At 40.8% G+C, this 64,598-nt stretch overlaps 4 protein-coding genes across 7 annotated transcripts; all 4 read right to left on the minus strand.

The window, feature by feature from the left end:
• Positions 1-241: 241 nt before the first annotated feature.
• Positions 242-12,853, minus strand: clk2a (CDC-like kinase 2a). Of its 3 annotated transcripts, XM_049601692.1 has the most exons (15): positions 12,676-12,853; positions 11,272-11,477; positions 10,822-11,107; positions 9,571-9,661; positions 8,602-8,668; positions 7,754-7,870; positions 7,272-7,438; positions 6,524-6,618; positions 6,139-6,268; positions 5,067-5,149; positions 4,644-4,723; positions 4,435-4,525; positions 2,163-4,286; positions 571-747; positions 242-376 (listed from the first exon to the last, which is right to left on the minus strand). In XM_049601692.1, exons 2-13 carry the CDS (start codon positions 11,475-11,477, stop codon positions 4,098-4,100), a joined length of 1,602 nt encoding a protein of 533 aa, XP_049457649.1. In that variant the 5' UTR covers positions 12,676-12,853; the 3' UTR covers positions 242-376; positions 571-747; positions 2,163-4,097. The 3 variants fall into 3 exon arrangements, with proteins under 3 accessions (XP_049457649.1, XP_049457648.1, XP_049457650.1); XM_049601691.1 differs by having other exon boundaries at positions 571-4,286; XM_049601693.1 differs by lacking the exons at positions 9,571-9,661; positions 11,272-11,477; positions 12,676-12,853 and having other exon boundaries at positions 571-4,286; positions 10,822-10,960.
• A 1,185-nt stretch (positions 12,854-14,038) lies between these two features.
• setdb1a (SET domain bifurcated histone lysine methyltransferase 1a) lies at positions 14,039-23,761 on the minus strand. The gene is made up of 10 exons (XM_049603212.1): positions 23,671-23,761; positions 23,256-23,430; positions 21,799-21,902; positions 21,024-21,671; positions 20,380-20,544; positions 18,063-18,264; positions 17,878-17,951; positions 14,902-15,092; positions 14,661-14,784; positions 14,039-14,566 (listed from the first exon to the last, which is right to left on the minus strand). The coding sequence occupies exons 2-10, from the start codon at positions 23,423-23,425 to the stop codon at positions 14,544-14,546; spliced, it is 1,701 nt and encodes a 566-aa protein (XP_049459169.1). The 5' UTR covers positions 23,426-23,430; positions 23,671-23,761; the 3' UTR covers positions 14,039-14,543.
• Positions 23,762-26,078: 2,317 nt separating this feature from the next.
• On the minus strand, positions 26,079-34,053 carry LOC125905151 (histone-lysine N-methyltransferase SETDB1-B-like). 2 transcript variants are annotated; one of them, XM_049603039.1, is made up of 9 exons: positions 33,704-34,053; positions 32,671-32,781; positions 30,705-30,901; positions 30,563-30,620; positions 30,185-30,352; positions 28,865-29,066; positions 28,658-28,731; positions 27,623-27,813; positions 26,079-27,527 (listed from the first exon to the last, which is right to left on the minus strand). In XM_049603039.1, exons 2-9 carry the CDS (start codon positions 32,774-32,776, stop codon positions 27,423-27,425), a joined length of 1,101 nt encoding a protein of 366 aa, XP_049458996.1. In that variant the 5' UTR covers positions 32,777-32,781; positions 33,704-34,053; the 3' UTR covers positions 26,079-27,422. The 2 variants fall into 2 exon arrangements, with proteins under 2 accessions (XP_049458996.1, XP_049458995.1); XM_049603038.1 differs by having other exon boundaries at positions 30,563-30,901; positions 33,704-34,052.
• Positions 34,054-42,128: 8,075 nt separating this feature from the next.
• On the minus strand, positions 42,129-58,018 carry cers2a (ceramide synthase 2a). Its single transcript, XM_049602248.1, has 11 exons — positions 57,617-58,018; positions 50,596-50,768; positions 50,340-50,457; positions 50,022-50,140; positions 48,885-48,942; positions 48,647-48,697; positions 46,489-46,581; positions 45,497-45,625; positions 45,134-45,240; positions 44,025-44,178; positions 42,129-43,935 (listed from the first exon to the last, which is right to left on the minus strand). The coding sequence occupies exons 2-11, from the start codon at positions 50,766-50,768 to the stop codon at positions 43,795-43,797; spliced, it is 1,143 nt and encodes a 380-aa protein (XP_049458205.1). The 5' UTR covers positions 57,617-58,018; the 3' UTR covers positions 42,129-43,794.
• Positions 58,019-64,598: the final 6,580 nt, after the last annotated feature.

Consider the following 64,598-nt stretch of genomic DNA (forward strand, 5'->3'; position numbering starts at 1 on the left):
ATGTGTTGTGTGAACTCTACCTTTCTCTCTTCAGCTCAGCCTGGTACATCCTGAGCCAGGAGTCCGGGACCTTCTGGCTGCTACAGGGAAGGCTTCTCCTCCTACTGACGCTCTTCCTGCGGCTGAAGCTGCTCCTGCGGACAGGCTGGCTCTCCTTGGCCCCTCTCTTGGCGGGGGGTTTCTTCCCTGACACACAGCTGGTGAACTGCTTCAGAGGAGCGCCAAGTGACATTAGGGAATCCATTTTTTAAGAGCTGTCTTCTGCTGATGTCGTTTGTGCGGTGTAGCAAGTGCCGTTTTCAAGGCTCTTTCAAAGTCCAGGACAAGTCGGCGTTGTTGCTCTTCGTTACTTTTGAACCAGAATTCAGGCTTTTATCTGCAAATAGAAAGAATAACAATTAAACCAACCAATAACAGCTTGTATCACTTTTTTAAAAAAAATGTCAATAAAGAAAAACCACCTGAGTATCATCTACCTAAATTTCCAATAAAGCATCTTAAGTCAACTTGCAGCTCATGTGCATCAGTGCAGATGAATACAATGTGCTTTAATGTCAAAATGGGACTCACCTGCAAGTAGTGTCAATCAGCTGTTGGTATCATTTGTCAAAGCTGTTGAGTGTAGGGTCCATCCGTTGCATCGCCTCCACTACTTTAGTGTGTGCACATGTATACACCTCTGCTCTGTCCCAGTCTGCTCTTATGGGGATTTGACCGATGATCCCGCTGGTCCTCAAACAGGTTTAGCTGAAGACGTAAGAGTTTATCTCATTAACAACAAAGCAATGCCAAACAAACCTGCACAGGGAAACAGCTGCTTCGTTCACATTTGTCCTCTGACATAGCTCAAAAAAACTTGTGTTTACAGTTTGGGGTTGGACTTCAAATGTCTAAAGTCTTTAATTAAAAGTTACATTCTTAATTTCAGCAAAAGAACATCTGCATAGTTTGTGTTTAGGTAACAGCTGATGAGTCAGTTGGTGATACTGTTTGTCAGGGAGGCTGCCAGACGGAGCATGGACAGACTTAAGAGGTGGGGGGTGATGCCTCTATGACGCAGAGAGGATGCCTACCTTGTCCCCTGAGACATGACGCTGCTTCATTGACTGCAAACATTAAGAACCTGAGTCAGAGTTGAATGACTCATTTCATTCATTGATTCATTCACTCACTCGGTGTACTCAGAGATGAATCCAGGTCGAGAGAGAGAGAACTCCCAGTCCATTCACTTACATAAATCACTGGGTTTTGATTGTTAAAATATTTTTGTTGTTGTCTTTTCTCCTCTTCACTGTATTGTTTCCCACGTATTTCTTTTGTTAATTGGATTGTATTACTGACTTTGCACATTTCTAATTTACAACAAAGATGTGAAGTCAAACAATCTTGTATCATTATATCTGCTCATAAATCATTTTCTCTTTTGAGGGTGTCTACAGGTATCATACACTTAAATTTGATGATTCTTTATGCTTTTTCAAGATCATTTTTAACTGAATTTAAGACTGATGTACTGAAACAAATCATCATTTTCTTCTTCTAGCAATGCAGGTCGGTAGTATGTTTAATGTCCCATGCAGATATAGGTTTATGTAGGTATACGGTTGTCAGAGTGAGTTAGGCTAAGCTACATTTTGCCAACAGCTTGGAACAAGTATAAAGTTCAAAGACAGTATTAGGCTCAGTGGAAGGTCTCAAGATTTGTAACATCAGAAATGTGCACTTTCACACAGAGGGCCTTGATTCATTCTGACAAAAATAAATGTAAAAAAGGATAAATTAGATAAAATGCTGATGGCGACTGAGATTTCACAAATTCAAATGACTTTAAGGCCTAGTATTTATAAGACATTTTTAGTATTAAATAACTAACCAACCAGAGTGAGGGGCTGACCCAAATGACCATAAACCTCCAGGGTCCCAAAGGGTCCTGGCATGTCTCTGTGTCCAAGCACAATTTTAACTAAGTGGTCCGAGTCTGTTATTTTTAGTCTTGAGTCTTGCTGTGTAGCAGTGTCCTTTGCTGATCCATGGCCGTAGCCTCACACCCCAGTCTTATTTTTTGTAGAACCCCCAGCTCATTAATCCATTCATTCACAGGATAAAAGAGGAGAGAGAGAATGAGGACAGTGAGAGAGGTCAATAAAGCAACGGTACATTACCGACAGATGGGCAGGCTTACGAGACGTATACACCTGTTGCAGCAGATCATCCAAGTTTCCCCTCATTTCCTGTCTTGAAAGGGTGACAGCTGAGTTTAGGTTTTGGAAGGAAATCAAAGAGAGATTAGTTTACAACACGACTAAACTAACAGGAAATGGATGGTAATAGAAAGCATGCGATACCTGTACATGTTGGCTGCCAAGAGGACTTACCAACAAAATCAAAAGTAGTTTCACGATTAAAATTAATATTTAAATATCCTTCCAGCGGTACAAAATAAAAGACACATTCTGGAAACAAAATTAACACGTCCAAGCTACTTTCTAGTAAAAGAATGTAGTGAGAAACTACAACTTCTTATCCATCCAAGTTGACCAATATGGTTATTTCTGCAGTATGGTTATTCACTCTCAAGATGAAAAGATGAGTTCACTTGAGCACAGACACCATGTTTAACCTTCACCAGCACCTGTCAAACACCCTTCTGATGTTCTTGCACATGATCCGGAAGTGGCATTAGAGAGATAAGAGATGGACTCAGACACAGTGCTGGTATTTAAAGACAGAACGCCTCCCTTTAGCTACCAGAGGCCCAGACCGATACTGAGAGCACCATAAGCCTTTGGTAAGGAGGACTTAACTTTAATTCTACACAATCATACATATATACAGTTTTATACGCTTTAATTTCATACAAAAAAAACACAAGTCATGTACAGGTGGGGGGGTGGGGGACTATGACCTATTGGAGCCCAAAAATAAATACTGGCGAAAGGTGTGTGTGACTCATTGGCTACCACCAGGAGCTGTGTGCTTAACCTCAATGGAGAGACTTCCGGTCTGACCAAATCACACATGGAAAAAGGCAGTTTGTTCTTTTGTGTTTAAAATGTTCCCATGACTACCGCTGAGCTACTAAGAAGTCACTGATCAAAACGTTAATATGAACGTGTCACCCACACCACCCACCCCTACACACACATGCACGCACACACACATCCTCACACCCAGAAAGCATTGCATAACATAACAAACATTTATCTATCAATAAGACAGACCACAGAGGCCCATGTTTGTGTGTGGAGTGTCCATCACCATTATCATCTCATTGGCGAATAATAACAGGCCTGTAGGCCCGAGATTAAGGGCACAAGTCTCCATATAAGGGATAATCCTTTCAGACGTAAAAAAAAAAAAAAAAAGAAACAAGGAAAATGATATGCAATGCAAGTGCTCACTTAACAAAAACGTAAACAAAAACCTAGAGACGCTTTTCTCTGCTGGGAATATCGGTAATTCCCAAAGAAATATGATATTTACTTTGAATGATTTGATGTCAGCATAATAAAATATCTTGCATGTCTCCATGTTCAGAATTATGTGAGTGAGGACTTGCGCTGCATATACAGCTCTATCTCCTTTTCACCCTCTCCTTAGACTTCAGAATCCGAGGACATTTCTTCTCCGTAGCTGAGCTGTTGTGTAACTGGTCTTTTGTAGTGCTCATTACCTTATAAAAAGGTGAATTATTTTCTTTACATGCTGATGAAAATAACAGACGGATGGACGGAAGAGAGGAAGGTAGTTCAGAGGTGGAAGGAAGACAGGAGCTGCATAGAGGGCTACTTTGGGTACAATCCTCCATTTAAGATTTTTCATCCTCTATTGAGGCTGTGGTGGCCAGAAAAGATTCATTCTTTCCAACTCTTTTCCAGTCTTTTGTGGGTTTGTTTTGGTCTCTCTGCTGCAAAAACATGCCTATTGTGGCTGCAGAGGCGGACTTCAGAGGGGCAGGGTGGAGGAGCAGGAAGTTAAGGTGTCCATGCGTTAATGACAAACGACAGAAAACATCTGAAGCCCCATTTAATTTAACAGTTCACCTGCTCCACATATAAAAGACTTCCTCTGTCATTCAGTCTTTGGAGGCTCATGGGTCACCGGCTGATGTCCCGGTTACCTTCCCAGTTCTTGCCACTCCCTGACTCCCCAGTCCCCCCGTTCTCAAAGAAAGGGTGTTTGAGGGAGTCTGCCAACACTAGCCTCTTGGAGGGCTCATACTCCAGCATGCTTTCAATGAGGTCAAACAGCTGGTGGTGCTCTTCTGCCTCCGACAGCAAGTATCGCTGAAAGGGTAAGGGAAACAAGAAAGAGAGTCAGAGGACTGCTGAGTCTGTCAAGTAAAGAACTGCAAAACGCAACAATGCACTGTTATGTCCTTTTAGTCCTGCTAATCATCATATTTCTTGCTTTTCAATTTCCAAACATTCTTACCCGCAAAGGTTTGCAGTTTTCTCTGACATATTTCCCTGCTGAGGAGCTCTCGTCCCAGTCCAGACGACCTCTATAGAAATACTTCTGCTTCCTGTGAGGTTACAGAGATCAGTGTGAGCATGTGTGCATGTTGTTTGCTATATAAAATGGTTGCATTTGTGTCTGTTACAGGAACTTTCTCACTTTAGTATGTTTGCATGTTCTCTCACCTAGTTTTACGAATCATCCTTGAGGGCACCGGACCCAGGATTCTCTCCATCATGGCTAAATGCTCCCTATTGTCATGAGTCTGAAAGAAATATAGGTAAAAAAAACTGACTGATTCAGCAGGGAGGAGAAACAGAGGGTGAAAGACTTATCAGAAGATAATCAGGGTTAAACTACTACTGCTGCTACATATAGTGTCAAAGACACAGTCAGAGCTTACAAATGACACCAAGGGTTAATTCCGACCAGATTAACACATGCCATGGACACGTGTTAATCTGTTATGTTTCACTGTTTGGTGAGATACAAGCCAAATCATCAATTCATCAATATCAAAACAAAAAAGTCATACAGCAGTCCTGGCTGGCCTAAAATTCTCATTTAAATGAGGCCCAGGTCTTTGCTGCAGTGGGATGCCATAGTACCTGAAACAACGTGAAGCCCAGGTAGAACTCAAAGAGGATACAGCCGATGCTCCACACGTCACACGGATGGCTCCAGCCCAGCTCTGAAGGTTGAAAACATGTATTGAATAAATGACCTACTCTAGGCTGGAGTTGATGCTTGCTGACACCACACAAAATTATTCTAATGACTCAGTTTATACGCCACATAGGGTGATTCAGTTTATGGCATGAATACCATGTGCTTCAAAGAAAAGGTTAGAACTTAAAGAGCAATACTTTATAGTTTAAAACTGGTGTGTGAATTTGTAATCCTTACATTAAGTGGCCAAAAATGATCTCGACACCTACTACTGTTGCTGTTGTTAATATGTGAATATATAGCCCCTTTCACACATGTGCTTTATGTGAGACTACAAATATCCAAATCATTTGGATTGGAAGAAAACGAACATCCAAAAGTCATTTACACACAGATGATAATGGCATAATTAGAGAGATGACCAGATTCAGGAACTTCTGTCAGTAAAGCCAGCGCTGAATCATCAAGAGATATTCAATGGCCGAATAATGAACCAGCTACGCAACTGCAGTGTAATCCACATGATGCCCCTAGCCTAAACCAAACAGAGTATTCCTAGTAGGTGAGAACGCTACCGGCACAGAAGATCTGCTGTGTGCTACATGTGTGAAAGGGAAACTGACAATGTCCAGACAATGAGGAGGTCATATGAGAAAACAGCTAAAGATTAATATGAACTGACTGAGACAAAGAGATGCATCACCTTATCTTCTGCAGAACAAGGCACTTTAAAATACATTTCAACAGAGGAATGCTGAGCTGCGCTTGTTTCAACTGGTAGAACGCAGCCTGTTTCTACAAGAACATGCCCGCAAATATTTGATCGACAGAGCAATGTAGGAACAACAACTGACACGTGCCGACTGAAACAGACACAGGTGTTCGTCTCCAAGCTGATTTCCCTGTTAAATCTCTGAAACCTTAGTTTAACTGGAACTCTGGTAGGCTGAAATAATGTATTTTATCCTTTCTGAGAAGGAGTGTTTTCAGTACATGTATGGCCATCCTCACCGAGTATGACCTCAGGGGCACGGTAATGCCGTGTGGACACAATGGTGCTGTGGTGCTCGTGGTCAAAAGTGGCACTGCCAAAGTCCACCACACGTACTGCCGTGCTCTTAACCGTCCGCTCTTCTCGCTTCTGCAAGACACAAAACAGTGTTTCTTGAGCTTTGATCTACTTTCCTACAAAGTATTATGCAGACTGTGTCTCTAAGTCATGCTGTTTTATGGAAATTTCAGTCGAGCAGTTTCAAACTGCAGCTGTGGGTTTTACATATTTATTCACGAGACTGCTAAGCAACATCTACTGGCAACATTTCAACACGAGATCAACCATGTTCACTATCACAATTAAAGTGGTACAGGCCTACCACAAGAGTCTACTGCATCTTACCTTCTCTACATTGAAGGACATTGTGAAGTCTGAGTTGACAAAAAGGATGTTCTCAGGCTTTAGGTCTGTGTGCGTCAACTTATTGTCATGGAGAACTACGGAGACAAAACACGAGTACATTGGTCATTTAGTCTTCACTTTTGACACTTAATGAACCTGCAGTTACTTTACACAATCCATCTTCTAATCATGCAGTGTGCTGATGTTAATTCATTTAAGATGAGATAAAACAATGAACAGTAATGATCATAATATAGACAGGGTGAAATTAATAAAAAGAGCATGGACAAAAAAATGTGAATAGTAATAAATCCACAGAATACATGTAGGTATTGACATTTGAGTTTGTAAATTGAACAACTAAAAAGATGTAGCCAGGAAGTCTTCATTACAGTATAGTTTTCCTAATCAGAAGCTTAATAAGTTAACAGAGACACTATAATGCCCTCATGTGGCTACAGGCTGTCTACCAACAACAAAACGCTGTCAGTCCAGCCACTCAATTTGTGGCAACTGATGAAGACACATTATTAGGCGAACACTTATTTTAGAGACAACAGCACAACAACTTAATTAGTTTAAGTAAGGAGAGTCTCTACACTGAACATGCCCAATTGGTTGCTGATACTTGTTCACAATATGTTGAGCTATACAGTATATTTGGTGCATTAAACCCATTCTTAACTGACTAACATGAGTTTCTTTTGTACTAAACCCAAATACAGGACATCATTAAAAAAAAACTTACACTTCACTGCAAGACAGATTTGGTAGGCCATGTGTCTGACCTGACCAATTGAGTAGGGCAGGTAGTTGTTTTCCTTCAGAAAGTCAAAGGTACTGAGAGCTAACAGCTCAAAGGAGAGACACATGTGACCGTGGTAGTCAAACCAGTCATACATCTGTACACACAAGCTGCAAGATAAACAGGATACAGGAAGTTTGATTTATATAGTGGATCATTTAAATGCAAACACTACTTTACTTGTACAACAGCTAAAATAAATACTTCCATAGAGACTAATCTAGCGTACCATATCTTGGTAACTGTTGAAAGCTTCCAGGAAGGTGAGGCTTTTATCAAACAAGCAAAACTGAGTTGGTGACACTAAATGTCAGAACTGATAGATTTTAGGTTTATTGCTTAGCTCTATTAAGGAAAATGGATTTAATTCAGGCACTGTTACTCAAGGTTAAGAACTTCATTTAATTGAAGCAATCAGAACTCACAATTTGTTATCAGGGTCCTTTTCATTGATCTTCTCTAGTACATTTATCTCCAAGCGAGCGGCTTCCTTGTACTTCTCCACATTTTTGATAATTTTCAGAGCAACATTGGCTCCTCCCCTGTAAGACATAAGATAGTATGACGTCAAAAACAGAGGACATAAAACACAAAACCTGCTTTACCTTTGTATGCCAACCTCCTTCTGGGGAGCAGATGCCCCAGAAAAGGGTGTGACTGAATTGCTGACACAAAAGTGTCATGATTTAAGTTTTAGATAAAAACACACTTACTAAGATGGATATGACAACAAAATCTCTGATATTGATATTAGTTATATGGTGGGAATATGAGAAGCCCCTTCTTACAATAAGCATCTTCTTAATGCAGCTTCAGTTGGTCACAGACATGAATAGATAATCCATACGTCTCTTTCCTAAGGCCCTGACCATAAAACCTTGAACTTGAAATTGTTAGATGTGCATTTCTGGGATTATCACAAGACAACACATCTTCCATTATGACTCTATCAGGGAGAAGGCACATAGTCAAATGAGGCTAAGATGCAGCAGAGCTAATTTGCCTGCAAGACACTGCACCAGATTATCAAAGGCAGCAGGAAAAAAACAGAAAGCGATGAACAATCTGATGAAGGGGTTGTTAAATTCAAAACAGTCCCGGGAAGAAACAGTAGTAATCAATAGTTAAGAAGGATGTTAAATACTCTTATCCTGATCTAATCTGGCTCAAGTCTACCCCCTTAGGTATGAGATTAACACTCTTTTTTCCCCTGTAACTCAAACACAGCGAGCAGGTGACGACCGTTGTTTTCCCAGTGTCAATTGATACACACCTGCGATGGTCTATGCACTGCATCACCCTCCCAAAGGTGCCTTCTCCCAAAGTGCTGACAATCTCATCTGCAACACAACACAGAGAGAGAAGGAGGAGAGAGGGAGGGCAGGGAAAGAAAGAACAGGAGCATTAGACATGTGGACTTAAGCAGGAATACATAATGCAAAAGTGTAGACAGGCGGCGTATCAATTCTAGCGCCCATCCCCTTTTCAAATGGCTGCCTATTCAAACTGGCAGGCTTGAAACACTTTGAGATAATCTATGATGATTAAAATCATAGCGCTATAATACATTTAAAGGAAATAAGGGAGCAAATGTAAAATGCTCCCTTCCTTTTTTTATGACCAATTTGCAGCCATCAAAAATAAAGGCACATCCTTTCGAGATGTGGCTGTCTTTGCCCAAAAGGACACAGGAATATTGTGTAAAACTGAAAAATGATTAGTATTTCTACTAAACATTGCATGATACCAAAAATGGCAAATATTTTTAAGATAAATTTACAGTCTAAATGTGCTCTGGTTGTGCTAGGAAAATACTAAATAAGTGATGTGCATGTCAGATGTCTGCTAAAAAAAAATAAAATAAAATCCCTGAAACCCTACTAGTGGGAAATAGCTATCTTAAGCTACAGACTTAGAACTGTAACTGAGGTTTAATCTGAAAGGCAACAGAGACAAACAGCTGCAAATGGGATTCTACGTTTAGGAAAGTCAAGTAACCTGTGAAACAGAAAATGCTCCACAGCTTAAAATCCTAGAACAAAAAGGAGAAGGTATCTAAAGTCCCTCTCAAAATCTTCAACATTCCTGCAATCCACCCTGCCATTTCAGCTAGAGCGAAGAGCATTCTAGCAAGGCATCATCATCATCATCATCATCATCAGGCACTCCCATGTCATGTAAATGCTCTATGCTTTAATACTCATATGGAGAAGGGTTACGATAGAGTAGTGGCAGTGAGTACATCTCTCTTGCAGGACGTCCCCACTCCGACAGATCAGGTGCCCTTCCTCGTCGTCCCTCACACTCAGTGCCCGCGTCCGGCTGTCACTCCGCTGTTTTCACACCCAAACCGCCATCAGCAGGTCACGACACGACCGGAGGGAACAGGGGGTTTTCAGGGGCAGCCGCAGACATGGCGTCAGGCCGCACAGGTAGACGAGGAGGGAAGAGGAGGGTGGTGTTGGTGGTAGTTGTGGTTGTAGGTGGGTTTGGTGGTCATGGGGCGATTCACGCATGACACCACGTGAAGGAAATATATAACGATAGGGATATAGTGCAAGGGAACAAGTCAAAGATTACATGCTGTCCTCTGTTCCTCTCCCCCCTCTACCTTTTAACCACAGCTGCTTACAAACAAGGAAGCAACTGGCATATCCATTCATCAACGCAAAAACCATTCAAAACAGTAATATAACTAATACAAAACTTATCAGGTTGACTTTTTAGATTAAACAAAAACAAAAATAAAATAAGAGGACCATATGTAATCAAACAGGAAATATTAAAAGATAATCCCAGCATATATGCTACATAAATTTCAACCCCTTTCTCCCTTAAATAAATACTACTTATACATGTGTGGCTAAAAGTGACCCACACAAAAAATACATTTTAACAAAGCTAAAACATTTTAAATGTCAGTAAATTCTAACAAAAACCTGCACTGTATTTAAATCTTAATCTTACAAAGTGTTTGGTAGAACATTTTCACTTTTTTCAGCCTATCTGCACTAAAGTTCACAAGTGGCCAACCAAATGCTACCACAGAATTTAAGCTTTTACTAAAGAACCAACAACATACCAAATAAAATTTTATGTAAAGGTAGGGCCACAGACATAGAATAGTTGGACCAAGTACTAGGCTTTCAAAAGTAAAAGTTAGGAAAGCTGTGATGAGCGTGTATCTAAAGAGCATTAAGAATTAGTGGATGATTACTGATGAACTACTGAAAAAATATTTGCATAAAAATGAAAATGCTCTGCCAAAAAGAAATGCCAATTTAAGCAAAACCCACTAAAACAAAAATTAAAATCCCCTCTGACGGAACAAAAACAAAATCATAAAGATTGTACTACTTACCAATTCCAGGAGCTGCGGAGAATAAATGGTTAGAGAAAGACAGAGACAGAGAGAGCTGAGTGGAAGGGACAGAGATGGAAGGAGAGAGGATGAGGAGAGTTAAAACACAATCTCAAGACTGGCTGTACTCACCGAGGAAGATGGGCTATAGGACCTGGTTCTACGCCGCCTTCGTTTGTGCTTACGCCTGCTGCCTTTCCGCCGGTATGACTCGTCCCGTTCCCGATCCCTTTCGCGGCCACGTCGGTAATCATATACATTTGGGGAGAAGTCGCGTGGATAGTAACTTTCAGCTGCTCCATGTGGCTCCCTTTCTCTGTCGCGGTCTTGATCTCGGCTCTGATCCAAGCGTCTGTATCCCTCGCAGTATCTTCTGTCAAATGGCCGGTGCTCCGTAGAGCGATTGTCATAGCTACGACTGAATCAGAGGACAAAGGAAAACACTGAAACCTCAAGATTGGAAACCAACAAACCCTCAAAAAAGCTCTACAAAGTTGGTACTTGTGATTGAACATACTGAAATGTATAGGTAAAATTGCAACACAGCACACCAAATAAACCACACCATACACACAAACATACCTCCTTGAGCGTACAAAGCTTCCTTCCTGTCTGTGTCCCCGTCCTCTTCTGTCTCGGTCTCTATCTCTGTCACTGCTGGAGGAGTAAGAAGGCGATCTTCTGTGTCGATGTCTTCGCCCTCTGTCTCTGTCTCTGTCTCTGTAACGGTCTTGGTAGCTGCTTCGACTGTCTCTGTCCGAAGATGAGTAACGTCTAGTGTGAGGCATCTAGTGGATTATTAGAAGAACAAACAAAACAGCATTAAGAACTTTAATAAAGTCCCCTTGAAAGTTAATGAATTGCTTGTTGAACTGAAAACTACAGTAGACAATAGTGGGAGATCCCTTTTTACATTGAGTCCTGTAAAAGTTTTTCTCCTTGTCAAATATTCCTATCAGTGGAACAGCTGTCCACCGCCAAAGTCAAACTGAGATGTGGGAGTCAGTGGGAGGAGTTGTGAGAGACAAGCAACCTGAGACAGGAATTTTTGACCTACACATTCTCTTGTATGTGAAAATGCAAACGTTAGCCTCACTGTTTAATAAAGCTGCCCTTGGAGAAAGCCCAATTGGCTCCTTAAAGTCAGATCAAATGGGCTGATTGAGGACAGCAACTTAGTAAACAAACACTGTATAAAAAAGTATAAATAAAATAACAACGTAGATGTGTAGGTGGCCTACAGCTGAATACACCAACCACAGAAACACACAGGTCAACACTTAAACTTTAAAAGCATCCTGATGAAACATGCAGCCTATAAATCTGTGCAAAAATAGCTGTAGCTAGAAAGACAACTGATGAAGCAGGCTTTTAAGTATGTGAGGAGAGACGAGTGATCAAATGCAGGGTTGCATTTTAATAACCCTGTTGCATGATCCTGTTTAACTATTACCAACCCACCGCAGGTTAGCGTAAATGCAGCGTTGCTTCCAGCGACTGTAAACAATAAACACTTATGCTATAAGTACACGACTGATATAACGTTTAGCCTTTATTAGATAAGCTTTAACTAAGCTAGATGATAACAAAACAACGTTCCCAGATAACAACACGGTTGCAGCTGTCGCTAACGTTAAAGCTTGTTTCCTACCATGTAAGACGATGAGTTAGTGCCGTTACTGCCGTTAACGCTGCTATTTCAGTAAGCAGGTGGGATCCAGTATTTTTTCAGTTTTCACATACCGATATATCAACAGCTAACATAACTTAAAACTGCTTAACCAGCTACTAACTGACCAACAAGCGACGACCTGGCTGTTAGCATGCTCTGCTAGCAATGTTAGCTAATGTAAATACTTTGACCGCCATCTTAGCTTAGCTACGTTCGACAGCTAGCATAACATACTTTCGCTAGCCGCCGTACTAACCGTTGGGTCGGAATGTGGCTTACTTTTGGGCACGGGATAGCTCGTATGCGATATTTACCGTTTTAGCAGCGAGCCCTGTACGTTTGTCCCACAAGAAATCCGTGTTGGCGTTCCAGTTTTGTCTATTTATCTTTTCGTAGCCCGACGTCCAAAGCTCTGTTGCTAGCTGGCAGCCAGCTTTTTTTCCTTCCTTCGCTTTCTGTACAGCTAGTTCTGGTTCAGACTGGCGGTTCTAACGCCTCCCTGTGCCGAGACTCTAATTCAGTCCTGCATGTTCACGTTAGCGTAGTACTCTGCAACGGTCGCAACTAAATCATATTTGTAAGAATCAAACTGGCATGTTAGACAAGTTTTGAATTAATATAAGAAGTGACTGATGATGTTGAACATTTTCTCTACAATTAAGATGTAATACAGAATTTTGAGCACTAAGGCAGACTTGTTCATTTTGCCTTATCTGAGAAATTAAAATTACAAGCCCATATTTTTCTTCAATTGTGACTTACAATGCCATTAATTTGACTTCTTACCATTTTTATAATTTTGACTTGCAATTAGTGAATTTATTTTCATCATATCCAACTTTTTATCTATTTGTTTTGTTTTTTCCTTAAGAAAATGCACAGAGGTGTGGACTAAAGCCACATGACTTGGGCTCAAGTAAGCACTGATTCACAAATTTGATAACTTAAGACAAAACAAACAAATAAGACATGCTACTTGACCTGTACTCAACACCAATGACTCATGACTTCACTTGGTGGGTGTACTACTAAGTAGATGGGTAGATTTGTGACCTTGGTGCATCGTGTAGCCTTGACACAAATAGAGACTTGACTTTGGACATCAGCATACATGTTACACAGCAATCACTGCATATCTGATAAAAAATATCAAAGGAATTAAGAAGTGAATCATTTAATTGAAAAAAAAAAAACATGACATAGAGATGTCTGCCTTTTTGAGGATATATCAAGTGATCATCACAATAATCATCCCTCTTTGAGCACAGATATGTGTTCAAAGTGACAATCTGAATCACTTACAAGAGCCTGCTCTCTCTGCAGGCCCCTTCACCCCGCAGGCCCCAGTGCAACTGCACTGCCTGCACTCTATGTTTACGCCCCTGGGTAGGTTACTGAGGAGGAATTAGGTATACTCTCCTATATATCACAATGGAGTTTTGTCTGATAGGTGGGTATACTGTAAACAACCAGAAAAAGAGGTGGTGATACCCTGCATACCTACACAGACCCTCCACTACATCAGTGGACTTTTGGCCATTTGACTTTAAAATACTTGATACCTTCCCCCCAAGTCCAAAGACTAATAAGCATGTTATTTAATGTGTGCCACAAATCATAAATTTCCCTTTATTTTCTGAATCAACTAATATTAAGTTCAAATAAGCTTAGAACATCTTAAGACAATAAGACATTTTTATTCAAGAACACAAAAAATATGATACAGATACACTTGTAAAACAAAAATGCATTATCTTACTGTTTCGAGACAGTTTAATAGTTTTCAGTCACTCCACGGAGATAAAAATCTTAAGCAGAACATACTATAACTACACTGAACTGTGAGGTCATTTTTGGCTTCATGGCCACAGTCAAATGCTCCACAGTTACAGGATCTGATGCCTGTCACTAATATCAAGCATGTCTGATCTGAAGGGATTTCCTCCAAAGGTGAATGTGTTGCTCAGGAACAGCAGCAGTAGTGACCACAGGAAGAAGTAATGAGCCAGTGATTCTTGCTCCCCCTCTGGAACTTGTAAAAACAGCCATATTGGCTATTAGTAAAAGTGAAAAAAATTGAATTTCCCCTCAGGGGGATTCGTAAAGTATATTAAAAGAAAAAAAGAAATAAAAAATTATAAGAGCAACCAGCACCAGTTCTCGTTACACATTCACGGTCCCATCAGCATGCCGATTTGGATGATTCTGAAGTATACAACATAGGGAAATACACAAGAGATAAATTTGATGTTCTGAATGACCCAAAAGATGATTTTATTAGTTTAAGAATTTAATTTACCTTTGACTGTGAGAGATTTATTCTTCTGCTTCTCCCCCTTTTTCACCTCCAAAATCTTGTTCATATTAAATATGTGTTGCAAGCATGTGGATCCTCGGTAGATCCACTCCTTACGTTGATCTGCCTAAGATTGATAAAGCACAAACTACTATGAGTCCTGGAATCTAAATAAACATAACAGGGAAAAATACACCAAGAACCAGCTAGAATAGTTCAAAGAATGATGTTCACAGATACTGACCGCAACAAGAATCTCCATCAAGCTGCAGTCGACTACCAGCACCTCACACCTCTGTAGGACTCCATCGAGCTCTGCATTGACTGTCTGTCCAACCCTGTACTGGGTCAGAGGTGGGTAAGGCCAAGCCTCCATATACCGCCTCATGAAATCCTTGTGGTTGCCATCTGGAATATCATCCAAAGGGTCCTCCACTGTCACAGGGGGGGAAAAAAAACAGAGCTGGTCATTCTGCTTACTGGCGGGAGAGTAGAAGGTGGACAACTGTTTGACAGGTGCAACAAATTGTAGCTCTGACTCCATTCAGCGCCATCTGCCATTTCTATCATAGGCTAGTCAAACAATAATATTAATGATGGCTGAATTCCATTTAGCAGCTTCAGCTTCGCGGTCCTGGTATTATATTACATGCCGACTCATCGTCAAACTGTCACAACCTACTGGGACACTTCAAAGGAGTTGAGCCACACTGCTTTTCTAGACCTGAGCCAGAATGTGTGATCAGAGTGGAGCGGCAAGAATTTCACCCCTCACTCAAGGGACTGTTGGTTCCCTCCACTCCTCTGTAAAGACTGTTAAAACCTATCCCAATAGCAAACCTTGGGTGAGCAGACACCTTAAAGTGTTACTAAATAAAAATAAACAGGCTTTTTTAAACAGGATAATTTAAGTGAAGTTTTGTATGTACAAAAGGAAATCAGACGGGAAATTAGGAGAGCTAAATTATCTTATAAACTAAAACTTGAAGATAAGCTTAGCAATAATAATCTGGGCTCAGCATGAGACAGTATTAGGTCTATGGTTGGTCTGACTGACAATGTGAAGAAAAGGGTCTCATTAGATGGGTTCACCTCTGATCTGGCTCTGGCACAAGAGCTAAACAAATTCTACTCCAGATTTGATGTGCATGATTTTATTAATGAAATAATGATGCTGAAAAACACTACACTAGAACCAAATCAACAAGCTTCCCCTCCTTTCACATTCTGTTGTTAAAACTTTTAAACACTGTAAAAGAAGAACAAGTGTTGGTCCTGATAATATTAGTAGTCGACTACTCTCTAACTCTGCTGAACAACTAGGCCCCATTTTTAATTACATTTTTGATTTATCCTGGTCTCAGCAGAAGGTTCCTAATCTGTGGAAACAGTCGACTATAGTTCCTGCTGCCAAGTCTAAACATCCCAAATCTTTAAATGACTTCAGGCCCATAGCCCTGACCTCATTAGTTATGAAGTCATCTAAAAAACTGATCAAAGCTGAACTGCTGAAAATTACTGAACACTTGATTGACCCATTGCAGTTTGCGTACAGGTCCAAGAGAGGGGTCCAGGACGCCACCATAACTTTGTTAAATCACATCTACAAGCACCATGAGAGCTCTAACAATCATGTTAGACTGATGTTTGTTGACTTGCAGAACACAAAGAGTCAGAGTTAATGGTCAACTCTCTGATCTATCTGTATCATCTACTGGCTCACCTCAAGGATGCGTCCTCTCTCCTCTGCTGTACATACTGTACACAAATGACTGTTGTAGCACCTTTGAAAACCACCATATATTGAAGTTCGCGGACGACATGGTCATAGTGAGCCTGCTGAATAACTTATTTCTTAAAATGGTATCAGGAATCTTTTTTTATCTTTGAATGTTTTGAAGACAAAGGACATGTGTGTTGACTTTAGACGTGTGCAGCCCTCATCTCCTGACTTCACAGTGATTGATGGTCAGGCAGTTGAAATTGTAGAGTCCTATAAGTACTTAGGCACTATTCTTAACAAGCTGACATTCGAGAAAAATACGGACTCGATTTATAAAAAAAAGGTCAGCAGCGTCTTTTTTGTCTTAGAAAATTTGCTAAATTCCAGGTTGACTCTACCCTGATGACTATGTTTTATCGTTCTTTTATTGAGTCTGTTATCACGTTTTCTTTTATCTGTTGGTTTCAATCCTTGAGGGTAAAAGAGAGAAATCTACCAAACAAGGTTGTTAGTGTTTGTAGTAAAATCACCGGGTCTGCACAAGAAACTTTACAGGACCTTTACAACATACAGTTGATTAAGAAAGCAAACTCCATCTTGTCTGACTGCTCTCATCCTCTACACCAACAGTTTCAGTTTTTACCATCAGGTTCACTGCTCAGACACCCACTTGCTAAAACGAACAGATACAAGCACTCCTTTGTTCCTTCCGCTGTCTCTCTTCTAAACTCCAGGAGGAAAAGGTAGCTTATTCATTAGTGTGGAATATCTTAATCTTTTTTAACTTGAGTAGGAGTGAGTATTTATTAGGCTTGTCCACAATGTGTTTATTATGCTGTGTGTATTTGTGTATTTTTGTACTTTGTGCTGCTCCCACTTGCTGTGAAACTAATTGCCCCACTGGGGACAAATAAAGCAATTGATTGATTGATCTGTTTAATGTCGCTCTGCTCAATCTGCTTTCCACTTGATCAATTTCCTTTTGAAAGTACTTTGTAAACTCCCTTTTGGAGATCACAGCAGGCAATTTTTTTACAGAAAATAGTGTGGGTGCACGCGCAATACACTGATGTATTCTGGGTCAAGCATGCTTTGAACTCATTATGTGAGCGGTACCACAGCAAAATTAGAGTTGGCTGGAGCGGGAGATTAGGGGACCCTCCACCTTTTTTAAGAAACTGCTCTGCGCTCCAGCAAAATCCTTCTGCACACCCATGCTCCCCTCACATGCTATCTGACATAATAAAATAATAATAATAGTATAAAATAATGGACATAGCTACTGTGACATCACCCATTGGTTTGCGGACTCCTGTTAAGTCTTGAGTTTTTCTGCTGTCGCCATCTTGTTTTTTTGGAGCCAGAAATGACCATATTTTAACGAGAGGGTGGAGCTGTGGAGGAGTGGGGCTGAATCTGATTCATAGACTGTGATGATAACTCTTTGCAGACACTCTAATAAGTCTTGAAAACATGAATGAAAACACCAAAACTTACGTGGTCTGCTCACAAGGCGAAGTAGAGGTAAGCCAACATAGAGCGGTTTGTGATCATCAGTAAAGACCAGGAACCTGGAAAATGAAAACATGTTTTCTTATCAAACCATACATGGGCTAAAGCATCTGACATTTAACAACATTTAAATCTGACTTTATCTTAAAATGTATCCATTACACACAAACCTCATACGGTTTTTTCTACTGGGGAGCTCTGCCATGATACCAGGGCTGAAGTGGCGCTCTTCAACTTTACGCTTGACCACCACACGAGCGCCGACAAACAGCTGATCCACATTTGGCATGTAGTCAAAGGCAATGTGGTGACCAGAGACTCGGCTCTTCCCCTTCTCCTCAAAATTGATCTTGTATTTCAACCTACCATCTTCTGCAAAAAAGAAAAAAACACTTCTAATAATTAAGGTCTTCTTTAAACAAACTTAATATCTTGGCATCAGTCATTTGTGGTAGCCACATTTCATGAACTAACTCCTCATCCTTGCTGTTGTGCTGAAACCCTCTGCAAAAGAAAAATGATGATGCACAAACTTGGTCGACACTCAAGAATTTTGAGAAAGTTAGTAATTCAGGTGATGAAAGGGCCAGACATCATGGGCCTTCAACTAAATCCTAGGAGAATAATGTTAACATCTTGTGTTTTACTAGCCTGGTAAGACCATCCTGTGAGCTCAACATTTTGTTTCACTCTCTGTATCAGTCTGGCCCTGCTGCCGCCCCAAACACTTTCCAGAAATTAAAACCAATTCGGGGCCAATCAGGGATCCGTACCGAAGTCAACAATGTAAGCAGTCAATCAGGGCCTGCGTTGTAGTCAGTGACATAAAATGCAGGCTGCAGCTTGCAGAACAGTAATGGCGACTCCTGAGGAAACAAGTGCTAACTCTAATGTAAGTAAACACAACAATAAGTAAAGTTATTGCAGAAATACAGTCAATAACAACAATTAAACAAGAACAAGAGTATGCACTTGACGATTTTCTCGGAGGAAAATGCGTTCTCACTGTTCTTCCAGCTGGATTTGGCAAAAGCTTGATTCATCAACTGGCTCTGTTAGTAATGAAGATGTTTCCCAAAGATTTGTTACACTGACTGGCTGAAGGAGTTTGCCTGTCAAGGTGAGTATTCTTGCCCACTTCAAGTGTTTGGGGCTGCAGCAAGTCCAGACTGATCCAGAGAGCAAAACAGAGTGTTGAGCTCACATTATCAGGATGCTCTTACTAGGCTCATGTTTTACATCTATACTGGGAGCCTTAAATCATTTTCCACAGGTTTGCTGTCTACAGTGTTCCCATGTTCATAAGCAGATTGACTGGCTCGGTACAGGGGCAAAGCTTGCCCATTTAATGACACTGTCACTGACCACAGTCCGTTTGCTCTGCTAGAGTCCTAGTTACCCAATGAGCCAGTTACCAGAAACATTATTTTGCAGTATTTTAGTTAATACATACACATGTGGATATCCACTAAACATGGGACTGGATAATTCAAGCTCGTATGACACCGCTCTTGGAGTTTTTACACATCTTACTGTATATTATTTCACTGTTGTTTTGTCATGTGTGTGATCAGTTTCATTCTACCAGAAATCCTTGACGTTTGTTCTCAGTGAAAAGTTCTTAGTTATGGTATGAAGTGTTTTTAATTGATACTACATACAAACACTTAACATAAACACTCTTGACTACTTTGACAAACCTATGTTCTTACTAACTGGGGGACAACTGGATAATAAAAGCCTCTTAAAGCCACAGCTGGTAACTGTCATGACAATAACTTTGTCATATTTGCTGAAACTGTCTCTATATTCTGAAAGAAGTACACGAGACAGATAATCTGCAAAAAAAAAAAATCATGCACCCCCTCGTCTTCCTACTGCCTTTAATGGCAATCACTAGAAATGACTGCAGCGCACCAAAAACAACCAATCAGAGGCGAGGAGTCTCTGACACAGCTGTCAAACATATTTTAGTGTACTGTTTAGATGTAAAATGAGTTTGTAAAAGGTCTGCCACATGGCAGCCATGTTGAAAACAGTTGAGCGAAAAGCAAAGCGCCGCTCACCAGCGTGCCCACTTCCTCATTTTTACAGCTAAACAGTACACTAAAATATGTTCTGAAAACATTTGAGGCGAGGAATAGGCAATGCAGTGACAGAATTTTGATTCATATTTGATCAGCGCTGCCTAGTGTGACAGTTTGACGGCAGTTCACAAGCAGTGATTGACATGCTCTGATTGGTTGTTGTTGTTCACATACGGTAAGGCCATTAGAAGCGCTACAAGGCAATAGAAAAAGGCTGAGGAATAAGATTTTTATCACAGATTATCTGTCTCATTCAGGGCTGTGTGAATATTGTGACAGCTTCAGCAAAGTTTGTTTTTATAAAAGTCACCAACTACAGCTACAGACTAATACCTGTAAAGTGGAAGATGAATTTGTTGCATTGTATTCTGTTTTGTGTTGACAGAGCTTTTTTTCTTACCCATTGTTATTATTTCCATGATTTTCCCTGGCCTCCAGCTCATAGGGCTCTTTCTGGCCATAACATTCATGTTCACAACGAGCTCTCCTAGTGGCCCTTTGGGAGGGGTCTTGGTATCTTCACCAGAGGACTGGCGAAGAGTAGATACTATGACAGGGTATACTTCTGTCAGTGGAAAAGGAATACAGTGTGTTAACATCAAAACCGATGAAGTGATGTTTCAATATCCACCAAGCCAGACACATTTAACACAAAGAAACTGTCATGGTGTGCCTTGTTAATTAATTTCATCGTAACTGGTCCAATAGGATGGAACTGTCTCCCAGTTCAGGTTACAAAACATGGAATAGCAAAATGTTCATTGTTGAAGTGTTCCTATATCTTATTCACTAAATACTGTAATTTATTTGGTAGGAAAATATCAATGTCCTCCCAAAGTCATGCAAAAGCACTTTGCGTCAGTTGAAAGACATGTAAATGACCACATAAACTTTAAGCTATGTTACAAAATTACATTTCTTTCTCATATTTTGCATATCAAGAGTGATATGAAAGCAATGAGATGTAAATTTTAGGACCAGAAATAAGAGAATTCATGCAACAAAACAGTTTGGTTGGGGTGTTTTGTATTTTGTAGCCATTACCTTTGCTGTTTGCTGGTGGTGTTGAGGTTTTTGTTACACTGACATTAGCATTTGTACTGGCACTTGCTTGGGGTGGAGATGTTTTCTTCACGTTGACCTTAGCATCAGTACTGGCACTTGCTGGGGGTGGAGATGTTTTCTTCACGTTGACCTTAGCATCAGTACTGGCACTTGCTTGGTGTGCTGATGTTTTCGTTTTGTTGCTCTTAGCATTGCTATTTGTACTGGCTTCAGGTGATGCATGAGTCTTGACAAGTTTTTTATTCTTTTGATCCATTTTTCTTCTCTTTCTTGGCCGGCTGATAGTACTTGAGATGGAATAATCAGAATCACTCGAGTCATCTCCTGGTTCCCACTGCATATCAGAATCCGATTTGTGTAAGGATTCATCTTCATCATCTCTACTCTGGGGCACTGGACGAAGTAAAGACTGGATCTCACTTTCAGAAAGTCTGGTCAAGGCCACCACTGGTTTTCTCTTTCGAAAGAGACAGATAGAGATTTTTTTGCCATTATCTCCACATAGGTTCTCACTGCCCTGTAGTTTAGGAGTACAGAATTTTTTCCGTTCATCTCCATGTAGTTTCTCACTGTCCTGTAGTTTAGGAGTAGGGTCAGGAGGACTTGGAGAGTTGGGGACTATATTTCCTACAAGGGGACAAACAAACTAAAATAAGCCACTTTGCTTGTTTGACGATGACTGAGCAATTAACAACTGACACAGACAAACCAAGAGTGCATTTTTTTGCCGTTAACTGAACAATTTGCATCTTACCACAATCTGATGTATTTTCTTCATTATGGGAATCCGTCTCTTTGTATTCCCACCCCAGCAAAGAGTATAGAGTCTTCACAACCGATTCACATGCTGACACCGACCTGAAACACAAAAAAAACAACAAAGACAACATGAATCAAGCAAAGAACATTGAAAAAGACAAACAACTGTACTTTGAGTACACAGCAGGGACCAGTACTCATTATGTCTTAGGGCTTTTATTGCCTTTATTTAAGTGTAGTTGGAGATTTTCCGGGCTTTTGCTGCAACGGACTCAGCCTATGTGGAACGCACGCTCTACCAGGTGAGCAAGACATCACTCCAAATACTAATTTTTAAGTAAATAAATGAAACCAAGTTTACATTTTTAATACAATTATATTATTCTATAATACAGAAATTGTGTGACTTTTCTGGGTTCCCAAACCTAAGCAGCATAGGCAGGTTTTTTAGAATGGACAGATAAATTTCATAGAAACATATGAGCAGGGTAAATTACAACAGTCGGCAAAATGAGGTATTGCTTTTATCAAGTTAAGGTGCTAAATACTTTTTTCTAAAGGATAGCCAGATTTGCTGCATTTATATTCTGAGGTTTGTAGTTGCTTTTTCTGTTTCAGTCCCACTTTGTCTTTCAAAGTTTGACTGAGTTTTACTTTTTCTTATTTGGGTTCAGTTGTCTCAGTATTGCTCCGACTGTCTTATCAGATGTCCTTAACTTTCAGTTTGCTATTTCCAGATGTCTACACCGAGAGCAAGCAATAAACAACATAAATGAGAACTGCACTGTCTGTGCAGTTGCAAGACACTCATACTTAGGAAATTGGTGCAACATGACCAGCGGAAACGAGAGGAAAAGGGTATTCGCTTTTGCTCAAGAGGTGGACAACCTACAACTACCAGAATGCACTGTCCTGCACTGGATCAACAAATGCTCCCGCTAGTGGGTGATATTATGCAAGCTTGTCTAACTGTTTGATCTCAGTGTTTTGGCCTCCAATTTTACAATACAGGACACAGTATGGCGCCCACTTCCTGTTCACAAATTCTCCTTCAACAGCCAAACAGTGCACTAAAATGTGAGAGTGAGAGAGAGAGAGAGAGAGAGAGAGACTAAGGCAGGTTTCTCTCTCTCCCGCTTCCATAGTCTTTTAGTCTGTGGTGACGGGTGTACAAAAATGCAGAGGTAAATAAATCTGTAGTTTGAGGAAAAGCCCCAGAGCCAGAGAAAATCTGTGGTAGGTGAGCAGTGTGATCTAGGAGCTGGTAAGACGGAGGAAAGATTACCACAGTTTATGCGCGCATACTATAGTATGCGCGCATAAACTCATAATAATATGGGTATACCCATATTATTATGATGCAAAGCTGGTTGAAAATTGGTAAAGTATCCCTTAAAGGTCCAAAGGGCTTTTACAAGAAGTGGAAACAGGCGCATAGGATATACCACTCACTTGCAGAGCTTCAGGAGGAGGGCAGCCTGTCTCTCCCTCCTTTCCAGCACAGATTGTAGCAGTTTGCATTTCTCTAGCACATCTGAGGTGATCAGCTCGTTCTTCTTTATCCTCTGTCTGAGCCACCTCTGGAGCTCCTCTTTGCTCATCTCCATCTCTTCCCCGTCCATTATCACTGCAACACACACAAAGGTTCAAATCACGTGACACAGGTGTAGAGCAGGAAAGGCTCTGAAGGGTTGGCAGCTCCTTAATTCTTAAACACCACTGAGAGAAACAGCGGAACCGTTAGTCGGTGTTAAGTCTTGATGCTAAGCTATGCTAACTGCTAAGTAAGAGTGGTTTCAAACTATTCTAACTCTGGTGAAAGTGAATTATTTGTGTGCAAATACTTACAATGAGGAACAAATTTCACCTTTGGCTGAATGAATCCACACTTCCACCCTCGCGGACTTCAGTTGTACGTACTGTGACGAGTTCACTGTCAACTGTCGTCTGTCATCTTCTTCGCCTCATGCTGCTGTGCCAAGCCGTGAGCTCACTGCTGCCCCCTGTGTCCGTGCAAGCGACCTACAAGCCTCTCCATTGTTTTTCTCACTAAACCGGGGTTTAGTGAGAAACGTGCAAATTGTGTATGTATGTCTCAGTTATTCCACATTCAGTCAGTCTACTACTCACTTTCATTACATGTACATTTAAAAAAAAAATAATTTTCCACTAAAGTGGAAGCTATGGAAGAAGCAGGTTTAAGTCATCCCTTGTCTTACAAATCATTTACAGTCTTGTACAGTCTTGTACAGTTTTGTACAGTTTTGTCATTGCCTCAGCAGCAGGGTTCCACCAATATATTCAATTCAAATCAGTTCAATTGAATTCAATTGAATTCAATGCCTTTATTGTCACTGCAGAGCAGTACATTGAAATTTTGTGATCTCTGGGCTATTACACATAAAAACAGCAAAAGACAATAAACAATAACCAGCAACAGTGAGACACATAAAATACACAATGGGTAAAAAAGGAGAATACATAATTCTGTAATAAATAAATAGATAAAATAAATCAGTGCAGCAGTACAGACTGAATTGCACAGCTGGCCCAGCCAAGTATATATTGATGTAGGCCTATACAGAATTAATATTAATTAATTATTTTAATAGCACTTGGATAAAAACTGTTGAGGAGTCTGGAAGTGCGAGATCTCATAGAACTGTATCGCCTTCCAGAGGGTAGCAGTGTGAAATGTTCATGTCCTGGTAGAGAAAAGTCTTTAATTATGTTTGTGGCCCTACGGAGACAGCGGCTTTTGTACAAATCCTCAAGTGCTGGTAATTGTGTACCAATGATGTTCTGGGCTAAATGTGCATAGAGGGCAATCAGAAGAGGACTCAGCACACAACCCTGCGGAGCCCCAGTGTTGAGTGTCAGGGAGGAAGGGTGGGTGGGTCTTAAAAGTCTGTAATTCACCTGTATGTGCTGGTTCACACCCAGGTCCAGCAGCTTGGTCTCCATTCTGGGGATGACTGTATTAAATGCGGAGCTGAAGTCCAAAAACAGCAGCCAGTTTTAAGATAGAAGTCTGATACAGATTCTTTTGTACCGAAGCTGCTGGTGGATAATATTTTGCACGATGTTCAATATCTTTAAGTACGACCACAGTAAGTAGTCATTGTTATTTCAGAGAGCTGTATTGTGGTCAGGGTGGAGAAGCCTCTGAGGCAGCATTTTACATAAAGTACCTACTCACTGTTTAAGCCTGGCACCTCTTAGCCTTCACAGGTGCATCAATATCAGGTGTGCAAAGTCATCTAGTAGGCCGGATTGGACCCTTTGGTGGGCCAGTTCTGGCCCTTGGGCCATATGTTTGACACCCCTGCACTAAACTCTACACACAAAAAAATACAGATAATGGTTAAAAATAAATAGCCAAATATCAATATGTATCATATAAAACTGTATGAAATTTTCAGTTCACTGGATACACCTGGAATAAATCCAGTGTCACAAGCTGCAACCTTTAAATTAGAGTTAAATCAACACCAGTGGTGGAAAAAATATTTAGATAATGTGGAGATAGGCCAACTCCACCAAAAGTACAAGTCCTGCCTTAATAAATTCAGAAGTTTGTCATTTCAACACGTCAGTTTCGTTTTCCTTTACTCTGTTTATATAGAATACTACTTCCTGTGTTTAAGTGCAATAAATGCCATGCTAGTCCTCTCCACTCCTGTTATAGTTATTTGCTCATCTATGAATGTGTATATAGCTGAGTGTTTTCTCGTCTGTCTTGCATACAGGAATTCACTTTGAAGTACACACCGGTTTTACTAGTTGTGGTTGGAGCAGTATACTGTGCTCTCGGCTGTATTTGAGTGTCTTCCTCATAAATATGGACTAGATACCACAAAAAGATGGAAGTAGTTGCAATGCAGAGAACAGTGGTTACATAATTATGTAAAAAGTTACGTTCCCTGCTAGTTTCAGTTTGTTAAGACCTTCTGCACGTCTTTGTCGGGTAATACAGGCAGGTAAAAATAACTCATTCTAATCCCTGGCAGTATGTAACACACCTGTACACACCCTGGTGACACAAGCACCACCTTTCAAGTACTTATTGGAGCACTGTCAGGCATACAAATGGAAGCCAAGAAGGGGTGGAACGGAGTGAATATAAAAACTAGAATTACTGTCTTGGGATTGTATGTCTCCACCAACCAGCCAAGCTGCACCTTCCAATCATGTCTGTCCTCTTATGTTATCTTAATCTTATCCCCACATCTGTTAGAAAAAAAGCATCTGAGAACAAAGCGTTATGAAGTGGTATTCTGGGAACTTTATTATGAACTATGATGAGACCCCAAATTCCAAATGAGAAATGAAGAAACATCTGACATGACAGCATAACCCTCATTTCATATTCCTTGTTGAGTGCCGTCGTCTGAAGCAAACACTGCATGGAGCTAAGTGTGCAGAAATCTCATCACTTCAGGCTCACTGATGCCTCCAGCACCTGAGCAGAGATAACGCCAGGTGGAGCTGTGGTCATCCTGCGTTGATCCTTTTATTACTTACAAAATGAAACAAAAAAGTGACGGACAATACAAAGCATTTACATACATGGAGGTCAAACTGGATGCGGATCATTGGCTAGATGGGAGAAACAACATGGAGTAAAAATGCTGTTGACTCTAAAGTGCATATTAATAAAGAATCCATGACTTGTTTGAGTTCTTCAGGAAAATTTGTTGCCAGATTTTTTTAAATTTACAAGATTAAACACAAATGCTGCTCAAGTGTCTGCTGTCTTCACTCCACAATCAAGACAGCAGGAACTCGACACATTCCATCACAGACAGAAAAGTCTTTTTCTTTATCTTCTATTGTCTCTAAATGTAGCACTTGAGCATATTTGTTGAAGGTGATGCACATTTATCTTTCAGATTTTGTTCTCATACCCACATGGTGAAATGTACCTTTAAGTTACATTGGATAAAAGCATTAGCGGCAAGACTGTAATGCAATGAAATAGATCATATTAAATAAACTCATACAACTGCAGGATATCAAGCAAAAAACATTTAGTGATGTCCAACTTGGTCGTTCCAGCTTCCCAAAACTTATCAACAACCACATTAGCAAAACTCAAAACATGATGTAGCGCTTTCTCTCACTTTTTCAAAATGTTCTCATTTTTGCATTTGTATTGAATTCACAGTGCGTCTGCACTAAAAGCATCACGTAATTCCTCAATCTGCGCTTGGTCAGTCACCCTGTAAAAAGGACAAATAAAATAGGAAGCTAGTTTTCTTGTTTGCGACATGCAAAGTTGTTTGAACTTACAGCCGCTTGAGTATGCTGTCAAAAGCTGCTTTAAGATAAATTCACATTTCCAGACAAACTGAAAATGATAACTGCTCACTATTTTATAGTGGTGCGCAACTTAATTGTGTAACAGAATAATCCAACAAGTAACTTCAACTGCTTTAAGTCTGAAAAATAGAAAACAAAGAACATCAGATTGGAACAAACGTCGGGCTTGAGTCATTCACGTGTGCTCATCTCCTCACTGCAAATCTTATTTTGGGCTGAGATCCCAATGGCACATCAGTTCGGAGTGACAATGATGGATATATCTTTTATTTTTTTCCCTCCTGTGTCCGTGGGCTTTTAGTCAGAATCACCGTTGCGCTCTTCTGCTTTCATTTCCAAAAATCTAGCCATGTGTTCAAGTCGCATGGAGCCTCGATGAATCCACTCCTTCTGCTGACTTTCCTGAGAGTGACGAAAAAAAGCAACATTATATCAAAGAAATCTAACCTGAAATAACATTGGTGGTTTAAACAACAGCAGTATAAAATGATACTGACCAGAAAAACGACCTGCATTATGCTGCAGTCGACCACCTGCACCTCACACCTCTGCTGGGATCCATTTAACTCCACATTGAGGGCCTGTCCCACCCTGTACTGGGTCAAGTGTGGGTAAGGCCAGTCTTTCAGGTATTGCGTCATGAAGGACTTGTGAGGGCTGTCTGGAATGTCATCTAGAACATTTTCCTCTTTTAAGAAAATGAAAGAAAAAAAGACAGTCTGTCATTCTTCAGGCGTACTACCAACTGTGCATTTCAATAGCTAAAAAGATGGGGTCCATAGGTGTCCCTTTTGCTTTGAATGAACATATTCACAAATAATATTGTTTGCAAGATAAATGACATGTCCCAAATCCATAACTCAAACCAATTCTAAGAAGGTGTTTAGTAAAGTGTGTTAACATCAGAAAAGTCACAGTATACTCACGCTCACTACTCAACATAAGGTACATTTCTTAGTGTGCATTTGATGGATACCATTCTCCCGTGATGCACTGCACAAAAGAAAAAAACTCAGACTATGGGAGGTGGTCAAACAGCTCCAGGAAGATTACAGGAAACCTGATCCCTAACAGTAGCCACAGAGGGGGCACTACAGGAGGTATCACCTTAACAGGGGAGAAATAATATAAGATGGGGGAACAGATTTTGACACCTGTGCTTCAGGTCCAAATACCTTTTGGCGACTGTGAATATACCTGGGCTGCCCATCCAAGTAAAGTCTGTGTTAGAAACAGTGAGTATTGGTATGCAGTATATACTATATAGAATTAGAATGGAGCATGGATTTGGGGCCCGTTATGTGTGCACAATACAAACAAAACAGGTGCCTGCTCCTAACTCGTAGCTACTACTAATGGTCACACACTCTCCAGGGCACCTTAAAAGCACCACCTACAATTATATAGATAAGTAAAACAAAACAAAGACCTCTAATCTCTAATCGAATCCCATGTCTGATAAAGGCCTGGCTCTCTCTGCAGTAGATAAATAATGGCCCTGGACATGTGAGTGTATCAACAGGCAAACTTACGTGGTCTGCACACCAGGTGAAATAAAGGTAAACCAACATAGACCGGCGTGTGGTCATCCAAAAAGACCAAGAACCTGGAACATTAAAATACATTTTACTACAAATCAAACTGTTACTACAGCAATTTCTTTTAGAGGTATTAGTTTCTTCTAAAAATGCTTCTGGTGGATCGTGGATGTACACACAAACACTCATTTAAGCACACACCTTAAGCGGTTCTTTCTGCTGGGGAGCTCTGACAAAACACCAGGCCGAAACCTGAACTTGTTATCTTGACACCTGACCACGACGCGAGCCCCGACATACAGCTGCTCCAGCTTCGGTGTGGTGTCAAAGGCGATGTGGTGGCCGGACACCAGGCTCTTCCCTTTTTCTTCAAAACTAACTTTGTACTTCAACCGTCCATCTTCTGCAAATAAATAAATATCAGTGAGCAAAATCACCACTGCTTGATGTTTATTATGCTTCGAAATCAATTACACAAGTCACAAACATTGTTCTCTGTAAAAATACAGTTGTATCTGCATGTAAGGAACATGTGGCAGCCACATTTTTGTGTATAAAAACAACCCATACAAACGAAAATGACTGAGAGCTGATACTAACAATTAGCTTTAGGGCTGCCTCCTTAAAGATTACAATCATCAGTCAGAGACTCCTTAGTTGACAGAGATTCTTACAGCCAAGCATTTTCTTTTTTAGTTTTTGTCTGGCATTTGCAGCCTACTTCTGTGGATGTTTCAGTCCCCAGATTAAGGCTGGACAGGCAGCTGTGGACCCAGACCCAGGGTGAGTCTGAGTGAGACGGAGGCAGCTGCCTGGAGAGAGGCTTCGCCCGGGATAGGCTCTGGGATAACAATGTCTTCTGCTTTCTACTTGTAAGTGGTGAATTTATGGCTAAAAGCAACTTAATAGGATACAGTTTCAGACTTCTGTTTGATATCTAGTGTCGGTAGAAATGGGGCACATTTCTGATCCATCGTTAGTGTAGGTTTCAAATATGTTTATTGCGATCCATCGTTGGTGTAGTTAGTCTTTGAGCTTGGCATGTTTGGCATTTTTAATTTGAGCTTGGCATGCTGAATATATTACCTGAACGTCACTGTCACACCGAATGTCCCATCAAACCCAGGTTAAACTCTAAAATGCTGTATATAAAAAAAAAGGAACTAACAGTCGAATACTCGTGTTCCCCAGCCAGATCCAATCACACTGACATATTCAGCCCTAATTAGCTTTTTATCGATTAACCTATCAATAATTTTTTAAAAATGAACTATCATTTAGTGTATAATATAGTTTAAAAAAAGACCCCATCACATTTCTCTAGAGCCCAGTGACACATCTTTTAAAATGTATTTTTTGTTGGGAGTTATTAATTTTTCAAAACTGTGTAAAAACAGAGAAAAAACATTTTACGAACTGGAATTATTGGTCTATCTTCATCAATAATCAACTAAAAACCCAGGTGTTAAATGCATATGAAGCACAAGCACAATTTTCACCCAAAAAGATCAATTTTCTTACCCCTTGTTACTATGTCTACTATTTTTCCTCGCTGCCATCTCATGGACCTCTTCCTGGCGAGAACCATCATGTCCACTTTGAGCTCTTCTTCCGGCAGGTTCGGACGGACCTTCGTGGTTTCATTGGAGCAATGAGCAAAAGCCGATGATATTATTATAGGGCCTGGTTCTGACAACATTGAAAAACACAAATGTGTATATTAAAAACATGTATGAGCTTGAAAGATTGTAAAATATGAATGATTTGTCATGGGAATATTCAGGGTAAAAATTATGATCTGATAAAGCAACGCTTAAAATTGCCATTATATGAGTGCCGTTCATTTGGTATTTCTGTTTGTGAGTGATGGTGGAGCTCATGTTGAGGTCACGGCATTACCATTGTTGTTGCTGTTGTTGTTTCTTGTTGTGTCGTTCTTGGCATGTTTGGCAGTTTTCTGTTTATTATGTGAGAGGGAGAAATCAGAATCACTAGAATCATCTTCTGGTTCCCACTGCATATCAGAATCAGAGCTACTGACAGAGTCGTCTTCACTGTAGAACTGCTGAGGTGTCGGCGGTCGCAGAGCGCTGATCTTGTATTCTGGGAGTCGGGTCAAGACCACCACTGCTTTTTTTATGACACTGAGAGAATCAGAGCCATCCTCCAATTGGGTCTCTTTGCCGGGAGTTTCAGTTGTGGAGGGGACAGACCCACACGGAGAATCAGACATATTTTCTGTAAAGAAAAACATATTGGTGAAATTCAGGTTTGCAACAAACAAAAAAACCCAAAGCAGAGATTATACAAGTTATAAATTAACAGCAGAAACTGTGATAACGGAGCATTTGTTTGAGTCATTTTTCAAGCAAAAATGCCGCATAATTGGAGCTTATGATATTATATATTTTATATTATATTATATTATATAGATGTTAATGAAATCTTTCTTTCAGGTTTTGAACTTATTTTGACTTATTTAAGGACAAATCTTAATTAACAGCCAAGAATGTCCTTTGTGGATAATAAAGTCAAACTGGAACTCTGTTTAAAAACTATTAGGGGAGTAGGTCACGTTTCATCACAAGACAATATTATATCAATTCTTAGGCGAACACTATGATGTTTGATAACACAAAGTCTGTCACGGTATGATTTTGATTTGATTCAAATCAGGGGGCCTGCGATCAATATGAGTAAATATCCTCATTGTCTTTTTCTTGGCTGCTCACCATAGTCTGCCTGACGCTAAACCACTGGCACTGTTTAAATGCTTAGAAGGAGGTGATGCTTGGAGGAAATGGTGACACAGATGTGCTATAGGTATTTCAAAATAAGGGGTATCTTAAAGATGATAATACACGTCGATGATCTATATATCGATCCAGACTGATGTAAATCGAAACTCCTAAAAACTATCAATTATATGTTTTAAAAAAAACACAAATATGTGCTTACTATAAGAGGGGAAAACAAATCAATTGATAGATGCATTGCCATGTGGAACTGGACGATTCAGCATCGATTCACAAATGTCAATAACTGATTATGTAAATGTTTGTTCATAACATGATGCTGACGGAACAAAAGTGTCAGAACTCAGTTGCGAAGTCAGTGTAGTACCCGGACTGTCTACAGCGCAGACAAGCTAAAGTTAACTTGTACTAATTCAACTTCACAAAACACAGCAGTTGCAAGCTTGTTTTAATTTAATGTCTAAATAATCACATTTGCGAGGCGATCATGAAGTATATTGTGAATAGTTGCTTAGGCCATCACCAAGAGACCAACATTAAGGAGAGGAGCAGCGATCAGCATGTAAACCGACTGCAGCATTAACCAAATTAAAACACCTCTGTGATGAAGAAAATAACTTTGCTCAGTCTGTTTTACCTTAAAACCCCTGTGCCTGGCCTGCCCAGTGTCTTGGCTTTCACCAACGCTAATGGAGAGAGAGGCTGCTACAGAGCACTTTGCCTCCCCCTCATGTTATTCTTATACACACAAGAGACTGGAAGGTGCTTTCAAATTCATTCATTCATCAATGCAGTTAACTTTTTCAATTAAAAAAGATTGCAGACCATATATTATTGAATAGAATGTGAATTGCATACTGTTTCAAGGGAAATATTACAGTAGGCTATGCAAACACTGGACGCTACGCAGGCGTGTGTATATCCCATATATATGTATATCCTACAATGGACAAGAATGAGCTGCAGATGGGTACAAGCCGACTGGCACCTCTTTGTTTAAAAGTGAGGGTATGGAGGCAGGTTGAAGGGGAAAGGGACCTGGACACGAGCCACTTGACTGTATGCAAGTAAAATTATCTGTTTATTTAATTATGGATCACCAAAAAGAAAGAAAAGGAAAAGAAAAGAAAAATAAAAATAAATCATGTGTTGAAATCAAACATTAATCGTTTTATTGTTGAATCGTTACCCTCTGAATCATAATCAAATCAAATCATGAGGTGCCTGGAGATTCCCACCCCTAGTGCTTACCGTCATCATCTCTTTCTTCATAAGGCTCTGTCCTCTTCTTGGTTTTTACCCTCTTCCGAGACTTCTGGAGCTCTGGCATTCTCGTCTCCATCTCGTCCACCTCCATAACCACTGTGACACACACAAACGCACACACAATTTGAAATGATGGTTTGAACTAGGGTTGCAATGGTATGAGATTTTCACAGTACAATAACCGTCCCAGGAAATAAAGTAGTATCACAATATTACATTATTATTATCAGTCAGAATGACCCGTTACGGATCTAGTTTCAACTATTTGAAACTTGAAACCATTTCTTTAATGGAAGTACGTGTAACAAGTCTCCCTTTTGAAAACAAAGTTGAGGTTTTCTGTTTAGTTGCTTTTTTCCTCAATATTGTTATTAAGCAAATGTACACAATACTATAACTGTCAATTTTAATATCACAGGTGTAAGGACAGAAACTGCACATTAGATCCCCACAATTACAGTGGCATAGTCAGTCTGATATTATCTTATATCTTTCTAGATTATGTGTGCAATTATGTGCTTGTCTGTCTTGCTGTCATCAGCCCATATTCATATAACTGACAGTAGATTTGCTCTGAAATATAAAATATCAAATGCAAAGTATTAGCTGCTATTCACAGACACTCACCTGCTCTTGGTGAGTTTTTTTTTTTTTTTGACGCTAAAACCTGCTTGAAATTGCAAATATGACAACTATGAACTGCTGAGATGCGTTAGCTGCAGGTATTTCAGCAATTTACCTCGGGAGAATTGAAGTACTTCCTTATATACAAGCACAGGAAGTAATCATCATGATGAGGATGCTGGCGTTTTTGTTGCTTTTAGAGACATTTAGTTGACATTGCTGCATAAGAGGATTACAGGAGCCTTGATGTGTTTTGGCTTGTTTATATTTTCGTCATTTAACAATCAGAAATAACATTAGCTCGTTTACTTTAAGGAATTCCACCAGATGTCATGAGTTTTGACGTGCTGTACGTTAGCTAAGGCTAAAGGCGTATCAAAACCACGCAACTTACCTGTTATTGTGTCCTGAATATCCGCTTCAAAAAGGCGAAATATTGGTCACACCACAATGCGAGTAATTATTTTGGGTGTCGTTGCGCGTGCAGCACCGTTTAACAGTAGCGGAAGCTGTGAGGCTAGCGCCAATACCCTGCACTGCTAACGTTAGCTAGCACTGACAACACAGCAGGCTTAAGACGCACACAGATAAAGTGACGTCTTGATTTTATATTAGGACTAAATTAAAATTATGCAAAATAATCTGGAAACCGATTCTGCTAATTGACAGTATTGAACTAAATCAGCATAACCACGCCAGCTTCCTCCATTTTAGACTTTGTTATTGTTGTGTATTCATCTTCCGCCGTCTGCGGCTTCTTCTTCTTCGTGAATTTTAATTGAGGTAGGTAAACGCCGAGATGGCGCATTACCGCCACCAACTGGTATGGAGATTGATTGTTTGTAGACACCAGTGGCGGACTAGGCTGTCTGGTGGGCAGGGGCAACAAGATAAATAAAATAAAATAAGGGCACCAGCTGCATGTGGTGGGGCAACAGCGCCAGAAAGTTCTCTCGTATAGGGCAGCCTACATGCCACTGCGTCATGTTCTCTCAATTCCTAACAGTTTTGGGAAGGTTACTTTTGAAATGTAATGGGTTACAGATTACTAAGTGCTCAGTTAAAAATGTAATAAATAGTGTATTTATTTTAATTACTTCATCAAAGTAATGTAACTTGTTTCACATGATTTAGGCTACTTTTAAATTAATTTTCACACGAACTGGTCAATAAAGTTGAAAATGTCCAGAAATAGGCTATGTGTCATTCTGAGGCTGATGAATACTGGTGCTTGGGCAGTGACCTCCACGTCAGACACTGACAAAAACAGCCGTCCTTTCACATCAGCATGATACAGGGGCCGAGAGCTGTCAGTGTGTAATGGCGCCTGATGGTGCCAGGGGACACACAGCCAGACAACAATATAACATGGGCAAAAAGTCCAAGTGGGGTGGGTGGGAGAGGTGGTGGATGGGTCCACCAATCACTAACTTTCAAACCCCGTTACCTGTGTTTTTCTTGCCAAAACCAAATCATGTTCGCGTGTTGGCTCAACGTTACATGTGAGTTTGTTGCTGAAGTAAAAATACATCAATTCATAGTGTTGCACTGACGTAGTATGCCTATTTTGAAAGAGACTCTATGCAAACTGTGTATTTCCTGTGAAAACGGAAGTGTATCCTGAAATCAGACAATGAATGTAACAGGCTGAAGTTGACATGGTGTCCCAGAACGTCAGCAACAGATGCACCCAGGCTACATGGAAAGTCCACGACCAAGCGGCAAATGCCAAGGTCAGAGTGAGAATGTGTTGATGCCAAAAGATGCAAAGCAACAGGATAATAAACTTATTACCAAAAAGAATATATCTGGATGTTACCCTATTTGTGATCACAAACATTTTGATTAGTAACTGTAATTTAATAACAAATATTTTCTAATTTCGTTATATGTTACTAGATACATGTAACTATTTACTTTACAACACTAATTTTAAGGCCATCCTAGAAGACACTTCATCTTGTTTTATCTACCATCCAGAAAAAGGCACTTTGCTGCAGCCCCCTGAGTCTACTTATAGATATATTTCACAAACTCAGAGGCTACATGACATGCAAATACTTTATTGTACAAAATAATCATTGTCATTTGTTAACTGTTCATTAAATGAGAACATGATCTTTTTTTTATGTGACTTAAGCAGTTGTTAAAAAGGTACCCCTCCCCCCCTTAAAGTGTTTTTGCGCTGTAAACTAAATGATATGACCGCACTGTCATAAAAGACATCAATGCTGGTGTTAATATTGACATGAAAATGGCTCAGGACATCATCAACTGTTTTAAAACAGCCCTGGAGGGACAGTGGTTATTAAAAAAAATTATTTGATATGAGTGTATGCATTGTACGTACCCAAAGGGTTATTTTTATTTATGTGGAGTACTTTCTTTGTTTTCCATGTCATTTGTTTGTTTTCTATGTGTTATTGTCGAGCACAATAACAGTCAAGTTTACCTCTATATGAAATGTGCTATACAAATAAAAGTAACTTAAATGAACCTGACAAAGCCAACGCTGACACAGAGCTGGGACTTTCATGAAATGTTAAAAATGTTAACACCCTCTAATTAAGTCCTGCCTCACACACACATATATATAAAAAAATAAAGAATCAAATAAAAAAATAAGAATATAATTGCTCCTATGATTTGCTCATTATTAGTAGACTCAGATCTTTATCAAGGACAAATACACGTCATCAGGCCATTGTTATTTTTGACTGAGCTCTCTGACTGCATCTTGATGCCTTTGGCCCTTTGGAGTGTTCTAAGTAGGTCCGCTCAGTAATCCACCCGTGAGTTATCTGAAGGGTATTTAAGACAGATACACATACACACACACACAACTTGATACATGTTTTGTGACTTCCAACAGAGTGTAATGATGACTCCTCTTTGTTCAGGAGTGGCCTGGGACGTAGACTTCAGATCCATTCAAAGCTGCATTATCAAAAGATATATATTTATACAGCAGTAAAAGTCCTGCAGAGTCCTGCTCCTGACTGATTTCCTCTTCTCTCTCAGGTGATCTGCTCCTCCTGGTAGGTGGAGGTGGAGATGGAGCCATAAGGATCCACCACAGTCTGGGCGCAGCGCACCACTGTCACCAGCAGGAAGAAGCACAGGAGGAAGAGGAAGAAGAGAGCGAAGCCGAGGTCCACGTCCACCTCAAACGGCGGCGGGGCGAGTTGAGAAGCCTGATCCATGTGGCCGATGATGACTGCTGATCCCTCTTCAACTGTTCCCTTGTCAGTTCAGCACCACCACTCTAGGAGGAGGACAGGCGTGTGTGCACATGTGCTCTTGAGATGATGGTGATGGCTTGATGTGGGAGATACAAATCACAAAGACAGAGATGAATGCTGAGAAAGCACATAAGACCTATTACTTAAAGAAACTGTGTAGGATTTAGTGGCATCTAGTGGTGAGGATTGCAGATTGCAACTAGCTGAAACCTCTCCAATGTACCAAGCTCAAACTCCTGGTTCGAATTCCTTCAGTATTTTTACAGTTCAGGAGGTTTTTGCAGAGGACTCCTCCTCTTGAAAGGAGGGACCAGGTGATAAAAGTTGGTATAAACACTGAATAAAGCAATTTCATGTTCAAAAATCTGTGTTTTTCTGACGCTGCTTGTCACGGAGGCGCTGCTAACTATGGTGGCTGATGCAAAAATGTGAATGCCCCTATCTAGAGCCAGAGTTTGGTTTGTCCATACTGGGCTACTGTAGAAACATGGAGGTGCAACATGGCAGACTCCATAGACGACGATCTGCTCCCTAGGTAGATATAAACGGCTCGTTCTAAGGAAACAAAAACACAGCAACTCTCATTTTCAGGTGAATGTACTATAAAGAAAACATACTTAATATATTATATAACATTTCTGCTAATGTCCCGTTATAGTCCTACACACTTGACCTTTAAAGTCTTGAGCATCTTGGGGGTCTAGTGGTTGAGATGCATATCATGTAACTGCACTGTCACTGGTCTGATTCTGGTCAGGGACTTTGTTGCTAACATTAGCTAAGCATTAGCTCACTTATTATAGTAATATTAATCTTGATTTACCGTTCTTTGTGCAACTTCAAATGTCAAACAAAGTTGGAAGTTTTTGCGTTTCTGTGCGTCATTTGTGACCCACACATTTCACATGCTGCAGTTCATGTTTTGTTAGCCACCAAGTACTTTTTGTATGTGAACATAATTGACTTATGTATCATTTTTCCAACTGGCGCTCAGTAATGTAACATTAGTTCTTTGCGGTTCTTTCCTGATACTTGATTGGATGCTGCTGGATTGGTTCAAGAGTTGATTATCTGAGGAATTAAATGTTCACTTGTTGGGCATGAAAATTGTTAATGTTTGTTCATGAAATGAAGAGAAATTAATTGATTTGTGGCACACTTTAAAGTCCATGTAAAGTCATTAGTCATTGACATTTAAGTTCAAGTCGAGTTCCAAGTCTTTTTTGATTTTGTCAAGTCGAGTCTAAGGTCATCAAATATTTGACACGAGTTTGACTCTAGTTCATGTGATGTGACTCCAGTCCACACCTCTGGCTGTAATTCTTTTCATTTCAGATTAATCCTCAGATTAATTTCTGGATTAAATGTTTATCATTTGTTCTGTAAAATCTCCATCACTATGTCCTGGAAAGCCAAGTTATTGTCTTCAAATTGCTTGATTTGTACAAAAAAAGTCAAAAACCTCAAAGATATTTGGTTTACACTTACACAAAACGAAGACTAGTGCAAATGCTCAGTTATTTAAAAACTGGAAGCAGAGAATGTTCAATTCTTTAGTTTGAAAAATGACAAAATCACTGTAAAAGTTGACACGTGATTTTAAAGAGAACCAGCTTATTTGGAAACAAAAATATAAAGATATTATTTTAGACTCACCATTCTTAATTGTCATCAGGTGTGTGTCTCTGCAGTCTGTCCACCACCCGTCCAAACCTTTGAAAAGCTTTCATAGCACCTCCATCCCTGCTCCCTCCGAGGTTCCTTATTACTCAGGTTACATAAGACAGTCATCAGTTACCAAAGTCTTTACTGTCCCCCTCATCTAATGATCATCCCAGGAAAAATGAGCAGCCCACAAATTGGCTTCCTGCACACACACACATACATACACATGCAAGATACACAAGCATACACTTGCACCTTGCGACCTCCCCCTGGCGTGTAAAGCCTTTATTAATACTTAAGCAGGAATTGAATAACGGTCTACACAGTTCACAAGTGAATCAAACACCCCACAGCTTTTGTTCTGCTGTCACAAGGACCTCCACCGCTGTCACCAATTAGACTTCACACCCGTATAACTCAAGCACCTCAGGCGACACTGAGCTTATTCATTACACAAGGCTGAAAAGGCAACACAGGAAGGATGGGAAACGTAATGTGAAAGGAAAGGCAAAAAAGATTTAAGGAGGAGGAGTAAGACTGGACACAGGAGGGGGGCGTGTTAAGGAAAGCCCAGACGCTGGAGCAGCAGAAATAGGAGACGCATTAGCAATTAAATTGCAGAGCCAGATGCGAGAGCAGGGTGGAAATTGACCCTGCCGCTTTAAAATGGAGATTGTTACAGCGAGGCTGCCAGTGACAAGAAGTGTGGAGGCTGAAGAGCAGGGCACCAGGGTAAAGTGATCCCACTCCATATGCAATTAGCCAAGGAGGCCTTTTAGGTTACAGCCAAAATACTGTAGGGGAAAGTTGAAGAGGAAGAGGGACGAAACAAGAACTGCTTTCCTTTTAGGATGGATGGAAAAAGAAGCTGCTGTCAAAGTTTGAGGCTGGATGGCGACCAACTCTTTCACTCCGAGATGATTTTAGAAACATTGGAAAGATTGTTGGCATCGGCCTGCCTCCCAAAAGTGTGCCAGCCAGTTGCTGCTCAGTGTGTCACCACTACACTGTGCCATCTGATATTGTAATAGCCCCATGGTGCCTTCAGGTCTACTCTACACCAGTGGAACCAGTGACTGATGGATAGTGCTCATGCCAGACTGCGTTTGCCCCACTTCCACGGCGACTGAATATCTCCGAGACAATTTGTTTATGTTGGTGTCACCAGTGAGAGGCACTCAGCTCCTGCATTACAAGATGTATCATTGGTTGTTTGACCCCAAGAAAAGACTTCACACTCTATGAATAACAACATTGTTCTTGTCCTCAAAATGTCAAGGGGAATTAGGACGACGTGATGCCAGGATCGAGGCACTTCTCGGAAGTCTTGATTTTGGCCCTTGTACTGCACCATAGTTTTTCATGTAAGACAGAAAGTTTAGCACAGGAGTAAGCCCAGATATTACAACCTACAGACATAAAAGTCTGGCTGTCTGGCTTTCACGTGCCTCAAAGAGAGGACGACTGGCCGTGACCTTGTTGCAAGGATTTATAGCTGCAAGCATGTAGGGCCAACTTGCTTTATGCCAGCGTATACTTTCTCTGACCGGTTGGATATATAGGAGAGTATACCCACTTCCTCCTCTGTAACCAACCCATCAAACTTGTAGTACAACCACCTCATTAACTACCCCTACACCACTGAGTCAACCCTATCAATACCAAACATACTGTAACCATCTGAGGGAGCATCCCATTGGCATGCTGACTGCAGGAATGTTCACCAGAGCTGTTGCCTGTTAACTTAATATTCATTTCACTTCCATAAGTCATCTCCAGTGGTGTTTCCCTTGATTCGGCACTACATCCAACTGGCCTCACAACCACACAAGTTGATCTGCTGCCAGGTCAAAACCCTGGTGGGGACAATGAGCATGCAGATGAGCTTCTCTAAGGTAGTTTCAGATGGTTTGTGCAGAAATTCTTTGTGCACATCAGTTGCTGTTCGGGCGGCTGGTCTCAGACGATCTTGCAGGTGGAGGTCCTGAGCTGATGTGGCTACATGTGGTCAGGCCGATTGAGTGTACTGCCAAATTAATGGAAATGACATTGGAGATGACTTATGGTTGTGTAATGAACAGTCAGCTCATGAGCAAAGGCCCTGCTGGACATTCCTGCAGTCAGCAGTTGTGACCAGAATTTGTGACCAGAATTTGAGTGAAATATATTCATTGAGTGCATGAAAACAAGTCTTAGATCTGTGAAAAATGCTAGCATAATATTTAAGAAAATAAAACACTAAATTAAGAACCTAGCACACCAGGCTATCTACAAGGGGTCAAGTCCTCATCAACAAGGGTTAAAATTGCGGACCACATACAAATAAGCACAGTACCTTCTAATTCATCTTAAACCAGTCACACATACACAGTAACCTAATTTTATGCATGATCCATGATGATGAAGATACAGAAAAACAGAAATCCATCCATCCATTTTCATCCGCTTAGCCGGGGCCAGGTTGCGGTGGCAGCAGGCCGAGCTAAGCACCCCAGACGTCCCTCTCCCCAGCAATGCTTTCCAGCTCCTCCTGGGGGACCCCAAGGCGTTCCCAGGCCAGACGAGATATGTAATCCCTCCAGCATGTTCTGGGTCTACCTCGGGGCCTCCTACCAGTGGGACGTGCCCGGGACACCTCCAGCAGGAGGCGCCCAGGAGACATCATGATCAGATGCCTGAACCACCTCAACTGACCCTTTTCAATGCGAAGGAGCAGCGGCTCTACTCCAAGCTTCCTCTGGGGGTCCGAGCTCCTCACTCTATCTCTAAGGCTGAGCCCAGCCACTCCACGGAGGAAACTCATTTCAGCCACTTGTATCCACGACCTCATTTTTTCGGTCATTTTTAGCTCATGACCATAGGTGAGGGTTGGGACGTAGATGGACCAGTAAATCGAAAGCTTTGCCTTCCGGCTCAGCTCCCTCTTCACCACAGAAAAAACAGAAATGCATAGCAAAAATAGCATAGTGTTTTAGAGACCCCCAAGATTTTCACACATCATGTTTTCAAGGGAGCTCACGTCTTGTTAAAGGAGCCAAGCTCTCCTGTGGTTCGCTCCCTGTTGACACCTCACTACTGAAGTAATCCAGAAGGGCTGTAAACATTTTAAACTACAGGGAAATCTACTTTATAGGCAACTTTCTTCAGGAGTTACATCATAACCTCAACTTCCTGATACCAAAGGATTATAATGTCACGGTGATGCTCTGACCAACTGGTCTGTTGACATAAAATTTGTGGAAAACAACGTTGCTGTCTTGTCATTTGAAATTAAGACATTTTGTTTATGCATTTTTAAAGCATGTAATGATCTTGGGCTTTTTTGTTCGATGTGTTTGAATTCAAGTCTTTGTCGGTCAGACAAGACAGGCAATACGAGGAGCTTTTTCTCTACCACTTTCTGATAAACAATTAATTATTTAATAGAAAAACAACCAACAGATAAATAGATAATGAAAACAATTAGTTGCTTCCCTCAAGGATTTTTCAAGATGTCGCCAAAGATTGCATCTTCTTCATTATTAAGGGGAATTAACACTTAAGAGAATTAAACGAACAGTCATTAGTATTATTTATTCATTATTTGCTCTGGTAATCAATTAATTGAAAAAAAAAAAAGCAGATCCCAATTTCCCAAAGCCCCAAATTAATTATTTAAATATTTTTTAACTAACCAATTTTCAGTTTCTTATGACATAAGAAATATTCTGTTAATCAACTAATCGGTTAACATGCCAATAATTTTTCAGCCATTTGTCTGTTAGACATCTTTGATTGGAATTTTTTCCCTACTTGATAAATTGCAATCATTGGTTCATTTTCTGTATAATTTGATAAAACCCCACAAAGTTTAATTGTTAAATTGCAATTGCATATTCTGAGTTAAAGAAGAAAACCGTTAAAGACACAGAATAGTCATCCACAATTATCTTTATCGTTGTCGTTACGATTTTACATCTCAGCAACACAATGCAGAATAAAAACAAAGCTCTTTAGAGGGAGCTGCTGCAGGTGATTGGTCGTCGTGAGCCGAGGCAGGGAAAGTTAGAGGTCCAGAGCGTTACAGTGCATGGAGTGTTGGACGTGTTGGGGCACAAAGACAGCAGAAATAAAGACAAAAGGGACAGAAATATAACATTTCTCTTTACATTTAACACTTGAAATGATGAAGGCACTTGAAAATGACAAGGTAGTACAAAATGTAAACCATACTTTGGTGTTTCATTTTTACCTCTTTACTTGAGAATTCATTAAACATATTTTTTTTCCTTTCTACAAAATGAACCAAAACACTGACAATGAGGAAGATCTCAGGTGTAATATCGAGAATAAATATGAAACAAAACTGAAATCATACTCTCTGAACTTAAAAAGAAATCAGGTTTGAAGTGAAATCAAACACCATAACTATGCTTGTTTACTATATTTAGTCGATGCTGATCTATAGGAGAAACCATAAAGTGCATCTTTGGATGGATGGGAAAAACAACACTGAATGGAAATGCTATTGACTCTTCAGCCCATAATGAATTCATAAACAGTTGATGATTGGTTTGGGTTACGCTCAAACTAATTGCTCCCAAATTTAAACTGTCGACTGGACTGAAAACAAATAAAACATGAAGCAAAAATAAAATCACAAAACTAAAAAGATATTAAGCATCAACAAAACATTTAAAAATGATCTCTGTGCATTCTGCTTCCCACAAAGGCAAAGCATTTAAGACAAACTTCCATACAAGGCACAATTCAGACACACGTGGCGGATGTAGCACCTTCTCGCACTTTTTTCAGACTGTTAAAAAAAAAAGATACTCCAATTACTTTGTTTTAAACATTACTGGAACAAATATATTTTTAGAAAGTGACAAACTGGCAGCTGCAATAACTAACTTGCACAAGTTGGTTATTAACTGATACTTCAGTAAATAGACGTAAATCAGGTTATGGTCCATAGAAAGACATCATTCACCTTAGAGCTCCTCACCGTGTCACTGACTTCAGTGTGGTTACTTAGAGCAAAACAAAATCAGTCAAGTTTAAGGGCGGTAATACTTGGAGGAGTTTTAACTGACTGTGCAGGAAGGGAGTGCCTGTCCTAACCACAGCGTCTCTTTAAAACGCCTCCAGGAACAAAACATAAAGCTACAAGCAGGCAGATCTGGCATGTGGCAACTTGGTCAACAGCACAAAATGCTGGCAAAAAGCAAAAGAGACTGGAGGGGAGAGAAAAGAAGAGAAGGTGTGTGTTTAATGAGATAACCACTCTGCTGCTTAGGTGCTAAGCAGATCATTGTGGTTCTCCACCGCAGTCTTCCTCTCTCTGTTTAATTCAATGTAATCCACAGAGAAGTGAAATTACCCACACTGGATTAGCAGGGTTTCAGAAAGGAGGGTAAAGATGCATATGTGTGTGTGTATTTGTGTGTGTGTGTGTGTGTGTGTGTGTGTGTGTGTGTGTGTGCTGCCGCCTGTTGCCCCTTTAGACATGCCACGCTCCCGTTCTTTGGCTTTTCGGGTAAGGGCCACATGTGAGGGCCCATCGTCACTCCTCACACAGCCTCATCTCTCAGTCCGATTAGTCCCTCTTACTGTGGTTGTTGTTGAGGACAGTGTGGCCGTTCTGCACGTGGCCGTTCCTAAACTTTTCTCTCTGCTCGTCGTCTTCCTCTTCTGACTCCGTCTCCTCTTTATCACTGCGCTCGTCCTCTACGATATCCTGCACAGGAAAAATGAAACAAAATGTGTTCAGTTGCTGGTTTGTGTTGAAAATATGTCGTACATGATGCTGACAGTGGTGGTTCATACATTGCCTGGCAGGAATTTGACGACCATACGCAAGATGAGTGCAGCCCAGAAGATGTGCAGAGTCTGTAGCACAAACATTAGCCCGTTGAAGAAGTAGAAACCGAGGAAGGGGGGATATAGAGTCAGGGGGTACACCCACGTCGTGTATATGATCCTGGACAAGGGGACAAAGGCAGAACAGAGAGTCCAGTCAGAGCCACCTACAGTCACCATCAAAAGCCCATTGAGAGGAGCCAGGACTGTACACAGTGTGTCTGTTGTTAGGTCTCCATGAAATTGTTGCTCAAGTTTTACACAAATTCATGAAATTTCTGCAAAATCAATCTGTGCATGTTTCCAACAATCACCTGTATGACAACATGTTCAATATGTTGGGGACTATTTTCAGCCGCAGATTAATGTTGGTGTCTCAAAATCAACAATCGCCAGAAAAAAATGTTGGCATTATGCATTTCAGAAAACCCCAGATACGTTACATTTGCATGTGATTATGCAGCAGATATGTTAAAACTTTACATTTCAACTATGCTGTGGTTAATGTGTGGTTAGGTTTGACACAAAAAACACTTGGTTATGGTAAGAAAAAGATCACGTTTTGGCTTAAAACTCACAGTTTTCGGGGCACAATCTCTGCTGGAAATGCAGCAATTTCTCTGTAGGAACAACAGTTTTTTGTGGCACTATCCATTTTATCTATTTGCCTACACAGCAAACATTCACTGTTGGTATAAATTCAGTGTTTGTGTGGGCCTTTTAGTGGGATTTGTTGACAATAAAAGGGATAAAAAATATCAGCAGCACAGTCTTTTAGGGTTTACATGAGAAATCAGTTTTTTTCAGCCTTTATCACATCTTCTCTTTACATGACTGTTTTTCCACCTGAGCCAAACAGAAAACTCTTCTGGACATATGTAAACCGTTTTCAAAGATCTTGCATTTCCATTTGACTTTTCTTTAAATGTACAAATGGAGAATCCAAAATACAAAATTCTGCTATGCTTTTACCAAATGTGTGCAAAGTGTCAGTGCTGCACCGTGATGTTCCTCTCATACAGCGAAATCAGTGACTCATCACAGTTACAGTAAATGTGTTGTAACACTGTTTTTACCAGAAGGGGAGGATTATGAGGCGGGTGATGATGAAAACTGCAGCGAACACTGTGAAGATGAAGTTGCAGGTTTTCCTCCAACCTGCGTAGTTGAACATTTTGGCTGACTGGAAGGAGAGAGAAAGAGAGATCAGTGAGTGTTTTACCTTTTTCATGTATTGGCCTCTAGAGGGCAGACAGTGAACTGTGTGTGCTGTTGAGTGCCCTGACTTAAACAGTCATAAAACTACTCAGCAATGCTAAATGTTATGAAGACTAGAGGAAGGGCACACACACACACACTAAATGCTAATAAATATGTGTACAATAAAAAACACATTTTGAAACATGTTACTTTTCTGCCACATCAGCACACTGTCATACCTCCATTAAATAGTCGGAGGCGTCATGCACTAACATGATCAAAGTCCCTGCCCGGATGTAGTTGACCAGCCAGGAGAAACTGATGAGGGCGATGGTGGCTACATGGTGAATTATCTGCTCTTTGAAATCCTGGGGAGAGAGAGAGAGAGAGAGAGAGAGAGAGAGAGAGAGAGAGAGAGAGAGAGAGAGAGAGAGAGAGAGAGAAAAGGAACAGAAAGAGATGTTGTAAAAACAAATCAAACAACATTTTGTCACTTATTGATCAAGCCGTAAAGATCAGTCACTCATCGACAGCGTGTGTTCCAATGGATGCTGGATAAATGATTAACTCTCCGCACATTGCAGATTATACGGCTACACCACTATAAAAACACATTGAATCCATATACAGAAGCAGTAAAAAGGAACCTAACACAAAATAAATCCTCACGTTGGATTTCAACACAGAGGATCTCCAGGAAAACTGTTGTTTTGGTTTAAAAGATTAGTTGGCTGCGTTTGTGGGCTGTGCTTATAAAACAAGAGCTGGCACAGAGGTGGCAGGCTGGAAGGTCTTGCCATCTTTCACAACAACATTTAGACCTGCGGACAAAACGGTCAGTTTGACTCTCCACAGTTTGATTTCCCACAAAACTCTGGTCACACATTAACTCCTGGGGCACCTCTAGATGCAACACCCCCCGACCAACAGTTTAGTTTGTTGCTTACTCACTCTGACTTTACCAAACTGACATAGCGGAAGAGAACGAGTGAAGCCAAACATTATCTTTAGTGGCGTTCTGAATGCCGACAGCTCCACTCAAAATAATCCATAAAGTCAGGACATCTTAATGGGGAAATCAATATGCAAACCTCAAAACACACTAGCAACACAACAGATCATTCTCATTATTTCATGCACTCTGTGAGCAATCTCTCCCGATGGAAAGTTTCTGAGGGGTTTTAGAGTGCGCCCACACTGGATAACAAAGTTTAGGAGGCAGCTCGCTTACCTTACGTTTGACATCCGATGCTACGCTAAAAAGCAGCGAGAGATAGAAGCCTAGCTCGATCATGTAGTACCAGTACTGTGAAGGCAACAGTGGCTGGAAGAAAAGAGGAGGAAGAAGAAGCTGTTAGGACAATATGACACCAATAATTTTACCTCTTAGTCTGTCATCGTAAACAAATGATTCAACTAGGACGGGGGCAGCTACAAAACATATTTTAGCCATCCCAAAAAACATCAGTTTAAAGGGAAATTTCGGTTTATTTCAACCTGTCTCATATCGTCCTAAATTTGTTTCAAGTGACTAGTGACATAGAAATAATAGTTAGCATGTTAGCCGTTAGCCTAGATACAGCCTGGGCGCATAGTAGCGTCAGACCTGTTGAAACATAAGTGAATGGGCAACCTTCAAGTGCAAAGTTAGTCCACTAAAAAAGCTTTTTTTCCACAAAGACCGCCTCATATTGTTAGGATAAATGTCAGAGAACATATAGAAAACGTCATGTAAACATGTTCTCTTACCTTACCGGTGTGCTGCCATGTTTGTTTACCCCTTTAGCTCTGCTTTCCAAAGCGCGGCCGAAATATATCTCGCCAGCTCTAGATAAAGCCCAGCTGGATACTAACGTTACTCCAGGTGGAGGTGTGTCGTCCTCGGTCACATCCAGACCTTGAAAATAAGGCTGCAACCGCTCTCCCATTCCTTGGAATAGAGGCATTCCTCTTCTGTGGGCATTGGGGCACAGCATTCACAGGTACACCACCAATCTCCAGAGCTACGCAGCCTTGCAGCAGCCATTCCTCCTCTCTCATCCTCTACCTGTTGCGCCTCTCTCTCTCTCTCCTCCTCCATTCTTCAATTTCACGAAGCTCTTCCTCAGTGTATTCTGGCTCAAATAAATAAGGGCGGCCATCAGACTCTGCAAAATCAAATTCCTCCTCCACAAAGTCGAAGTCTGGCAAAAGTCAGCCATTATTCTATAAATCTTTCATAAAATAAATGGATGAACTGGAAAGCAGAACCGGCTACTGTCCGGTTCTGCCTTCCAGCTGTTGCTGCTTGTTCAGGCACGCTATGAGATCGCTGCTTGTTCTCGCGATATTTCGGCCGTGCTTTGGAAAGCAGAGCTAGATGGTAAACAAACATGGCACCACACCGGTAAGGTAAGACAACACGTTTACATGTCGTTTTCTATATGTTCTCTTACATTTATCCTAACAATATGAGGCAGTCTTTGTGGAAAAAAAGCTTGTTTAGTGAACTAACTTTGCACTTGAAGGTTGCCCATTCACTTACGTTTTAACAGGTCTGACGCTACTATGCGCCCCGGCTGTATCTAGGCTAACGGCTAACATGCTAACTATTATTTCTATGTCACTAGTCACTTGAAACAAATTTAGGACGATAGGAGACAGGTTGAAATAAACCGAAATTTTCCTTTACGTGAATGCTACATTTACATTATTTTCACTGCTTTACATTGCCATCAGACTGAAGCCGTTATCTATGCTCTCATCAGATCCACCAGACTCAAAAGAGTAATTTCACTTCACAGAACATGGGAACAGCTGGACAACGTCAGCCTCGATTGGTTAATGTGTTCATGTTTTTGTGTGACTTTGGTGAATCCGAAGTAACTCTTTAAAACACCAACTGTCTCCTTGAGCCGCTCTCCTGATGCTCTTTGCCTGGTTAGCACAAGCAAACACAGCAGCAGCAGCTAACATCCGACACAGAGCTGTTAAACAGTCCCAACAATCTCACACAGACACCAAAATGGCTCGTTAAATTCAGTAAAAACCGTCAGGTTACAGTAGTCGTATGATGCTAACAGTTAGCCCTGTCACTGTGTGTGTCACTCCCAGACACAGAGCTCACTCTCCCGCAGCAGAAGTCTTACGAAAAACAGAGAGAGGAGCAGGGAGGCACCAAGGGAAATCCATACACTGTGTGCAGCCCTACAATTAAATGAGTTGCAAGGTCGTGCAGTATTCACAGGGATTGGCTGAATTTGGGTTAATTGTTGAGATCACAACATCATGGAGGGACTGGTGGGTAATATACCGACTGTGGATAATTACCTCATACAACCCCACTTCAAAAAACCTACCCTATCCCTTTCATTAAAAGAGAAATGTTCCAGATTATAGCACTGACATACCATTTTCGGGAAGCCATCCCACATCTGCTTCATATCATACAGCCATGGTTTCTGAGGAAAGATGGACACTCAATATTAATGAGGGTTTAAGTGTCCCACACAACACCACAAGCACTCTCATGCACAATCACCAAACAAGAACAAAGTAAAAAACAATCTTCGTGTTGCATCCCTTGGTACGTGCACTATGGCTACAAATGTCACAATTCAATTTCCCAGATTCTGACACGGTACTCACGTCAATAAGGACTGCCAGGCCAGCAAAGAAAGCAAGAAGGTAAAAGGTAAATCTCCAACTGTAAGAGAATGCACAGCGGTCTCAGAAATAAGTTAAACACCTCTCTACACAAACAAGCTTCAAACAACAGCACAAAGCTTTTGAGGTCCAACTTTTTTCTTTACTTGTTACTTCATAAAAATCCCAAGAAAATGATAAACTTACTATCATTTTAAAAAATTCTCATATTACACATCCCTAGTGTAGCAATTTAAACAGACTTAACACTGAATCCTAGTGAGCGGAAAACTCCTGACAGCTGATGGGAAACACCCATCAGCAAAAGTTTTCACTGCAGACTGTTTTGCAACTGCATTTTAGAAATGCCTGTTCGTGGGTGGGGCGTCAGTGTTGCAAGCAGGGCTGCACGATGTATCGTTTTTGTTTTGTTATTTAATCTTCATCTTGATGTCACCTTGTGCAAAAAAACATCACAAAAGACTGCCATATTTCCCTCAGGGATTTTTGAGTTAGTTAAAAGACAGTATGAATAGAAAACCACACTTTAATGTAAAGCATGCCTCTTTTATTGGTGACTTTTGGATTAAGTCTGAGGTTTAATTTGTTCATTGTTAATTAATAATTCTTCACATTTTTTTTCTCAACTCAACAAGCAATTTGTAACATAAGTCTTGTGTTTAACGTTATCACATATTTTCCTCATACTGTGCAGCCCTAATTGAAAGCCAAAACACAGATGATGAAATCTGAATCTGAACTGAACCTTTAAAGCACCAAAGTCCATGTTCAGCAAGGTAAAAATACTGTTTTTGTCAATGGATTCTGGCTTTGATGAGAGCGTAGATAAGTTTCACTTTTAGTTCAGTTTCCTGACAGACAAGGCTGTCTGTGTGGGAAGTACTGAGCATACGACTTGATAAACGAGACTTGGGATTATGCAGCTGCTGTGTGACAGTTTGTAAATGGATGTTTTGATATAGTTTTGCTGTCTTTTTGGATTCTTCGTTCACCGTGAAGGCATGCAAGAATAACTAAGTTTAATTCTCATATTCAACATAGCATGGGGTGAGTAACTGATATACAAATGATCATCTGGGAGGTGAAGTGTTCCTTTAATGGCAGAAGAGGTATATCTACCTTGCTTCCCGAAATTTTTTGAGCTTGCTTGGCCGGTCCTGGTTCCTCCGCCGCCTGAACCACCTCTGGACCTGTCGCACTGAACAGCCCGCCTGTTTACTTAAACTCTCTATGGAGCTCTGGCAACAAAAGCAGGACAAGGAGAGAAGAGTCCGTTATGTCCAGTTGCACAATAATGACATAAGGCTTTCTATCATGTTGTCATTCTCATCCATGAATTATATTATTAGGCTCAAGCTGTGATATTGCCAAAAAAAAAAAAATAAATAAATAAATTAAGAAGCAGTGCCAGTTTCCTTAAGTATGCAGGATGATTACCTGTGTGGGATGCTTTGATGTGCTGCAGAAATAGGACTCCAGGACGGGATTTGGAGGAGCACGAACACGCTGCTTGTCACTCACTCCCAACAGGGAGGCAAGAGGAGTCGCTACTGTCCTGGAAAGAGAAAAACACTGCTTACACATCATCTCAAAATCGTCAGCTACAAACATGCAAAGCAAACATGTAAAGAGATAGATTAACATGCAAATGACACTGGCAAGACATAAGCAGTCACTGCTGGAGATGACTCACCTCTCGAATATCTGTCTGCAGACCAGGAAGCAGAAAGCGATGGGTATAGTAGCCCAGAGGTCCTCTGTTTTAGGGAAAACATGACCATCGTGGTCTTTCAAGTCGGCCCAGCCGTGGCCTTCTGGAAACCAAATCCAATCGGCCCATATCTGCTCTCTCAGCTGAGACAACATCTTAAAGATGAAACAGAGGGAGGACTTGTGAGTTCTTCTGTATTATATGGAAGGAAATTAAGAGAGGTAATAAAAATAAGGTTTTGTCTGCTTGGTGATCTCCATTGAGATTTTCCATTAGATAAATTTAGCAACTCACTCAGCTGCGACAATATCCTGAGAGGAAGGAAAGGAAACAGAGGGCTGAGAGAGGATTGAGTATTGATTGGAAGTGATTAATCTCGCCAGGCATCTACAACAGGCGCCGTATCTGGGCACTTCCTGTTCCAGATGAAGAGAAATGAGAGTTTTGCTATGCTGCACACAATGCAATCAGAAAAGCTATGAGATTTCATTTGGAGCTCTAACCTGGACTTCAGTTTGGCACCAATATCCATTCCTTGAAAAACTATTTCCGCACCTGGATGACATGTTTACTCAGACACAGGTGTGTGAAATCGCTCCCCCGTTGACTCATCCAATCTCCCTATGTAATTAATGAACGCTCAATAGTTTGGAAGTCAATAGGGAGCAGTAAACAGCTGCTGAAAAGCCAACATAAGGGCCTTATCTTAGGATGAACAGAACTTTACAGAATAAATGTGCGTGCACCCAATAATGCCTCAGAGTTGTTATGTCTTCTTTTTGTGCAATTTAACAATTCCTTTTATTTCCAACACACTGTATCCTAATTATGTAAAGGAAATTGCACAATTAGCTCACCATGAGCGGATAATCTCTTGGGCAAGACGACTCGACTGTTAATGGAGTATTAGTCATTTCCACTGTGACCTACATAAAAAACTAATCCTGCCAAGTAAAAACAAAACAAGTGTGCCATATTCTATCATAGCCAGATAGTTAATATTTCATACATTACAAACACTTATCTTGATGTTAACCACAGAAGCCAAGGCAAGTTTATTTGTATAGACCCTTTCATCAAGAAGGCAATTCAAAGTGCTTCAAACAAGACATTAAAAAGATATTAAGATGACACATAAAAGACGCAGAGGCTATAAAAGGCAAGGAAGAGGCATCAGTGTAACAGGGTAAAATAAATCTCAGATAAAAATGTGCTTCTCTAGATTAGTAGTCTTTTTTAATTCCTCTTACGATATTTTCTGCCATGCTAGCAGCATGGCTCTATGGATTTAGGTTGGTTGGTCCGGTTGGTTCACCACTTTGGTTCTGACTTAAATATATCAGCAACTAGTGAAAGGACTGCCATGATGCTTTGCACAGACATTATTGGGCCTCAGACGAGGAACACTACTGAATTTATTGATCCGATGAAGGCAGAATCTTAAAAACCACTGGATGGATTGCCTTGAAATCTGATACATAAATTAAAAGGTCCCAAGAAAATATCACTCCAACGACTTTGGCAGTCCTCTGACTTTTTCTATAGTGACCAAGCCCCCAGAAACAGTGCTGGGCTTTGAGGCCAAATTTTGTTGTGGCCAAATCGTGGAATTTCACCTTCGGGGTCTGTCACGTGATGCCATCGGGCCTGAAAATACTTTTTCCAATAGATTTACACTGTGAAGAGATGTCTGCAAGTCGGTGGATACATTTTGTTGGTGCATGGTGCAACCTACAATTATTTTCATCACTGATTAATCTGTCAATCATTTTTTGAATAATCGATTAGTTGTTTGGTCTATAAAATGTCAGAAAATGGTGAAAAATGTTGATCAGTGTTTTTTCCAAAGCCCAAGGAGACGTTCTCAAATGTCTTATTTTATCCACAACCCAAAGATATTGAGTTTATTGTCACAGGAGTATAAAAAACCTAGAAGATATTCCAGAAAAATCATTTAGTTGTTTTTTTTTTTAATTACTCAAACAGACTAATCAATTATCAGTTTAGCTGGTGATTATTTTAATAGTTGACAACTCAATTTATCATTGCAGCTCTACAGGGAAGTCAAACTTTGGCTTCATGTGCAGCTGAGCAACTTTCATGGAAATGAATGGGGCCCTGCCTCCAATGCTGTATCCAGTTCTCTTTAAATATCTACGATAGCGTCACTACGGGTGACATTTCACTTTTTACTGGAATATACCGAACAACTTCTGAATCAATGGACAAAAGATTAATCTTAATCACTTATTTGATTCCCTGTCTTTTCATCGAGCATCATCTTCGGGTTACAACTCATACTTTATTTACTGACACAACAGCTGCAAAAATAATGACATACAGCCCCAACTGTACTTTGGGTTTGGTGCTAATTAGAAAACGTTATCATTCAGTTCAAAGCACCGCAGTGCCTTAGTACAGCCTCACAGACTTTCTGCTTTGTTATTAGAGCGCAGAACCAGGAACAGGATCTGCAGTCAAACAACCTGAGATGCCAATAATGTTGCTATAATCACTGGCGACTGCTCAATAAAACACTAAGCTACCTGTGGACTTTTGCAATGTGGGATCAGCTGACGTTAATCATCAGATGAGCTCATATTACTACTGCACCTTTGTTCCTGCAGTCAAAGTATGAGCGTCTTTCTGAGGCAAATCATTTAAGAAGAAAATTCAGGTTGTCACACATTTCCTGCCAGATCCCTTAATAAGGCCTGTGGACTTTAACCTGTTATAAGCTTACTGTGAATACACAGTAAACTCATTCAGAGTGCCTGTTAGCAGAGGGATCTCTTCACCTTGAAACAACAGTGGTGAAATATCAACTTATTCCTTTCTTTTAAAAGTTAATCAGTGTGGGGATGTTAGTGAAGCTGCTGCTGCCCGTTTGTTGCTCCTCGTGTCAGTTACCTACCATAAACTCTTATTTTTATTCCACTAAACTGTCAGTGAAATAAACACCTCCTCCTCAATGTTTGGCTTAGCTGAACGCAGATCATGTTAAGTCTTTTGACTGCTTTTTCTGTCTAACACGGGGAACTGGAAACCAACCTTGGGGTAGCAAAAGCCAAATGTGTACATCCCACCTCTTATGTGCAAAATACGTATTTTAAAGAAGAAGCTCACTGTCATGGCATGTGACAGCAGGTAAAGATTCCCAAACTGGCAACATGTGCACAGGTTATACGGCGTAAATATCCCTGAGTCCCTGGATGTTTTTGTGTGACAGGTAAAAATAAAAAAGAATTAAACAGTGTGATGTCTGCTTCTGCTGGTTCATGATTCCCTCAAGAGTTTAGTATCTGGGGGAGATCAATAGTTGGCAGAAGAACAGGTTGACTTTAGCAGGCGCGACTGCTGCAAGCTTAAGTAAACTTCCATTTAATTCTGTTAGCTGAGCTATGTTGACTGATCATCCAGTATGAAGTGTAACTTACATGTGAGACCAGTAGACTTTCATATATAGCTTAGCGTAGACCTGCCTGGGTTTTTAATGAATCACATTTTGGATAAAAATAACAAACCTTGCACTCATTCGTGATATTTTACTTGGAAACAACGACAGGAATGCGCTCACTGCATTTGTGTATCTATTACTGCTGTCTGTGTTAATTGGTTTGTTATATTATCCTCCAGCTGTCCTCTGGCATGACTATATAATGTAATCCGGTATCATCGCTGCCACTCTGCTAGTGCATGCACATTTCCACCACCATGACAGTGTTTGACGAGACCAAAGTGCACTGTGCCACTTTGGCACAAATGGTTTTGTGTCCGGGAACAGGAGTGGTTTTCTTGGACAGGCACCAGAGTGACTTCATCTTCACTTAATCTTAATGTGAATTCCCATTTCACTCCTCAAAGCTCTGCAACATGATGTACTGTACTAGAGACATATCTATCCTTACTCTACAGTCCACCCCTGTGTATAATTGTTCTCACATTTGTCTGCAATTAAGTGCTTCACCCTGTCTTTAACATCTCTTACCTCTTCAACCTCTGTGTGAATGGCATCCTTGCCCTTTTCTGCATGTCCTCTCACGACCTTAAAGTTGCTCATCGTCTTGCTGATCGTATGCTACATATATATGCTTTCACATTATTTTAATTTTATTTATTCATGTGCTTGCTTTGCAGCCCTAGGTAAAAGATTTTTTTTTTTTTATCTTTTTTATACGCAATTAAAGGGATGGTCCAGGTATTTAGTAGTGCACTTTTAAAAGTTGGAGACAGATTTAAAAAGGAATGGTCAAATCTGTGCAGACTATCCTTTTAGTCCTAGATCCTACACTTCCCATAATGCAACTTAATAGCATCTTTTATTAGACACCCCCACCCTGAACCCCCACCTCCGAAATGCTGGCTTCTTATAGACACCACTCCCTTAGCTTAAAGCAACACTTCACCGACAAAATGACTATTTATATATCGGCACGTCCTGCAGAGTTACGTTGAATTTGAAGAAAGCTTTGTTTTTTCTCATATGCTTCCTCATTGATTTACGGATTGATTGGGGACAGCATTTAACAACAGCAAAACAATACCAAATCATCCTTTCACAAGCTCTTTCTCAACTTGTGCAGTATAATCCAAAGCCCCTTTTACACTGCCAGATTTTCTGTGAATGTTGGGCCATTTTGCTGGCAAGCTGCGAGCGTTTAGACACACAGAGCCGGATTGGTGAGTTTATCCGAGGTGCCCAAATTTTCCGCCGTGTAGGGGTAAACATATTGGCGGAACCTTTTTGGTTTAAAAAGAACAAGGCACCCTTCTGCCACAGGAGGGGCTGTTGATGACTTGTGGGAGGGGCTGTTGATGACGCCACATGCGCAACCCACTGGCAGTGGACTAACAGGAAACAGCTGATAGCAGGAATGAGCAGCTAGTAGCAAGAGGGAAACACAAACCTTAATGACACTGTAAAAATGAGCAACTGGGGAGACAAGGAATTGCGCGCCCTCCTTGCCCTCACAAACGAAGACGCCATTAACCGTCAAATGACGGGAACAGTGAAGGACAAGCCAACTTATGAGAGAATTGCTGAAGGACTGACCAGCCGCGGCTTCCCTCCCACGTCACTGTTTACCTCACACGCTGAGCTACACGTTTTGTTACTTGCTCACGCCCCCATTGCCCCGAAAAAGGCACATTCTGTATAAACAAAAGTAGGCAGGCGGCATTTTGCTGCACTCCCCAATTTTGTTTACTGCCAATGCTGAAAGAAGACTGATTGGGCTTTCCTGCAAATTTGCACAATTCCTGTATACTAAGGGCTCAAGTTTAATCGCTCCAGTTGTATAAGATATATGTTATTGATCCCCCAGGGGGGAAATTCAAGTATGCTCAGTACTTCCCAAACACATGCATTATCACTGAAAAACCTTAGTATTTGAGTCTGGCTTCGAACAGAGCATAGATAAGTTTCACTTTCAGTTCAGTTTGAGCACTACTGAACATATGACTGGATAAATGAGAATTGGATTACACTGCACAATTTGTGTGAGAGTTTAAAAGCAGATATTTTTAAACAGTTTTGCTATGAATCAAAATGTTTGCCACTTTCCATGAAGGCATGTGAGAAAAACAAGTATTCTTCCAAAATTCAAGGTAACATGGCATGACTAACTGATTAGAAATGCTCAGCTTGTGGGTGAAGTATTCCTTTAAATGGTGGGTTTTCTTTTAGGCACAGGGTGATGCAATACTCATTCCTAGCACACTAATGTAACACCAATACACTGGTCTACATGTGGTGGTACTGCAAAACTGAACCAGCAAAAGGAATTTAGACTGGATGGATTTGGATTTGGATTAAGAAAATGGCCATGGATAATGCAGATTTCAAAATGTCAAGACATCTCATCTGGGCACCTTTAAAAGTTTTAGGTCTTTGGTGACATCATCAGGGTTATTATCTCCAGAGCCACATGAGGTGCAGTAATACTCCTCATGACAATGGAATTCATGAGTAAAACAGTGGAGGAAATGGATTTTTATGTGTTTTTGATTACTAAAACCTTGAGGAACAGAGTCTGTCTACTGCTGTGCGGGCTGTAACGTCCTTGGAAGCTTATCAGAGCAGACTGATTTGACTACAGGACACAAAATAACGACCCATATCTATTAACTTGATTAATGTCAGACAGTCAGTGTCCCCCAGTCTTTGGTGAAGCCAGAGGCCGCTGTTTAAGTTCAACTTCAGGGTTAGTGTCATGAGTTTAAGTTTAGCAGCTTGTGTCTGTCACGCAGCTCTCTACGCTGTTGGCGTAAACTCTCGCAGACTGCAGGGAGTGGCTGAGTGCGCATGCATGGCGCAAGCGGGGAGTCTCCCGGACATAGCGGAACAGACAGACTGAATCAGTGAGATGGAGCTTTGAAACAAGTTTCCCAACACCAAAGTAGCTAACAGACATTATGTGCGATATACAGAGGGTCACTTGTACGTCTTGTTTTGTATTACAAGTGTGGTAAGAGAAAGCAACGGGCGGCTTTACTTGGCGACATCTCCAGTTTACGTTGGAAAACTTTTTTTGCGCATTCGTAAATTGCGCCATAAACGATATAAATGGCCGTTTATCCGTTGGAAACAACTTCTGTATTTCCTCAGGGGCGGCAGCTGAGCTTTGTTGGTTAGGTTTAAATGCTTTCATGACCTTCTGTTATCGCGGTGTTCCTGAGCAAACACCACCGGTATCAGGACAAGCAAAGGCCTGTTAGCTAGCTAAACTTTGATGTTTCTTTAACGGCTAACGTTAACGTTATATCCGAGAACGCTTCAAATAGAGAGTGTCAGCAAACTTTGGTGGGTTTAGTCCGGTTAAAACTTCACATAAATCCTCCCGGGAGGATGACTGTCCCGTTTCTGTCTAAAAATAGCAGCCCAAGGTGTGTGCCTGAAGAGAAGTCTCTGATTTGAGGCTCTGAAGTAACGTTACTTAGTTAGTTTGCCGTTCAAGACTCAACTGACACGTCCATTGCGGAGCTAACGGTTCAGCCAACTTACCTCTCTTCACTTCACTGTATGCGGGTACCGTCGTCTTAAAATGTCTCCTCTCTGCTGCTGCTGCTCGTCCTCTGTTCCTGTTGTGGCGGAGGGGATTTCATGTAGTTCTCTCCATCAAACACACTTCAACTTGTTGATCGTTCAATGAGCCGCAGTCCGCCTTTTTTTCTTCTTCTCTCTAACCTCAGGTTTATCGCCACATTCTCAAAGAAAAATCAAACGGTGTCGCACTTTCTGCTCAAAACTCTGTGTCGTGGTCGTGATTTCGAGCTGGTCCAAGGCGGGTAAAAATGTTTAGCTTTTTACTTTTCCGTCTGATCAAAGCGGTGGGCCTCCCTCGGCTCGTGTCAGTGTAGCCGGGTACTTCAATTGGTCGGATATAGTGGATATTATGATAGTATGTTCGGAGGAGGGGGGGCAGGCTATTTAAAGTGACGTGAGCCTCTACGCTGTATGAAGTATGGTTAGTGCCACCAGGGCCGGTGTGCTGACAGTTTCAGACCAATATAATGAACCAGGATTCTCCCTTGTAATGACCTACCCCAGGAAAAACATTTTTCAGTAGCTACTCAGGTCAGATATGTGTGAAAAGCAGATAAACTACCTGTAGAAATGTAGTTATATGTGAAGTAGGTCATCTGTCAAGTACAAATATCTATCAGTATGGTCTGGGCAAGCCGCCCCACCCCCTTATTATCATTATTATTATTACTAGGAACAAGAGTTCATGAGAAATCAACACAGCTTAGCTAACAAACAATTACCGTAAATAGCAAACAATAAGAACAACATATGCAAATAAGCAAACTTTGACCTTGTCTTGTTTTTTTGTTTTTTTTTAATGCGCCCTGATGGCTTTTGCCTTTTTACTTTCTCTTACTCCAATGCTCTACACATGCACCACATACACTCCACTCAACCATGTATACATACACACCGATCAGCCAAAACATTAAAACCACTGACAGGTGAAGTGGATAACTTTGATTATTTTGTTCCATTGCATTGTTCTGCTGGGAAACCTTTGGTTCTGGCATTCATGTGGATACCACATGACATGTTCCACCCACTGAAATAGGGTTGCAGACCAAGTAGCCCCCCTCATGACAACAGTACTCCCCAGTGGCAGTGGCCCCCCAGCAGGATAATCCACCATGCCACACTGCAAACACCGCTCAGGAATGGCCCAAGGAATGTGAAAAAGACCTCAAAGTGTCATCCTGGCTTCCAAACTCCCCAGATCCCAAACTGAATGAGCATCTGTGGCACATGCCATTAACCCACCTCACAGCCCACTGGACTAAATGGATCTGCCGCCAACGTTCTAGTGCCAGACACCGCAGGACACTCCCAGAGATCTTGTGTCCATGCCTTGACAGGTCAGAGCCAAGTCCAATCCAAGGAGGCCCCATCTTGGATTAGAGGCATACCCGGGGTACTGGCACATCACAAGAATCCTGCTGGGGGGCCACTGGAGTACTGGGGGGGGGGTACTTGGACTGCGATGGTGTTTGAGTGGGTGGAACATGTCAGATGGTATCCACATGAATGCCAGAACCCCAGGTTTCCCAGCAAAACAATGCATTGGAACAAAATAATCAAAGTTGTTCACTTCACCTGTCAGTGATTGGTGTATATACATATACATATATAAACCATCAACACGTACGCCCTGCCAGTCACCAGATACCCAACTAGTATAATTAGCTTGCCAGAGGAGGAGATAGAGACCACTGATATCACAACATGGAAGCTTCTCACAATGCATGGAGGGATTCATTCCAAGTCCAGCACCCTGAGGCCATACACTAAGCGTAGTGAGGGGGGCTGAGGACTGGTGAGGCAGCAGAAACCTGAGAATGTAGAAGAGGAGGATGAACCATCATGGAAGGACAAGCCCCTGCGTACCACCAACAGATTGAAGAAGCAGCCGACACCCAGAAATCCTACCAGTGGCTGGAAAGGCTGGACTGAAAGACAGCACAGAAGCACTAATCATGGCAGCACAAGAACAGGCACTTAGGACAAGATCAATAGAAGCAGGGGTCTACCACACCAGACAGGACCCCAGGTGCAGGCTGTGCAAAGATGCCGCTGAGACACTTCAGCACATAATAGCAGGGTGTAAGATGCAGGCAGGAACAGTGTACATGGAACGCCATAACCAAGTGGCTGGGATAGCGTACAGGAACATCTGCACTGAGTATGAGCTGTAAGTCCCAAAGTCAGAATGGAAGATACCTCCTAAGGTGGTTAACCAACCAGACATCATTGTGATCAGCAAACAACAGAAGAAGACAGTAGCGATAGATGTAGCAATCCCGATCGACAGCAACATCAGGAAGAAGGAACACAAGAAGCTTGAAAAATACCACAGCTGAAAGAGGAGCTAGAAATTATGTGGAGCGTAAAGGCAACAGTGGTGCCAGTGGTAATCAGATATACCAGAGGCCTATATACCATATAGGCGTGGTAGGTATGGTATTTAGCGTTTGGTTTCACAGCCCCCAGTGCTCCGACTTGTAGTGATTATAGAATTATTAATGCAACTCCATATTTATTGCAGCACCCTTTGCACTCTGCACCATTGCATATTTGTATTTCTGTTTATACATTTCATTTTGCTGTCAGTGTCACTGCAGAAGTAACTACAGTCTAGTACAGGGACTGATACGGTACATTCAAATAAAGCAAAATAAGTGAGAGTAACTGTGTCATTTTTGTGAGCTATTCCTTTTTAGACTAGTGTATGGTTTGTTTTCTGCCTTGACAGTTTTAGCTGTTGTTACTGCCTGTTTTAGGGCATGTTCAGACAAGCAACAGTGCTCATAATCAGGACTCATGTTGAACCAGGCTCAATTATGTTAGATTTGACTGTCCTCAGAGCCCTTTTCAGAGGAGGTTTCCTTGTTGTTGTTGTTGTTGTTGTTGTTTATAATTCAGCACGCTAGGTTTAGGTCAGTGATCTCTATTTGGCACAGAACGCATGTTGATCACACAGTCAGCATTACCATCCTGGTTTTCTGTCCTCTATGCCCACTTTTGGAAAGCTGCAGCCCAAATAAAACGTGCCTTTACCTCGATGGACTACGTAATTAATTAACTGCAGCCAAGATTAAAAAGACAGGCTGCCATACCTTCAGAAAATAAGACCAAGGTAAGAAAATAAGGAGATTAACCTGTACACTGCATGTTTTGTGTCAGTGTAGCATCTTACCTCAAACGTAAGTCAAAACAACCATGAGCCCTATCTATATAATGTTCTGTCTTGATTACTTTAATCTTTATGATGTCTTCAAGGTCGACTTACAACGTGATGGACTACACTTACTAACTATAATGCGTTACTGTTAAATAAACAACAGCCTGCAACCCAAGATTCTGTTAACAGATGAAGGTTCCCTCATGTTCTTTCTGGACTTTGTTGTGTGGTCATATCCAAACTGATAGAGTGCTTAAAGTCGCTCTCGAAATACTCTTTAAGGTGTATTCAAATTCTCTGCTATGACTAATATTTGGTTTAACATGGTTTTCCCTTATTAAAAAGCTCTGTGAAGGGTCTGGAAGCAGATCTGCTTATGGATCTGGCCTCCGACCCACCCACCACTGCTGCTTGCACCAGGTTTCACTTTTGCTTTCTCCAGTGCTGACACAGTACTAAAACAAAGTTTGGAGAAAGGTCTGGCTACGCAAGACTAGGTTGAGTGGTGAAAAAGCAGTGCACATCAAGATGGCTAACGTTAGTGTTACCAGGAGAGTCAGACCCAGACTCGGATGAAGCGTCCAATGTGTACCAAAATCGGTGACTAGCAGACATATCAGAACTGACAAGTACAAGGGCGTAGGTTTCTTCTCAGTACTGAGGTGGCACACATGTGAAACCGAGAGTTTGACCGTTTTCCGCAAGAAGATTTTGAGCATTAACCACTTAATTTCCTGCATTCTGGTGAATTTCTATGCAACGATTTGAGTCATTTCTGCATCATTTGTGGCTACTGCAGAAATGATTATGGGTAAAACTTCCAGGGAGATAGTGGAAGTAGTTAGTCGCATTGACTGTCTATGGTTAGTCTCAGTGGCTAATCTTGGTGGTTCGCTGTGAACGATGATTCTTTTTTAAAGTAATTTGCCGTCAGTTTAGCAAATACTGCTTCATTTTAACAGATATTTTTAACGTTAAATTAGCATTTTCTTAAATGTTAAATGGAGCTCTAGTACCTGTTGTTCTGCCTACATCTGTAACGTTTGTAACAATCAGACTAAGCTAAATTTGTTGCTTCAACAACTGTATCAAACACAGACCCAGAACAAAAAGGTATTGTTTCTCTAACCAAAGGTCAAGATAGGTCACCACCTGTACTGTACAATGTTAATACCGTTGTACTGAATCAATACAGGACGTAATTTGTACTGTATTTTTGTGGATAATGTATACACTATGTTTTCACATGCTTATAACTACATAAAAATAATAAAATCAAAGAAGTTGGAGAGTGGAGAAGTATTAAATGAGAATTTGCAGAAGAGAATGACACACAGACTGACAGGTCCGTCACTCAGTGTCAGTACTTGACATCCCTGTCTGTCCTTGTGTGTCCCCGTCTGACTGCATTCTCAGCCGGCATAAGAAAATAAACTTAGTACCACACCTTGAATTATGTGTTTAGTCATCTCAGCTGCGAATGTGTTTGATGATACTTTATATTTCTGATGTAACTGAGGTCTGCTGCTAAAGTCAGCATCATGTTTCACTCAGTAGAACTTTAATTTAATAAATCAGCGGGTAGAAAATTGTGTAAACTGCGTTGTTAAGGCAGACAAGCAGAGGATTAGCTGGGAAACGTCACATTTATTCACTTCACATGGAGCTAAAATTAATACTGAATTATGTTGAATGTTCTCCCGAATGTCTTTGTGCCTGTTTACGAGTTGTAAAAAATTATAAAACGTCTATTAGAAGTAGATGTTTACTGCAAGCTGACTTGGTATTGAACAATATGCAAATGTAGCAGGGCAAGCTAATCGCTAACACACTTGTTTTAGAAGGAAAACAACCAATGCTTTGAGACGGCTGTCAGAGATATCAGATTTATCAAGTTATCCTGTCTAAGGTGTAGCAGGTGGTGTGTTTCACGTGTTTTATTTCCAAATCACTCCAGAAAAGAGGATTAGCGTACCGTACAGTTACCACTGGAAAACGCAAGTTCTGGTTCGGCACTGGAAGTCGCACCCATAATTCATGCAAGGTATCATGGGGGCTAGGAATAAGGTGGATAAGTCTTCAATTTTGTCAAAGTGAAAGTCCTCTGCTACTTTCATGTTTCGACCCGGGGGACAGTGCCTATGTTCTTATTAAGAGCGACGTGTCCCCTGTGACCTCATCCCAACATCTACATCTATAGACAAGTTCATGCTGGAGGTTTCAGGGTTTTTTCCGGTGTACCTCTTCTAGCTTGCCTGCCGTATGTTTGAATCTCAGATTTTAGGGAATGTGGCAAACTTTGCACAGATAAAAGTCAGTATCGTCAAGGTCAGACATTTTAGTGGACTTAAACACAAAAATGGAGGTGGACTTTAAGTATTTTTCCTTACGCTGTCATGATTATGTGTCAAGCTAATTTCAATTAATTCAACTTCAAACCATTATTTAAGACTTGGGAAATCAATTGAGGGAGACCCTCATTTTCAATGATGTGGAACATGAACAAAGACATTAAAAACAACCAATCAACAAACAAAAATAACTATCATGGTATGCATGATATTTCAAATAGAACTGAAATCATCAAAACAACAAACAATAATAGCTATGTATGATACTTAAAAGTAAAAATACAGGAACATGTTCTGGTGTAGATGTATAGTTAAAAGCATTTACACCTAATTGAAACACAATCTAAAATACAGCATTTAAACAGCTGTAATGGTGGCAGAGTGTCCAAGTTTAAGGTCTTTTGCAGATTATTTCCTGAATAAAGTGCACTGTAAGAGAATGACACATTACCTAGATTAATTCTGATTAAGGAAGCATGGAGTGACAACCTATTCTGTGAGCAACTACCAAGACTATGTGAGTTCAGAGTTAAAAGGGTGACATATAGGGTGAAAGCAATAAATTAATATCAGTGCTGTTCCTGCTTCACAGCCAAATGTGGCCAGCTGACCGTTGGTAAAGATGGCAGTGATGGGCGCTGTAAGGATCACCTGTTATGAACCTTAGGGCTGAGTGGTAGACAGCATCCAGTTATGTCAATGTAGAGGTGCCAGCTTCTCTATATATAACATCCCCAAAATACAAAACAGATAAAAAATACTGATTCTACAGTTCCTTTATTATGTAAAAAAAGGGGAAAAAGTTCTTGTTCCTGTACAAAAAGGCAAATATTGTTCTCACTGTAGTAGTCAAAATGTCAGTATGGTTAAAGTTAAGATTACCAAGGTAGTCATACTGAATGAATATTGATAGACTTAATACGAGTAACTTTGGTGAACAGCATCCATTTAGTTTGTCTGAGTTTAGTGCTAATTTATGTAGCTGAAGTTGGAGTGAATGAAATGATGATTGTAGGCATCCAATGGTCGATTGAGCAGATGGTGCAGAACAACATAAAACTTTATAATATAATTTGTATAAATTGAAAAGAATATTGGACCTAATATTTCCCTACATAATTTATGATAGCATGTCTTCAGCAGCGTTAACACAGCTCATCTCTGTCCCTCATCCTGCTATGTGGTGTGTGGCATTGATCACACCTCATACATCCAAGCATGCCATAGGAGGCCGAGGCATGTTTGGACGCATCAGACCAAACCCAAAAAGCTGTAAAAGACAGACTCACTGCAAACCTCACCTGTGATTACAAACACACACCTCAGCCTTTCCATCATCTTCATACCTGACCTGGATATTTTTACATGCAGTGTAATTAGAAAATAATGGCTGACGTGGGACTATCAATGGCTTCCTATAATTGTGTGT

This window comes from Epinephelus fuscoguttatus, linkage group LG17, assembly GCF_011397635.1.
Source record: "Epinephelus fuscoguttatus linkage group LG17, E.fuscoguttatus.final_Chr_v1".
NCBI lineage: Eukaryota > Metazoa > Chordata > Actinopteri > Perciformes > Serranidae > Epinephelus > Epinephelus fuscoguttatus.

Bases quoted from the DNA above. Each gene is read 5' to 3' on its own strand.
- cers2a (XM_049602248.1), bottom strand. From the start codon at position 50,768: ATGTTGTCTCAGCTGAGAGAGCAGATATGGGCCGATTGGATTTGGTTT. The intron at 48,943-50,021 runs GTAGATATACCT...ATTCTCTTACAG, and splicing joins AAAAAATTTCGGGAAGCAAG to TTGGAGATTTACCTTTTACC. The intron at 44,179-45,133 runs GTAAAAACAGTG...CCCCTTGTCCAG, and splicing joins CTCATAATCCTCCCCTTCTG to GATCATATACACGACGTGGG.
- clk2a (XM_049601692.1), bottom strand. From the start codon at position 11,477: ATGCCTCACACTAGACGTTACTCATCTTCGGACAGAGACAGTCGAAGC. The intron at 7,439-7,753 runs GTGAGTTCTGAT...TTTATCTTGCAG, and splicing joins AAGGACCCTGATAACAAATT to CTTGTGTGTACAGATGTATG. The intron at 6,619-7,271 runs GTAAGTTTTTTT...TTGTCTCCGTAG, and splicing joins AATCTGTCTTGCAGTGAAGT to TTCTCCATGACAATAAGTTG.
- setdb1a (XM_049603212.1), bottom strand. From the start codon at position 23,425: ATGGACGGGGAAGAGATGGAGATGAGCAAAGAGGAGCTCCAGAGGTGG. The intron at 21,903-23,255 runs GTGAGTGGTATA...TTTGTGTTTCAG, and splicing joins CTCCTCCTGAAGCTCTGCAA to GTCGGTGTCAGCATGTGAAT. The intron at 18,265-20,379 runs GTAAGAAAAAAA...TCTTTTTTGCAG, and splicing joins CATGGAAATAATAACAATGG to AAGATGGTAGGTTGAAATAC.
- LOC125905151 (XM_049603038.1), bottom strand. From the start codon at position 32,776: ATGGAGGTGGACGAGATGGAGACGAGAATGCCAGAGCTCCAGAAGTCT. The intron at 30,902-32,670 runs GTAAGCACTAGG...TTTTCTTTACAG, and splicing joins TGAAGAAAGAGATGATGACG to AAAATATGTCTGATTCTCCG. The intron at 28,732-28,864 runs GTGTGTGCTTAA...TTAATGTTCCAG, and splicing joins AGCAGAAAGAACCGCTTAAG to GTTCTTGGTCTTTTTGGATG.